Consider the following 72,089-nt stretch of genomic DNA (forward strand, 5'->3'; position numbering starts at 1 on the left):
TTAAGCCAATAACCAGGTAAACTAAACAATTATCCGTAATTCAAAAGAAAGAGAAAAACAAAATTGAATCAATGCACCCCACTGACAAACATCCCAAAAATCTACTCAAAAGAATACACTGAAGTGGGAGCAGTCATTCACCCGACAGAACACTTCAAAATGAGTTCAATAACAGCTGCGTGCTCCAGAAAACAGCAAGACATTAAATACACTTCATTTGACGATTAACAAATACTCATTAACATTACGCAACTCCTGTTTGAACTGCAGTGTCCCAAAGAAACTGGCGCTTATTCTAAAAGAACAATTTTTTATATCTTTAAATTACAGCATTATGGAATTCCAAATCTTTCCCCCTTCTAGGCGCAGGCTGAGCCAGAAACACAGAATGCCACAAAGACACAGTTTTGCTGTGAAATCTTACAGGACACCCGGAAGGAGTAACAGACAATGGGGTCGGCACCCACATATAACCCAGGCTAAGAGTCAGGCTGGGAGCACATCCTACGAGAACTTGTTCACACTATGCTCACCACAAACTGTAGACATTCCGGCCGAACATCCGCTTGCGGTGGCTGCCAGAAGGACGAAGCAACCAACAGGCCCACGCCGTGCTTCTCAAAAACAGGCACCTCAATTTGTACAAATATCTAGGCCAACACCACCTCCGGTCTCCACTCTCGCTGCGTGGCTTGGCACAGTTTATGTGAAATGCCTTCCAGGCAACCAGTAGCCGCCGCAGGTCATTCACGATTAGCAAACAGCGCCAGCGTAACCGACATAACACATGTGCTTGCGCCCGAGCCACAACTCCGCCAGTCTCACCGGCCGCCCCTAACCGACTGCCTCTCGCCGCCCCGCGCGCCCCAGCCGAAAACTCAAGGATGCTCATGCCCGGGGACGCGCCAAAGATAACAAGCCGATCGCTGACGATCGGCCAGTGATCTGGCTCAGCCTCCCCACCTTAACGTAAAACCCCCGGGATGAGGTTACACAAGCAGGCACTTAGGTAACTACCCATCACTGCTAAACGTGATTTGTGATATGTGCACTCTTTTTTTTCCTAGTCACATTTTTGATGCCGTACGCGGTAGGTCACCGGGGTGAGGACCTGAAGAACCTGATAGGGGCCCGTCAAAGCGAGGCTCAAATTTAGATGACGCTTTATGTCCTTTCCTCCGTCCTGGCACACGCCTAACAAAAACCAGGTCGCACCCTCTGATGTTTGCAGGACGATGCCCCTTGTTGTATCGTGCCGCCTCCCTCTTTTGGGCGAGATCTAGATTGGCCTTTGCTCTCTGCCAATTCTCGTTGATAATTTCTGCTGATATCTCCTCTGGCAACAGGTCCGAGATCGACCACAAGTTAGCAAGCGGAGAATTTACAGAATAGGCAAACAGTAAATCGGCCGGAGTGGTTTGATGCGACTCATGGCGGGCAGTATTGAAGGCCAAATTCAGTCATGGGAGGGATCTATCCCATTTGGTCTGGCTCTTCTCATGATAAATTATCAAGGCTGATTTAAGGTTTCGGTTAAAATGCTCAGCGAACGAAGGCTGCAGATAATAGGGTGTCGTCGTGACATGAGTCACGGCTTGATGAAAACAAAGCCAGGCGCATTATTGCTAACCAAAACCTTTGGCGGACCAAACAAGGAGAAAATCCTTTCGAGATGAGCAACAGTATTCTTGGTCGTGATTCCGGTGCTCGGAAACATCTAGACAAATCGAGTGAATGCATTAACCGCCACCAAAATATATTTGTACCTAGCCTGGGTATGGGGCAGTTGGCCCACATAATCAATAAAGAGGCGCTCCATAGGACGTTCAGCACGCGAAGACTGAAGCAACCCACGACGCGCGTCAGAACTAGGTTTAGCCATACTGCATTCCCTGTAGGCTCTCGCCATTTTCCTAACATCCCGATATAGGGTTGGCCACGTCAAGGATTCTCTAATCTTACTAATAGTTTTAAAGATCCCCAGATGTCCTCCAAGACCCGAACAGTGATAATACCTAAAGACGGCCGGGATCAAGGGTTTGGGCAATCAAATCTTAAACCTCTGATCAAGGCGAGTACAAAAACAAAATTCCTCTCCTGAGCTCGTAACCCGAGATAGTACCTCCGGCTTCCAGCCGCTCCCTGATCCTGGCCAACTGCGTGTCCCGATGCTGCTCCTCTTCCAGGTTCTTAAACAACTCCGGCACTTTCCCTAGTACAGCAGCTACCAGAGCCTTTTCTCGTGTGCCCGGTTGGAAATGTAGTTTATCCTCGCTAGCCTCTTCATCGGATTCCTCAAACATGCGGCTCAGGGTGTCGGCTAGCACATTTTCAGTCCCATTGATATGCCGAACTACGAACTTAAAGACCGACAAACGCACAGCCCAACGGGCAATCCGACCCGTTTTCCGCGGTCTTGCCAAAACCCAAGTGAGAGCCTGATTATCGGACTCTAAAAGAAACTCGCGGTGCTCAAGATAGAACTTGAATCGCTCGATGGCGAAGAGCACCGCTAACGCCTCCAACTCATAGGTGGAATACTTCATCTCAGTGGTAGTAAGGTCACGTGAGGCATAACCGATCGCTCGGCGCTCTCCGTCCTGTTCCTGAAGCAACACGGCCGCAATACCGGAGCCCGAAGCATCCGTTTGAAGAATGAAGGGCAAATCAAAATTCGGAACGGCCAGAATCGGGACATTAGTCAATGCCGTTTTAAGAGCATCGAAGGCGCCTTGCTGGCTTTCAGTCCAATTAAAGGGCACCCCTTTCTTTCTCAGAAAGTTCAACGGAGCCGTCAGTACCGCAATACGGGGAATGGATTTCCTAAAAAAACTTACCATACCCACGAACCTAGCCACCTCTTTTTACTCTTAGGTGGTCGAAAATTACGGATGGCTTGGGTCCTCGAGTGATCAACCTTGATGCCACTGCAGGACACCACATGGCCTAGAAAGGAGATTTCCTGACGGGCAAACTCGACCTTAGAAGGTTTAACAGTTGACCCTGCCTGTTCCAAACGAACTAGCACTTTATCAATATGTCCTAAATGCTCTTCGAAGGTCTTACTATAGATGACCAAGTCATCCAAGTATTTAAAAACATACTGAAACTTTATGTCCCCCGAAACAGAGTCGAGAAGCCTAGAGAGTACCGCGGCTCCGGTTAAATTCGTATGGAATCCAATCTGTCGTGAATGCAGTAAGGGGCTTAGACTCCTCGGCCAGCGGAATCTGGTGGTAGGCTTGATTGAGATCCAACACAGTGAAGTAATGCGATCCCGAAAACCATGTAAGGCAGTTGTGCAAATCAGGAAGTGGGACCGATTCCAAGAACACCTTTTTATTTAAGGCCCGATAGTCAACCACAGGCCTGTAGCCACCACCATTACTTTTAGGAACCAAGAATATTGGGGAAGCGTAAGGCGAAGTAGACGTCCGAATAACCCCCTTTTCAAGTGTGTCGTCAACTATCTGCCTCAACACCATCTTAGGAGACAACCTATACGGTTCTTGCCTCACTGGTTGATTATCGGTGACACGGATAAAGTACTGAATTTTGTTGGTAACCTCCAGCTCGTCGGTTAACACACGAGGAAACTTCTCCAAGACTTGCAACAACTGCGAGGCTTGGTGCTCGGTAAGATGACTCAAGTTACAACCCGAGGCATTACTACTAGCACTACACACCCGAAAATCCCTCGTATAATGGTTACAAAACTGATACTTGGTAACTGGAGAAAATCGAGAATAGAACACGCCTCCCACGTAATCCAATACCAGCCCAGTAATCCCTATAAAGTTACACCCCAAGAGGATATCTATTCCCAAATTCCTCACTACACATACCTTAACAGGCCAAGAAAAATCGCCAACTCTGCACCCCACCTTTATTTCGCCAACCACATCCAAACGCTGGCCATTCACACCCAGACAGATTACCGAAGCACTTCGCAGCACCGGGAACTTACAAATGGACTTATATCTTTGATACCACCGATAGTCGAGAAGAGATATGTTACTGCCAGAATCAATCACAGCACACACCGGCTCATTGTTCAAATTTACGCAAGCGAACGGTAATCTAGCGTTCGACACCGCCCAGACTCTATTGCAGGCCCTGTGCATGGGACCGCGGCGACCTCGCCTGCGTGCCAGCTGGCGTCAGATGTTCGACATTGCTCCCCCTTGACCTTGCACTCACGTGCGAAATGTCCCGGTTGGTTACAACGGTAGCACACGACCTTAGCGGGAACGCTACTTGCAGGCTGGTAATTCCTTCCCTTTTCCTTATACCCACTGCTACCGGAAGTTCCTTCGCACTCCCGCATGTCATCTGCGCGCGAAACCCCCTCAATTTCATGAACTAGCCGTTCCAAGTCCGCGTAAGACGTCGGCCTTTCACCGAACAATACACGACTCCGATCTTCCGGTGTCAACCCCAGCACTATACTTGAAACGACTTCATGCTCCTGGAGGCGAGTCTGAAAGGCCAGCACCACTGTTCGTACATCGGTTATGTAGTCACTCAGGGACTGCTGCTTCCTCTGTACTCTGGAAACATTTTTATTCACTAGGTGGCTTTTGTCCCAAGTGGTTAACCTTTGCTGCACGATCTTTATTCGCAACCCACTCAAGCTACTGTCACTCTCAAGAACGGATGCTACTGTTTGAGTCAAAGAACCACTGGACAAAGGATAGAGCAACTGACATACCATCGTTGCTGGCGCATTTATCACATCAACAATCCTCTCCAACTTAACTAAAAACCACAAAAACGGAACTAAATGCTCCATGGATTCAATCGACAAGGACTCAACTCCCTGAAATATGGACTCCAAGGGGTTTGGAAGTTTAGCAAAATAATTATCCCCACAAGTCTGGTCTTGGGATCCGGTCCCAGAGGACTCCATTGGCAAATGCAATGAAGCGTCACCTCCCTGTTCACCCTCCACCGCAGCGCTTCCCCATTCCAAAGCACTCAACTGATCTTGAAATTTCAAAACCCGCTCCCGTATCTCGTTTGCCTTATCCTGGAAACCCGAGTCGATAGCCACCTGAACGAGATCACTAAGTAGGTTAATGAAATGAGTGATTTGTACCTGCAGACGGTATACTTACGAGCAGGCGGGAGAAGTACCCAATAAGAAATCTGAGTTTGACTGAATCTGATCCAGGGAGGTGACACACGACAACAAGGCGTCATCCACCTGACCGACGCGCTCCGCAGATACCTGGACCGGGAGCGCCACCGCGTCTCGCAGCCGCGCAGACAGATCCCTCACGCCACCGTCGTCAGGCTGCCCTCGGATCCGTAACTCGTATTGCTATTGGTCATTCTTCAGGCACCCAATCCCCATGACTGCACGTGCCGACATGACAATTCTGTAAAATACGCACGCCAACAGCAATTTAAAGACATTAATTAAAACATGAACCATGTGCAATAGCAGTGACCACATAGCAACCACGCTCTGCTACCAGAACTGGTCCGAGCACGGGGCTCACAACCCGAACCACACGCCACTGTTAAGCACTAATGAAGGACTGGGTCCCTTACTTCGATTGCACATAATTCATTGTCAATCCAACACATTCCTTTCAAATAACATAAATGACGTTACATTTGAATCTGTCTGACATTAAACAGGAATTAAAAAAAAAAAAAAAAACAATTTCAGTATCAGCTGATTTAGTGCGTGAAGCGCGAGTTAAGCCAATAACCAGGTAAACTAAACAATTATCCGTAATTCAAAAGAAAGAGAAAAACAAAATTGAATCAATACACCCAACTGACAAATATCCAAAAAACCTTACAATACTACTCAAAAGAATACACTGAAGTGGGGAGCAGTCATTCACCCGACAGAACACTTCAAAATGAGTTCAATAACAGTTGCGTGCCCCAGAAAACAGCACGACATTAAATACACTTCATCTGACGATTAACAAATACTCATTAACATTACTCAACTCCTGTTTGAACTGCAGTGTCCCAAAGAAACTGGCGCTTATTCTGAAACAACAATTTTTTTATATCTTTAAATTACAGCATTAAGGAATTCCAAATCTTTCCCCTTTCTAGGCGCAGGCTGAGCCAGAAACACAAAATGCCACAAAAACACAGTTTTGCCGTGAAAACTTACAGGACACCCGGAAGCAGGAACAGACGAGGGGTCGGCACCCACAAATAACACAGGCTAAGAGTCAGGCTGGGAGCACATCCTACGAGAACTTGTTTACACTATGCTCACCACAAACTGTAGACATTCCGGCCGAACATCCGCTTGCGGTGGCTGCCAGAAGGACGAAGCAACCAACAGGCCCACGCCGTGCTTCTCAAAAGCAGGCACCTCAATTTGTACAAATATCTAGGCCAACAACACCTCCGGTCTCCACTCTCACTGCGTGGCTTGGCACAGTTTGTATGAAATGCCTTCCAGGCAACCAGCAACCGCCGCAGGAGTTTCACGATTAGCAAACAGCGCCAGCGTAACCGACAAAACACATGTGCTTACGCCCGAGCCACAACTCCGCCAGTCTCACCGGCCGCCCCTAACCGACTGCCTCTCGCCGTCCCGCGCGCCCCAGCCGAATACGCAAAGATACTCATGCCCGGGGACGCGCCAAAGATATCAAGCCGATCGCTGATGATCGACCAGCGATCTGGCTCACCTTTGACTGTTCAGAGATATCACTAAACCGTCCCAAAGATGTAAACAACCATGCACGAGCAGGGCCTATTAGACGGAGGGGGTCCGACAGACGATCAGTTCCTGTAATTCCACCAGGAAGGAGGTACACAGCTCGTGTTGTTTATAGTTCACCCATGCCTAGACGCGGTTCGATTTCGTCCGCATTGTTACTTTGTGCCAGGAAGGACTCTCAACAAGGGAAGTGTCCAGGAATCTCGGAGTGAGTCAAAGCGATGATGTTCAGACATGGAGAAGGTACAGAGAGACAGGAACTGTCGATGACATGCCTCGCTCAGACCGGCCAAGGGCGGCTACTACTGCAGTGTACGACTGCTACCTACGGATTATGGCTCGGAGGAACCCTGACAACAGAGCCACCATGTTGAATAATGCTTTTCGTGCAGCCACAGGAAGTCGTGATACGACTCAGACTTTGCGATAAGCTGCATGATTAGCAACTTCATTCCCGACGTCCATGCCGAGGTTCTTCTTTGCCACCACGACACCATGCAACGCGGTACAGATGGGCCCAACAACATGCCGAATTGACCGCTCATGATTGGCATCATATTCCCTTCACCGATGAGTGTCACATATACCTTTAACCAGACAATCATCGGAGACATGTTTGGAGGCAACCAGGTCAGGCTGAACGCCTGAAACACACTGTCCGGCGATTGCAGCAAGGTGGAGGTTCCCTGCTGTTTTCGGTTGGCGTAATGCGGTGCGACGTACGCCGCTGGTGGTCATGGAAGGCGTCGTAACGGCTGTACGATACGTGAGTGACATCCTCCGACCGATAGTGCAACAATATTGGCAGCGTATTGGCGAGGCATTCGCCTTCATGGACGACAATTCGCACCCCCTTCGTGCACATCTTGTGACTGACTTCCTTCAGGATAATGGCATGCTCGACTAGAGTGGCCAGCATGTTTTCCAGACATGAATCCTATCGGACATGCCTATGGTAGATTGGAAAGGGCTGTTTGCGGACGGCTCAAACAGCCGATTCGCCGTTGAGGAGTGGGCCAATCTGGACCAACAGTGCCTTGGACTAACTTGTGGATAGTACACGACGATGAATACAGGCATGCATCAGTGGAAGAGGACGTGCTACTTCGTGCTAGAAGTATCGGTGTGCACAGCAATCTGGACCACCACCATTGAAGGTCTCGCTGTATGGTGGTACAACATGCAATGTGCTGTTTTCATGAGCAATAAAAAGGACGGAAATGATGTTTATGTTGATCTCTATTCCAATTTTCTGTACAGGTTTCGGAACTCTCGGAACCGAGATGATGCAGAACTCTTTTTGATGCTTGTATTTATATTATTCATTATGATAAAAGTGCTTATCCTTAAGAGTCACGTAACAGCAAAGTCCTGCATTCCAGCATACATTTCCTCATTTGTATCGTCCTTTAACCGTACACAGTATTTTCGGTTACTATCAGTGAAATAGCTGTCGAATTGTTGAAATTTTCTTTCCATATACAAAGAAAATTCCACAGAATTTTCAGTTGGCTTCATTAAAGATCCTCTTGAAATTGTCTGAAGCCAGTTCTTTCCCGAAAGCAACATATCCTGCAATAGCCTCTGAAAGTTAAACATTTTTCTTCAAATCTGGTATATTTTTCATTTCGTTTTGCGTGGAATTCTCAAAAAATTTCTCTCCCTAATGAAATCATCTCTCATAGTTCCTTTTTGACGCATTCACTTTCCTGTAGGTAATAAGTTTCTGGTTTAAAAGCTGACGGATCCACAATGGCTCCTCGAGTTTCCGCCAATATATTGACAATTAAAGTGTCAATTCTTTCTCATTTTTACATGCACTATCTGACAGAATTCCACTCTCATTGCGGCTCAGAATCCCAAACTTAACTGTGGTAGGTAAAGTGTGGTCATAGAATCTCACCAGTCCTCTTACTTTAGAAAAGTAGCTCTAAAGATTATCTTGGTCGAATCGTGGGCACATGACATACTTGCCTGCTCTGGTTAGTAGAATTGGCGCTCGCGCAACAAATCAGTATCTTTGGCTTAAAAACTTACTGTAAAAAAAATCTATCAGCACACTAATACTTACGGCGTAGCCCGGTGCCCGACAGCCAGTCACTAATAAATATTCACACTTTCGTAAACTTCCGTGTTTCCGCTTGTTAACGCAATTGCCGTTCAATACGTTATGACAGTTGTAGGCTACTTAAGTGCGTTAATGGAAACATTGGACAGCATTGCGAATGGAGCATTCCACTTAGGTCAGTATCATGCAAGTAAGCTACCACGTACAAAAGCCACCAAAGACAACATATGACTCTTCTCGTATATGAAATTATTAGGAGAAATTCCCTTCATAATCTTAGTAACATTTACTTCAGTATCCGCAAAGTATTGACTGGAACTCCATCGGCCTCTTTGTCGATAATTACTCTCCAAAAAATGTACATGTACATCATGCTTCGCCAGCCACCTAATGGTGTGTGGCGGAGAGTACTTTTTGTCTCACCAACTGAGGCCTCCAACCCTGTTCCACTCGCGAATAGCACGTGGGGAGAATGATTGTCGGTAAGCCTCTGTATCGACTCTAAATTCTCGAATTTTCTTGTCATGGTCATTATGTGAGACGTATGTAGGGGGGAGTAGTACGTTGTCCAACTCTTCCCGTAAAGTACTCTTTCGAAATTTCAATAGCAAATCCCTCCATGATCCACAACGCCTCTTTTGTAACATCTGACAATGGAGTTTGTTGAGCATCTCCGTAACGCTGTCGCACTGGCTAAACGATCCAGTGACGAAACTTACCGCTCTTAGTTGGATATTCTCTACCCCTTCTATCAGTTCTATCTGGTATGGATCCCAGACAGACGAACATTACTCGAGAATGGGTCAAACAAGCGCCTTATAAGCCACTTCCTTCGTGGATGAGTTACGTTTCCATAAGATTCTTCTTTGGAATCTCAGTGTGGCATCTGCTTTTCCCACAATTTCCTTCATATGCTCGTTCCACTTAAGGTCGCTCCGGGGAGTCTTTCCTAGATATTTTACGGCAGATACAGTTTCCAGCGGTTTGTCATCAATAGCGTAGTTATACAGTAATGTATTTCTTTTCCAATGTATGTGCAGTACATTACAATTATTTACGTCCATGGTCAACTGCCGGAGCCTACACTATTCATCAGTTCTCTGGAGGTCATTCTGCATATCTTTACTATCTTCTGGGGTTGCTACATTTTTTTTAATAGACAACCTCATAATCTGCGAAAAGCCTTAGAGAGCATCCGACCTTTCTACTAGATCATTTATATGGGCTTAGTGTAAACAGTAACGGTCCTATCACACTTCCTTGGTGTACTCCGGAAATTACCTTTACATCCTTCGATATTTTTCCGTTCAGAGCAACGTGTTGAGTTCTGTCTGCAAGGAAGTCTTGAATCCAGTCGCAAATTGCTCCGACACTCGATAAGCTGGAATTTTTTTTTTCACGGAAAGGCAGTGTGTGATGGCGTCAAATGTCTTCCTAATATCAAGGAACACGGCATCAACCTGAGTGCCATTGTCTACGGCACTGTGGATCTCATGGATGAATTGTTCGAGCTAAGTTTCGCAGGATTTCTGTTTGCGGAATCCATTTTGATTTTTATGGAGGAGATTTTCCTTCTCTAAGAACGTCATAATTCTTGAGCACAAAACGTGTTCCATAATTATAAAACAGATTGACGTCAACGAAATAGGATCATAATTTTGTGCATCTGTCCTACGGCCCTTCTTAAAAACGGGAACTACCTTCGCTTTCTTGTAGTAAGAAGAGTAGAATGCCACACGCCTTAGAATAAACATATCACGTAAGAAAATTTATTAACCACTATGCTTCGTTCTGTTCTGTACATGGATTTATCATAACACACAAGACATGATATCTGGAAGCTATAATCATCATATTTTCACTTTAAACTAAACCAACACAATGCGAATGGAACAGACACGTTAAATCAACATACTTCAAAGAATTAGGAAAAGGATTACACAGAGCGGTAGCAACCCATACCTCAATATATGCTGGAATATATGTACATAAGGACATTAGTAACGGTTATATCTATGTAAACAAGTAACGGTTCCTTGCCTTTTGTTTTTGTAGGTGTGGACCTCAGCCTGCACTCCCCGTTCATCCAGTCCGTTCAATCAAAATAAAACAAAAGAAAGACAACAACAACATCCCAGGTCGCATGTTCAACAAGGCAGTATTAGACACCAGCGACGCACAACGCACAAACACAGGCACTTCTAAAAACAGTGACAGGGCACGAAGCTAGTTTGTTAATACTAGTCAGCATAGTTAGTATCAATATTCACATGCGACCTGCTCGTACAACAAGGCACACCGAACTTTGTTCCTGTTCGTTAATAAGCACGCTCAAAACCAGTCTGCCGTTTGTCTGTGCAGAACAAATTTTACACGTGGTTTTTAACTAGCTCCTCTCCGAGCTACAGACTTGACATTTCGAACATATCTGAGAACATGATGGCAGTTCTGTGCTAACTCAGTTTTTTTGTCCGTTGTGTGTCGGAGGGTCCGGAGAGTCCTCTGTGTACCACTGTCATTTCGCCCGTTTCTTGTTCCAGTTGCAAATGTTTCACGCGAATAACGGTTTGATGGTAACCCTCCAAGTGAGTGCAAATTTCTTTAATTTTGGCCTTTACTGTCTTTTTGCGAGATAAAAGTGAAACGAAGCAATGTATTTGTGGTCTCAGGTGAAGACAAACTGAAATGAACCTGTATCTTGTCTGTTGTAATATCATGGCAATGTTTGAAATTGATTGAAAAATTTCGCACGCTCAAGACTAAAAGGCATACTATGATTATTTAAATAAAAATAAATTTTCTATACGACGCGTTTTTCATAGCATTAAAAAGTACAAAATAATTTTTTCTGTCCCCATACAGATTCCTGACCCAATACAGATAATTCTGAAATTTTATAATCGTGAATTGTGTGTACATCCACATCGGCAAACGACTGTGAATTGCATGAGAGGGAGTATGTCCATTGTACCAGTTATTAGGGCTTTTCCTGCTCCAGAATGACTGTTTCCAAATCTCTGTGCATGCCATAATTAATTTAATCTGTTCCTCACGATCACTATAGGCGAATATGTTGGAATTTGGGGTACATTCATTGGGTCATCATTTAAAACTAGATCTTGAAACTTTGTAAGTAGATTTTTTCGTGACAGATTACCTCTATCTTCAATTGCCTGCCTATTCAGTTCTTTCTGCATCTCTGTGACACACTCTCACTGGCGAAACAAATCTGTGACTATTCGTGCTACCGTTCTTTCTAAATGTTCAGTATCTACTATTAGTCCTGTTTCGTAAGAAACTTGAGCAGTATTCTAGGATGGACCGCACAAGTGATTTGCAGGCTGATTGCATTCCCTTAGTACTTTACCAGTAAACCGAACTCTGCTACTTCCTTTATCCGCGACTTAGCCTACACGAACGTCCCATTTCATGCCCCTACAATGTGGTACACCTGTGTACTAACATTATGAATCACCTCGAAGGGAACGATCTATTGATACGTAAACAGCATGGTTTCAGAAAACATTGTTCTTGTGCAACGCAGCTAGCTCTTTATTCGCACGAAGTAATGGCCGCTATCGACAGGGGATCTCAAGTTGATTCCGTATTTCTAGACTTCCGGAAAGCTTTTGACACCGTTCCTCACAAGCGACTTCTAATCAAGCTGCGGGCCTATGGGGTATCGTCTCAGTTGTACGACTGGATTCGTGATTTCCTGTCAGGAAGGTCGCAGTTCGTAGTAATAGGCGGCAAATCATCGAGTAAAACTGAAGTGATGTCAGGTGTTCCCCAGGGAAGCGTCCTGGGATCTCTGCTGTTCCTGATCTATATAAATGACCTGGGTGACAATCTGAGCAGTTCTCTTAGGTTGTTCGCAGATGATGCTGTAATTTACCGTCTAGTAAGGTCATCCGAAGACCAGAATCAGTTGCAAAGCGATTTAGAAAAGATTGCTGTATGGTGTGGCAGGTGGCAGTTGACGCTAAATAACGAAAAGTGTGAGGTGATCCACATGAGTTCCAAAAGAAATCCGTTGGAATTCGATTACTCGATAAATAGTACAATTCTCAAGGCTGTCAATTCAACTAAGTACCTGGGTGTTAAAATTACGAACAACTTCAGTTGGAAAGACCACATAGATAATATTGTGGGGAAGGCGAGCCAAAGGTTGCGTTTCATTGGCAGGACACTTAGAATATGCAACAAGTCCACTAAAGAGACGGCTTACATAACACTCGTTCGTCATCTGTTAGAATATTTCTGCGCAGTGTGGGATCCTTACCAGGTGGGATTGACGGAGGACATCGAAAGGGTGCAAAAAAGGGCAGCTCGTTTTGTATTATCACGTAATAGGGAAGAGAGTGTGGCAGATATGATACGCGAGTTGGGATGGAAGTTATTAAAGCAAAGACGTTTTTCGCCGCGGCGAGATCTATTTACGAAATTTCAGTCACCAACTTTCTCTTCCGAATGCGAAAATATTTTGTTGAGCCCAACCTACATAGGTAGGAATGACCATCAAAATAAAATTAGAGAAATCAGAGCTCGAACAGAAAGGTTCAGGTGTTCGTTTTTCCCGCGTGCTGTTCGGGAGTGGAATGGTAGAGATATAGTATGATTGTGGTTCGATGAACCCTCTGCCAAGCCATTAAATGTGAACTGCAGAGTAATCATGTAGATGTAGATGTAGATCTAGATGTACATTTATGAGTTTACCGACTCTAATTGTGACTCACTGGTACTATAGGTTTAAGATAGTATGTTTTTTTCCTTTCGTGAACTTAACCAGATTCTAGCTAAGACATACACATACACTAAAAACTACTCAGCAAAAAACAAACAGCAGCTAAAAGACGAAATGAAAAACATCAACATACCCCATTCAGTCCAGCCTGTATCATTTGACATTACAAATCTATACACTAACATTACCATCTCCGAAACACTCAGAATCATCAAATAAAACCTCATAAAACATCAGAAACTATCACTGCCCGAAATCATTGAATTTATGGACCTCCTTGAACTAGTACTAAACTACAACTACTTTACATTTAATAATAAAATCTACATGCAACATAGAGGCATTGCAACGGGCTCAAGCATAGCTGGTACAATTGCCAACATGTATATTAACCACCTTGGGCACAAAACTCTTGCTAAAAAATCAAACTCTATCGATAAATCATTCACTATAAACGTTATGTTGATGATACATCACTCCTAGTAAATGGGGACACAAATAATATTAAAAACATACTCGACACCCTCCATAAACAAGATAGTAATATAAAATTCTTGATCTAAACATCAGTAAAGAAAACAACTCACACAGCTTCAGAGTTTACAGAAAGGCAACAGCAACAGATAGCAACATACACAGCTTATCCTGTCATCCCACAACACATAAATTTGCTGCATACAAAGCACTAGTTAACAGAGCCAATAATATACCAATGGATAAATATGCACATCTTGATGAGTTCAGAATAATGAAACAAATAGCTTCAGCAAATGGCTATGAAAAAGTATTAATTGATAACCTTACCCAAAAACGAAAAAACAATAATAAACCACCATCCTTACATGAAATGAGAAAGAAACCCACGGCCTGCATTCCTTTCACAGGCAAACTCTCCCACAAAATAACAAACATTCTCAGACCACACGACATTATCATTGCCTTTACAACACAAAAAATCTGCAACACTCAGTGAGACACAATATACATACACAGACTGATAAATACTCACAATCAGGCATCTATAAAATAGTATGTAGTACCTGCAGATCGCTTTATATAGGCCAAACTGGGAGAGACTTCCAAACAAGCTATAATCAACACATAACTGCTTACCACACTAACAATTACAATAGATCAGCAACAGCCATCCACATAAAAGACACAGGCCACTCATTCCATGATATTGTGAATGATCTTCATATATTACATAAAAAGGTTAAGGGACACCAAATGGACTTACATGAAGAACTGGAAATGGCACATGGAGAAGTGTTATTAAAAGATAAGCTTGAAAATAATATTGTTAACTTCTTTAAAATCTTCCGCAACAATAAATGTTTATTTCATTGACAGACTAGTTTTCATTAAGTATCCATGTAACATTCTCCATATTGCCAATACATCTCGATAAAAGTTTTCATCGTCACTACACGTACATATTACTGTCTTTGAAATTGTAAGTAGTTAAGCTTAGATTTTATAACTCTCTTGCAAGTTGTAAACAGTCTTTGAAATTGTAAGTAGTTTATCTTAGATTTTAAAACTCTCTGGAAAGTTGTAAACAGACGTTTGTGAAAATGCTCAGTTGTGATTCACCTGTTACTGTGCTTTGTGTGCCAGAAAATGAAGTCGCCAACAAAAATGTAAGTGAACGCATTAATATATATTACCTAATCATGCTATTCACATAATGCACACACTGTAACAGATTTATCCTCCCACACAGGTTTATTTTTGTATTCTTAACCCCACTGACACACAGCTAATGTGCATAACCTATCATCTGATGTATAATGGACAATGGACGGCCACGTGGCACTACCGAAGGGGAAGACCATCGTGTTCGGAGTATGGCTGCGGCGCATCGTACTGCACCCGTTACAAATCCGTTACGTTAAGGGCAGCTCCGAGCCAGACGCCCTGTGACTTACTTTCCACTGTCTCCAAACTACCGCCATTTGCGACTTTACTGGTGTCAAACGGGAGCTCCTTGGAGGACAGGTTGGAGGTCTTTTGTGTTTTCCGAGAAAGATGGTTCTGCTTCGTTGCTAATGATGGTCATGTGTTGGTTAGAAGGTCAGATGCGGGCCTGCAACCAACCTGTTGGGTTGATTTACACCTGGGGGTAAGTGTGGGGTGCGATTTCGTATGACAGCAGTGAGCCGCGCGTGGCTCTTGTTCCCACCATCATGTATTTTACACCATGTTTTTCACGTATTCCCACCTCACTACGTTGTCCGCAGCTTGTGGTCGTGTGGTAGCGTTCTCGCTTCCCGCGCCCGGGTTCCCGGGTTCGATTCCCGGCGGGGTCAGGGATTTTCTCTGCCTCGTGATGACTGGGTGTTGTGTGACGTACTTAGGTTAGTTAGGTTTAAGTAGTTCTAAGCTCTAGGGGACAGATGGCCGTAAATGTTAAGTCCCATAGTGCTCAGAGCCATTTGAGCCGTTTTTGAACCTCACTACGTTAATTTAAACTACTGCTGTTACTGAGTTGCTGCTTTACCTGACCATGACCAGCGCTAGCAGCGCGTATCGATATATCCCCTCTCGTACTACCTTTGCTTGACTGCTATTACTTCCCTGTCGTGGTCTGTCGTATGGCAGTTCGTCCCGAGTTCGGGTATCGAGTTCGGGTCTGCCAGGCAGTGGAAACGCGTCTGGAGCGCAGTCCGGACCTGCCAGTCGGGGAGTTGCAATGCGGCACTGGTGCATACGGGTTGGAGCAGCAGTGAGCTCTGCGTCGACATGGGTCGCCCGACCATTGCCGCCACGCATCCCTTGAGCCGGGCCACGGCCTTGGTGGATCGTCGATCGGTCGTCCAACCGGACGACGCGTTTTGGGTCGTCGATCGTTCATGAGTCGGCTGGGTGTGTGTGCATCGACTCCAGACTTGTCTTCGTGCGTGTTTAGTTCCTGCTGCGTATCGTTCAGGTCTTCGTGCAAGTGTTTGTCAGGTTGTGTGTGTAGTTGGTGTTATTTCCACTGCTGTCTATTTTAGATTCGGCATTCGGAGGATTCGGTCGGTTGCTGCGGACCAGCGGAATTTCCTGCCTTATGGCCGTTAGTGTCCCGGTTACCTGCCCTGACCACTAACATACACTCCTGGAAATTGAAATAAGAACACCGTGAATTCATTGTCCCAGGAAGGGGAAACTTTATTGACACATTCCTGGGGTCAGATACATCACATGATCACACTGACAGAACCACAGGCACATAGACACAGGCAACAGAGCATACACAATGTCGGCGCTAGTACAGTGTATATCCACCTTTCGCAGCAATGCAGGCTGCTATTCTCCCATGGAGACGATCGTAGAGATGCTGGATGTAGTCCTGTGGAACGGCTTGCCATGCCATTTCCACCTGGCGCCTCAGTTGGACCAGCGTTCGTGCTGGACGTGCAGACCGCGTGAGACGACGCTTCATCCAGTCCCAAACATGCTCAATGGGGGACAGATCCGGAGATCTTGCTGGCCAGGGTAGTTGACTTACACCTTCTAGAGCACGTTGGGTGGCACGGGATACATGCGGACGTGCATTGTCCTGTTGGAACAGCAAGTTCCCTTGCCGGTCTAGGAATGGTAGAACGATGGGTTCGATGACGGTTTGGATGTACCGTGCCCTATTCAGTGTCCCCTCGACGATCACCAGTGGTGTACGGCCAGTGTAGGAGATCACTCCCCACACCATGATGCCGGGTGTTGGCCCTGTGTGCCTTGGTCGTATGCAGTCCTGATTGTGGCGCTCACCTGCACGGCGCCAAACACGCATACGACCATCATTGGCACCAAGGCAGAAGCGACTCTTATCGCTGAAGACGATACGTCTCCATTCGTCCCTCCATTCACGCCTGTCGCGACACCACTGGAGGCGGGCTGCACGATGTTGGGGCGTGAGCGAAAGACGGCCTAACGGTGTGCGGGACCGTAGCCCAGCTTCATGGAGACGGTTGCGAATGGTCCTCGCCGATACCCCAGGAGCAACAGTGTCCCTAATTTGCTGGGAAGTGGCGGTGCGGTCCCCTACGGCACTGCGTAGGATCCTACGGTCTTGGCGTGCATCCGTGCGTCGCTGCGGTCCGGTCCCAGGTCGACGGGCACGTGCACCTTCCGCCGACCACTGGCGACAACATCGATGTACTGTGGAGACCTCACGCCCCACGTGTTGAGCAATTCGGCGGTACGTCCACCCGGCCTCCCGCATGCCCACTATACGCCCTCGCTCAAAGTCCGTCAACTGCACATACGGTTCACGTCCACGCTGTCGCGGCATGCTACCAGTGTTAAAGACTGCGATGGAGCTCCGTATGCCACGGCAAACTGGCTGACACTGACGGCGGCGGTGCACAAATGCTGCGCAGCTAGCGCCATTCGATGGCCAACACCGCGGTTCCTGGTGTGTCCGCTGTGCCGTGCGTGTGATCATTGCTTGTACAGCCCTCTCGCAGTGTCCGGAGCAAGTATGGTGGGTCTGACACACCGGTGTAAATGTGTTCTTTGTTCCATTTCCAGGAGTGTAATTTCCGGCAGCGTCCTATCCTTACCTGTTGTCGCTGTCCATCATGGTGTGTGATTTTGACAGCTAATACATACTCCATTGGGGATCATCACGTTTGTAACATTTCCGGTTTGAGTTCTGTTGTACTGACTGACGCGAAGCAAGTCGTTGTGTCGGTCGGTACATCGCTGTCGCCTGGTTGGGTTCCGACGGATCAAGTATAGTTGCGCTCACCACCTGTCTCACCTAAGTGAACGAGGGTAGACCGACCTCCTTGGAGGCTTTCTGAGTGCCACCGGTGTTTAATTATCTCTTGTCAGCTATTTTAAATTTTATGCTTATGGTTATTTGTTTGTTTTCTTAAAACTTTGCGTAATTAATTTTTAAATTTATCTTTCAAGCTTAAATACTGCGCCCTTCTGCCTTTAAAGATTATGGTAATAAATTTTGGAAAGTAATTGTGGCCCTCAGCCATTTTCATTGCACTTCGCGTATGTTGTTTTTTGGATTATTTTATTGCTATCTTAACTGGATTTTTATCTTGTTAAGATTTCTTGTTGGAGGCCTTCAGCCGTGAAAGAGTTGCTAATGTACAATAAATGACTATTAGAAGCAGAAACTGACCTCAACCCTTGACCGTTTCCACAATCTCATTACCTGTTCTGCCCAGCGGGTTTAGCGGGCTTATCAAGCAGGAGCACTGTCGTGGTTATCCAAGCAACCTTACTGCCAATTTGTACGTCAGTGGGTTGATTCGACCTGTTGTGCTGCCATTCACGAACCGCATTCCAGGAATAACGCTTGCCCATTTACCGCTGCTGTAACCGGACATGTTTACAGTGTGCCGACAAGTCGCCTTGGACCCCTCGATCACCAGATCTGTCTGCAGTCGAGAACACGTGGGACATCATCGGACGCGACAACTTCAGCGTCATCCACAAACAGCATGAAACGTCCCTATACCGAATACAACAGGCATAGAACTCCATGTCACAAACTAACATTAGGCACCTGTACAACATAACGCATGCATATTTCGTGCTTGCAATAACAGTTATGGCGGTTACTTCGGTTACTGACGTATCAGGATTTGCATTTCAATACCTTATTTAGCGCTTACATTAACCTGTAAACTTGCAATGTTAAATACTGAAATATGTTACGTAGACAAATTTATCATCCAAAATTTTATTAATTATTTTTGGTGTTGGGATTTTTTTCTGTTAGTGTACTTTCATAGCAATTAAAAATTGACTATCACAAATTTTCAGAACTATTTGTACTGGGTTAGGACCTCGTATGAGGCAAGGAGATATTATTTTGTATTTCTAGTCCTATCAAATAACGTGGTATGTTAAAAAATATTTTATTTAAATAAATAGTTGTTTCTTGAGTTGATATGAAACTTTGATGCGTGTCGTTGCACTCTTGAACAAAGAATTGTCATGACTAAGCGGGTCTCACTCACTCACTCACTCACGCGCGCAAGCGCTCGTACGGTAAACATTAGGAGACATCCAAAACTACTTAATCATTAAATTTTATTCCACTGTAGCACCATTTGCCGCAGTCCTGAAGACAGGAACGTGTAATTTTTGTGTGAGAAAATTACATTTTTATTAATTTTTCGAAATCAGCCCACCTCATGTGAACCACAGGTTTCACTGTTCCATATTCTGGTCATGTAGGGATGAAGGTCCTTGAGAACGTTTGGGATTTCGTGGTCAATCTGGCTCCAGAGAGATTCAGTGCCGACACCTCTCAAATTAACTGAAAGTAACCTTTCCGTTATGTTCGAAGAAGTATGGATTGGACGATCTCCGTTGACGTCATCTCTTATGTAAGCTGTGGGCTTCTCGAAGCCCTGATCATTCAGCGATGATATATTATGGGAACACGTAGCGTAGGAGTAGTTAGTTCTTAGGCAGTGTGTAGACTGATCATCCCTAATAGTCGATGACTTATCTTCGAATTTCCTTGTCCACCTTCCTTTCGTCAAATACGAGTATATGCTACTGAAAGAGCATTTGATGTGTCTGCTGTATGGACAAGGGGTACGCACTGCACATATTCTGTCTCGATAGTGCGCTGCCATTTCCAGCTAGTATGAAATCGGGCACAAACTACACATTTAATGTTCAGCTGGTTTACAGGATTTCCGATTTCCCTTTTCTCCGTTAGGGTACAAAAGTGACCTAGATCTGCGAAAGAACATTAATGTTTGATGTGAATTTCCCATTACATTCAAGTTCGATTCCACTCTACCGGAAATCGAAGTCCAGCGCCGTTAAGGACCCGTCGCCACCGGAGGTCACGCAGAAGTGGCACGACGGCCGGAAGAGGCGGGTAGCCTCGACAAATACGGCGACGTTCGTGACGACAGCTGCCAGCCCGTCGTTGGCGGTAACAACGCGTTGTACTTCGCAACACATTCTTCCCGAGGGCGTTTCCTAGCAAAAGCCCCACTCACTTATTACCGTTGTTTGATATCAAGCTACCACGGTGGCTGTTGCAAATCAAAAATGACCATTTGTTAAAATCATATCCTTCTATCACTTATTGATTCCCCTCCCTCCACATTACCATCTCTCTCTCTCTCTCACTCTCTCTCTCTCTCTCTATCTATCTATTTAATGCTTCCATTTTTACACACCGAATACGTCGTTCCATAAGCTGCACATAAACTAATATAAATAGTAAATAACATGAAGTGTATTCTTCAGTGTGACACAAAGGGTCGTCGAATTCACAGATACAAGTTTGTGTTTATATCACTGTGAATACATTCCGAAACCAGCTGAAGCTTTAAAAAGGAGTATGTGTTACGAAATGCAAATGTTACTGAGACAGTGGATGCACTTTATTTGTTAATATCTAGTAGTTTCAGTGGCACTGCGGGGGACGTCTTCTGACACGCCACCCCTTTTCTCTGTCGTCAGAGCCGGCCGGGGTGACCGAGCGGTTCTAGGTGCTACAGCCTGAAACCGCGCGACCGCTACGGTCGCAGGTTCGAATCCTGCCTCGGGCATGGCATAAGTTAGTTAGGTTTAAGTATTTCTAAGTTCTAGGGGACTGATGACCTCTGAAGTTAAGTCCCATAGTGCTCATAGCCATTCGAACCATTCTGTCGTCACACATCAGCAAACACATCCAGTGAGTGCGCAAGCATCTGTAGAATAAATCACTGGGGTTAGGAGAGGACCCTTATTCTATGACAGAGCACATCGGTGTTTAGCTGGACACAAATTGTTTTTAATTCAGGATTATAGTCAAATAAGTACACGAATTTACATATGGTGTAACATGACAATGTTAGGACAGTTGTCAATATGACGCATTACGTCCTTTTAATACGAAATAACACTGAACGCAACAATACCTAATTTTAACCAGAAGGTTCTCTACAAAATTACTACTACTACTACACAGTGACGTTGGGCAAAATTACGACAAATCATCCGATTTCGGTTATGTTCGGTACTATTTAGGATGACAAGTCTACAGAGGATGGTTAGTTTTTGTGACAACCTGAGCAAAAGGTTACTCAAGGTTGCTCGAGTTCACATTGGACGCAAGCTGGTGAACCAACAAGTTCACACCTCTGCTAGCGGTATTCACCTTAGCTGTGATAAGCAGTCGGGTGCATGGCTGCTGTCGTCCTCTGAAAATCCTACAAAAGATAATCAAAATCTTTACCGATTTTGTCAGTAGAAACTGTCCTATGTTTCTCGTTAGGCAAGAAAGCATGCACTTATCCCTAGTCTGGAAACACGGCGATATACACGTGCATAGATGGAGCAGCGTGCCTACTACATGCCCTCTCAGTTCCCACAAGAACAATTAACTACGTTGCTGTTTCTTTTCTCTGCTGTTGGAGCTCAATGACTCTTCGGTTAATTTCTAGCTGAATGTCAGCCGAAGTGAATGTAGTGTTCACACGAAATTCCTCTTTTGGCGTTGTACAGAGCGTGATGCGCCCCGTTCTGCGCTTGACGCTGGCTCAGAGCATTTCACGTGATCACCTGCGTCATTGGTCTGTTTGTATTCATCTGGAGATTCCACAGTGCAATTTTCTAAAGCATTTCGCTGTAGCATGTAGCACTGGCTACTTACCTGCTCTCTTCAATGTGTCGCCTGGCGCATTCGTTGTCCCTATCGCCACACGTGCCCAACTCCTTTTTTAAAAGCATTCCATTGCAATCAGGCTGTGATGGAGCAACTCGCATCTGCCCCCAAAGTAAAACGTTTCCTCCAGCACCATCTTTCACCTTCTGCTCATTGAAATGCAGGATTTGGGTTCGGTGTGTTAATACCATCGAACTGAGTGTCATCCCTTTGCTTTGCATTCTGTACATTTTAATAAGCAAATCTGCCCATTACCACCCTCGTATGTTAAGTGACATACTCATTTACTTATTGCGACATAAAATCTTTCATGTAAGCTGCGAAATTGACAATCATTTAATCTGCCACCTAACTTGTCCTCCTCCTCCTGTGTCAATTCTCCACTGAATCAATCAACAGTTGAGAAATTGACTGAAGTCAGTGCAAAATTGTTTTGCTGACTGAAGGAGTTGTTATATATTTATTGAGCAACTCTCTATTTTAACATGGCGTAGTCAGTTGTTCCTTCAGTCTCTTTTTCTTTATTTTATCACCGTAATTTTTTTACTATATACTATTGATTTCAGCCTTAAACTAATGTTACCCAAAATTTTTACATGTTTTACCTAGTTTTCTGCTTTAATACAATTATTTAAATATTATGAAGCTTTTTCTTTCTATTCTATGATTGTCTATGTTTTAATTTAAAATTTAAAGAATTTAGAGAATCCGCATAACGTTTGTTATGACTAGTAATTTTTAAAATTGAGACTGATTTTTGTACCTCAAGACTTATGAATGATGATGGAGATGTATTGAAGTTGAGGAAACCTTCATTTAACATTATCCTCCCCTTTTTCAATATGTACATTCTAGTTTCAAGCTAAGGTTAGCATTACGATTATAATTCAAGGAAGTTCCATCTCTTACACTAATTTCTTAATGTTACACTTAATAGCACCTTTCTCATAACTTTACAAGCACTATCTCATTCACAAGCATATTTATATCCCCCAAAAGTCTGAAACTAATGTGCTGTAACTTTACAGATGAATTAAATTATTCCTTGACTTTTTCCTAATTCTACTAATTACATTGTAAATATTACATTAACATCATCAAATTGCAAAAACCTTTTCTCTACATAACCTAAATTTTTACAAACTCATTACATACTAGAATCCTAGCCTCCAAAGAAAATATTAATATTTGCTTTTCTTAACTTAAACATGTTGAAAAATTATGAAATAGAAGAAAATTTTATTGATCTGTCAAGATTAAAAGAGTATTGTTAACAAATATCTGTTTCTTGTATAAAACTGTTGAAAAATTAAATATTTGTAAGCAACAATATACTTCGTGTGTTCGTAAAAATTACTTTTTTCAGTTTCATCTGATACTGTCTGTCACAGACAGTCTTGTGTCATATATCTTCAACGTGGTTCATTGAAGTCGTCATTCTCCTTTTCATGCACCTCAACATGTCTCCTCTGAACATGGAATGGCGGTCGGCAGAGAGAAAGGTTGCAGAAGGTATGAACGTGTCATGCATGCTTGGTTGCCTTTGTTCCAATCCACATCTACTCATGGCAAAATTATATTAGAGATCCGTCATTAGTACCACTAAAACTTGTCTCCTTCAATCGTCAAATCTTTATGCCCATTCATCGTTTGTCAATTTGTCTCCGACTATCCATATGAAGTCATCTTCCTTCTCTCGGTGTGACATTTGAAAGTGTTATAATTTGCCACAAACAATATCGGACATTTGTTCTTCTAAAACAGAAAAAATTGGATTCTTTGTTGGTAGGTAGATGCAGTAATGGTCTTGTATGGAAGGGATTTAGAAATGTTTCTTGATTTCTTCTGGTCCATACTCTTCTTGCTTCCCAATATTCTGTGTTGAATCTTCTGTTCTTGTTGCATCTTGCTGTCTTCTCACTTGTGCCTTCTTTCTGCTCTGGACCGGGAACTGTATAATCCAATCTTACGGTGTTTGCTTTCAAATCATTGTGTATCCTTTATTGTAACAGCTTATTCATCAGCATAGATTGGACAGCCTTTCTTCGCTCTCTTGCTTACTCCTATGAGTATTCAGCGAATGTTCCACAGTTTCTCAATTCAGTATGGTATGACGATAGTTTCGGCCATTCTGAAATTTGAGTTACAGAAATGCGCCTCTTCTTTTTCTGATGAATGTAAACATTCGTTCGTTCTTTATGTAGCATGTCCGCCTCCATTCCGGTTCGGTGGACATCCATTAAATCTCCTTATGCTGCTCTAAACAGTTTGTGACAGAGGTGCTGAGTACCTAACACTTTCCCAAAACCGTTGTTATAAAGATCTCATGTGGCTTTCACATGAATAATGATCACGTCATGGTACATGGTGACTGTTTCCAGGATTCATTCTAGATCCCCAAATTTTTCCACAGAGGTGTTATCCTCTTGTACTGTTGCTGCCAGCAAGTCACCTCCTTTTGTCATCTCGAAAGCTGACGTACCAGGCATCCACACTCAGTGTCCCTTCCTCTCACGCCTAACCGCTCTACTCAGTTCTGCTATCGATCTGGCCACACTGATGCTGCATCGTGCTTGATGACGTCATGTTTAATGCAGTATTGTGCACTCTTTTGTCTATCTTACTCTTCTTATATCCTCAAATGCTCTGATTTACATGATATCAATACCTATCTTACGCTCTTAAAAGACGTTACAAGCTTTACAAACACTAAACTATTAAGAGAATTTACAAAATTTCTTATTTAAACTTCCTTTCCTTTTTGCACATTTACAACTTTACATCTTTTTTACTAGACCAGCATCTATCCCTATTCTGTATGTATATTTTTCTTTACTATTAGTATAAAGGTTATGGTTTCCTCATCTTCATCACGATGGATAGTAAGAGGAAAATTGAAGGTGATGAAGGTTAGTGTGTTAGTAAGTCTGTTTTTTTTCTAACTACAAGTACATCATATTATCAGGAAAACTTCACACCTTGACTCCGACTCCAGCGTCTTTTTCTCTGCAATCTCTTCTTTTGGGCATTGGCTGTAACAGAACTTCAAAATACAATATATCTCCCCATTTTTCGTTTTCAAATATTTTCCCACTGTCCTATTCCATTGTTCTAGAGCTTACTTTTCTTAGTTGTGCTTATCCCTATCTCCTTCTGCTAAACAGTCTCCTTTTATATTACATGGTCCCCCTATCATACTCTTCCCTTTTGAAACTATCCTATGTTAACTCACATCCCTCTGTATACGTCCTTCCCCGAAATAACATGTTTCTCGCTTTCCTTAATAATTCAGTTCTCTCTCTTAATTCTTACGTCCCAGCCATCTTTTATATCTATTTTCCTTATCTCCCATTTTACTGTCTACCTGTGGTACCTCCCAGAAATCATAAATACTTCTCATTTTCCCTAAAATTATCTTCTCCACTAAATGGTCACCATCTTTGATGGAACAAACCACAATAGAATATCTTCTTCTTACCTAATTCTTCCTCCTTTCTTAATTCTTGGCTTCCTTTTATTCACAAAAACAAACTTCTTTTTACTTTACACTACATTTTAAGAAAGAATCCACTACTATATCATCAGACTATCTACATGCTGCTCTCTATGTTTCTCCTTGCTTTCTACTCTTTCCCCAGAACACTTATCGTTCTCAGGAAAATTGCTTTAGTTCTTACTTTACTGTTCTTCCATCACGACTATCCTCTTGATCTAATGAAAAAGTTGACTAATTTATTTTAATGAGATAAGCACAAATAAATTTTTTTTGTATGCATTTTCCTGGCTTCCACACTCTTTGACTTCTAGATTTTGCTCTTATTGAAATCTGGATATTTCATACAACAAATTTTTTCTTGTGGTGTTAATATTTGTTGTTTTACTCTTCATACAATTTCAAGTGACTCACATGGTACAAGTCTTATGATTTTCCTGCTTTGGATTAATCAGTTCGTCTGCATCATCTTGGACCACTTCACTTACTTCCATAGTGGCTTTTTATACGGAAAAACCTTGAGGCTTTGATGTTTTTTCTTGCTAGAAAGATGGTGGGTTTTTACAAGTATATTTTGTCCTAGTGAAAATACTCATGGGGTTGCCATTTTGTCTCCTCGGTTCTTTTTATTTAACGCCGCAGCTTTGCTCAGTGCCAGTTTTACAAGATGTTGATGATGTGCTCTGGGTACTGGTGGTAATTTAATTATTTTCCTGAATTTATCTGGTGCTGGCTTATTTTTGAGAACAGCGATCGTAGGTAATAATGTACTGCTATGTAGCATGTCGTTTACAACATTCTGGAAGTCAGTCAAATGTCTGTCCCACGTATCATGGTTCCTGCTACAATACAAACCACATAGGGTTCCCAAATCCTTCAGCATTTGCCTGCTGGGTTGTCGCTTGGCATATATTTGGAAATATAAATAGGTTTGATTTCATGCCGGCGCAGTGTGTTCTGCCATTGTGCTGAACGATATTGTGGTCCATTGTCTGACAGCATTTTACCGACACGACCAACATGTCGAAGAAAATCTTGCGCCAGCACTTTGCTTATACTGCACACCGTTCCTTTCTTCAGGGGAGTAAACGTCACGTATTTCGACGCTAATTCTAGAACCACGAAAATGAATACATTCCATTTCTGTGTATGGGGTAATGGACCCATGAGATCTGTTGCTGCTATGTGTTTCTATTTCTCTGGAATGATAGGGAACATCGGTGGTCTCATTTGAAAGTTACATGTTTAGCTCTCTGCTATCTCTTATGTTTAGCCAGAACCTGTCTGATTCCTCGCTTCATATTTGCGAAGTGACAAGACATCTTTAATTTAAAAAGCATTTCTTAGGACGAAAATGACTGTTACTCAAGTTGGAGTACCAAATACACTTATTTATCAGCTCCTGTGGTATACATGCGACCCATAAACTTGTATCTGTATTACGTCTGTAGAATAAGACATTGTCCTTTATGAGATAGAATTGTCTAATGTCCCTTGATTCACGGTTTTTCGACTTAGCTTTAACCGTAGCGAGATCTGGGTCTTTATCCTGTACCCTGCCTAACTGTTTTAAGGTACTGGTGATGTAATTCTCAAATGGCACATTTTTCAAGTAATACATGGCCACTTGCTCTTCTTCTGTATTACTCACTCTGCTTTCATTAACTCCTTCCAGCAATCAGAAGAAGATATCAGCTATGTTATTTGATGGTCCAGGCACGTAGGTGATCCGAAAATCATTTTCCTGTAGCGTTAACATCCACCAACCTAACCTTCCTAGCACTAGTTTTGCACTTTACATAAATTCTGATGCCTTATGGTCAGTAAAAACGTTGGTTTTTCGACCAGGCAAGAAGTACCTGAATGTACGAAACCCCCATACTACTGACAAAGCTTCTAACTCTGTGATCGAGTAATTTTTTCACATTTAGAAAGTACCCGACTAGCGAAAGCTGTCGTCTTTCTTATGCGCTGTCCGTCTTCTTCATATTGTTGAAAGAGTACCACACCCAAGCCGGTTTTAGCACTGTCAGTTGCCATACAGAAATCCTTCGTCAAATCGGGATGCGCTAAAATTGGCGCCCTCACCATTGACTTTTTAGTTGCTGGAACTCCTGTTCTGTTTGGGCATCCCACACCCAGGGTACCTTCTTACTAATTGACGCACATAAAGGTGGGGTACCAAGGGATTCTTTCCAAATGAATCTGTTGTTGAAGTTAATGAGTCCCAAGAAGCCACGTCTTTCTGTTGTATGGAGTGCCTGTATTCTGTATTGCTTGCAGTTTGCTAGGGATATGTTCAATTCTTTGCTCAGTGATAATATGGCCTAGAAACTTAACCTTTCTATTCCCGAAAGTGGACTTCAGTATGTTTACTGTTATTCCATGTTCATTCAATGTCCTTAGCAATTTATTGAGCACCTCATTACGAAGTTCCCATGATGTGTCAGCATTTCTCCATAGCACGCAGTGCTGGCCCGCTACATGCTCTCTTCGATGTGTCGCCTGGCACGTTCGTTGTCCCTCTCACCATGGGTGCCCAACTCCTTTTCTAAAAGCATTCTGTTGTACTCGGGCCGTGACAGGGCAACTCGTGTCTGCCCCCAAACGAAAATCATTTGCTCAGGATTTTGGTTCAGTGTGTTAACACTGTCAAACTGAGTGTCATTCCTTTGCTTTGCATGCTGTACATTTTAAAAGGCAAATCTGCTCATTATCGCCGAAGTATGTCAGGTGACATACTCATCTACTTCTTATGACTTATAAAATCTTTCATGTAAGGTGCGAAATTGGCATTCATTTAGTCTGCCACCTTACAGTCTGTTTTACATGGTGAAACAGAGTTAAAATTTTTATGAAGATTGATTGTGGTTTTTTTCCTGTTGTCTGTATAAATAATGTTCACACTACTGTTTCTCTGTCCCGACTGTGCAGTGCAATTAGTTTCATGTACATGGCTAACATTAATAAGACAGACAAACTGCAGGGACGGATTCCTGACTGGAAATGGAGGAACGAAGGTCCTATCAACAAACCGGAGGTCGCAGACATAGCCCTCATCAAATAAATCACAAGTGCTCTCAACGTTGCAGTTGCAAAAGATCTGGCCTTCGACCTCCTGCGAGTTATGCTGCACACAGGAGAAACACTGCAGAACTTAGAACCACGCCCGATATTAAACTAAAAGCGCACGAATTGGGCTGTGTTCAACTAAACGCTTGTAGTCGGCCGCGCGAAGTGGCTGCACAGTTTGAGGAGTCCTGTTGTATTATATTTTGCGTTTTAACTATGTTACACCTGGTACGTATTTGAGGCACCTGAAAATGACTACAAAGCCGTAACTGTATGACACTGGAGAATCCAGAATGAAGGGACATATTAACCCAGCTAACGACAGCGATTGCGACAGGTTGTAGTCGTTTATGAATGATCATGTATCAGCACTTCGAGGTAATAAAAAATTTACCGGAATTACTCTTCATTTGCATGCCTGTAGCATTTCCGCGCCACAACGGCGCGGAATACACACGTATTGAACTAAATTAGAGCTCCGTACGTTAACATTTTCACAGCTGATTCATTATACCACTACTTACGTCAGTAGTATCCTCTAACTGTCGAAACAACACCTGTAGGTTAATTGGCAGTTGTGACAATTCCAAAACAGATGTTTTGCTTCTCAAAATACAAAATTCTGTTTTTGCAGAAGCGATGTATGAGGAAGAAGTAACGTTCTCAAAAGAAATTGATATAATGCTTTTTACAGGAATCGTAATCACATTTAAAGAAATCAGAAACAAATGAAATCTAATTAAAATGGTAGAAATATCTTGCAAATAGCCGAATGAAAAGGTACTGGAAGTAGGTGTACGGGTAAGTTTCTCAGAATGAAAGTTAAAAAGTGTGTTAAAAAGAGATGTTGTAAATCACATTGTCATAGGGGAAGTCAACTTTGTCGAAAAATATAAATCTCTTGGAATGAAACATGTGTTTAAATAAACGAAGAAATGTATGGAAATGGAATGATTTGCTTGTGGGTCAAAAGGAAATTGTCAGATTGTTCCCATGTAGGAGGCAGTCTACTCAGGATACAGGGAGGAGCGATAATAAATTAGAATGGACTGAAAAAGAACGAAATAAAATGATTATTTATGATATGAGCTAGGAACATTAGCAGAAGAAAGAAAGTAGAAAATTGAGCATAAACTGAAGTATCGTGGACTAGTTGACTTTACACCTGTGGGAAAACGATTAAGACTAGAACAGAAGCGCCAATACTGTCAAAGTTAGGTTTACAGATAATTTGAAACAACGAGAGCAATGTTTGTACCACTGACCACAGGAGGAGCTGTAGTGTCTGGATTTTGAGCCTAAAACGTCACTGGTAGGTCATGAGTATTCTTTCCATGTCAGTGAAGAGGCTTTAGTGAATAATATCTCTATCTCTATGTCTATATCTTTGAATAAAATTTATAAAGACTTTTTACTTTTGTTTTTTGACAGCTTACGAATTCCTTCTTAACCACCCATAATGCAACTTTTAAGTTCTCTGAAGTAAAACTATTAATCGTCTTGTACATTTTTCAAGATGCTGTAGGACTATAGCCAGCACTCTGTCCAGAGCTAAGATTTTTGGCAGCTGGAAGGCAATGATTTTGAAAATATGGTGGCACAGGTTTTTGTTGCATAATGCTATAAACACATTGGGTTCCAGTTCACTTGACCGTAATTCAAATGAACATGGTTGACTTATGACATAGTGCAAAAATTGTGAAGGGAAAGTATTCAGGTGTTATGGTTGTTCATCTGTTGCAATGTTAGAATCGGTGGCATACGCGTGTAGGCTTGGGTTTCGGAGGAGCGATGTGATGGTGATACGACAAAGATTTCCGGCAGACAGCTGAAGTCCACTTCACGTCTAGGCAAATCGGGAGGCTGCTCAGCGTGTTGTTCTGCAGTATAAGGAACAGTGAAATGGAGGAGGCGGCTAAAGAGACCTGGCGGTAGTTGAAGCAGTGGACCTCGAATTGTCCTGCTACTGGAACAATTAAACATTACTCAAGATTACACAGAAATGCGGGCGCTATAAAACAGGAATAAAAGTTGCTGCCGGCCGGAGTGGCCGTGCGGTTCTAGGCGCTACAGTTTGAAACCGCGAGACCGCTACGGTCGCAGGTTCGAATCCTGCCTCGGGCATGGATGTGTGTGATGTCCTTAGGTTAGTTAGGTTTAAGTAGTTCTAAGTGCTAGGGGACTGATGACCTCAGATGTTAAGTCCCATAGTGCTCGGAGCCATTTGAACCATTTTTAAAAGTTGCTAAAAGTAATTGGCAAAATGAAGAATCCGAGCTCTCCAGTCCAGTTTGTAGGCCCATCAATATGCAGACCTCTAGGGAAGAGTGATCACTGTATGGCTGCTCTGCTACACGACAGGATTTGAGGCTTTTCAACCACTGCTCGAAGGCCCCCAATACCTCGGGTCTGAGTGTAATAATTATCAGCTTTCGTCACAGCTGGTAGTCGCCTAACCCAGATTCATCGATTCATCCAGTCGCCGTCCACAGTTCAATTACTGCCTTGATCTCTGCTACCCTGTAGGCCAGTCATGTTACGTGAGCAGAGACATATACCTTACAAAGTCACTTAACCACCACACACTGCCGAATGCAGTGCGCTAGGCCACACCAGAAAAGAACGCCTACCAGTGCTCTATTTGTCTCAAAATAACGAAGAACAGGGAACTTGATCTTTAACTTTCATTACAATAAAGAACAATTGTTGTTTTACTTTTAATCTTGTTACACCAATGGAAGTTTTAATCTTATTATAAATACCTTTCGTAAAGAGTAACAGCAATCAAGACACGTTTGGTCAAAAATAACGATTTATGAAAATAAAAAGAATACTAAAGTAACGTTGTTTCTTGTCTTTAGTACACCTAATCCTTTTATTTGTTAGTACGTGCGGATTATGGATTCTATACAAATCCTACAGTTAATACTTTCATTTAACGAAATATATTTTGTAAAGCGGGGTAAGATAACAAATCTATCACATCGTTTCAAATATGAGGCTAAAGGAAAAACATTTTTCTCCCATTTTCTGGTTTTTATCTAATTATAAAATTTGAAACTTTCCGAATAAAATTATATATATATATATATATATATATATATATATATATATATATATATATATATGTAACTCACATTGGATGTATTTTATTATATTTTTAAATATAATCGACTCCGGTTGAAAATATTAAAAACTTTATGTGCATTACTTCAAGGTCTAATAATATCGGTAATAGAAGGCTGTGGATTGCTATGTTTTAAAGTCATGTCCAGAAGAGGATTGGCACCAGGCTGAGGAAGTTGAAACGAAGATTGTGAGACAAGAAACTTTCTGATGGTAAAACCATAAGAGGCAGGCTAACAGATAAAATGACTGATGAACTACAGCAGCATTATGGGATGGCCATTAGAAATAAGAGACCTGGCAAATCCAGAATTACTGAAGAAGTATCTACATGGTCAGACTCAAAATCCCAATGAGTCGTTCAATAATGTTATATGGACTCGCTTACCAAAAAACGTTTTTGTTGGAACGAAGACACTGAAGTGGGGGGGGGGGGGGGGGTTCAGTGATGCTGTTACTGCTTTTAATGACGGCAAATTGATAGAGTGAAGGTGCTACGGCTTATGGGAATTAATCCTGGAGCAAACTGCGCCAGAGAACTTGAACGGATGGACAAGGTTCGCATTGATAAAGTAGAGTATGCAGCACAGTTGGCGACGAAGAAGTCCAGAAAAATGAAAAGAAGAAAAAACTTGGGATAAGATCAAGAGGATGATATACAATATGGTGCAGGGTGCTTCTGAGTCACCAAAAATAAAAAATTAAACATCTATTGAGGTACAGTCTTTTGAAACTTTAGAAGCCGTTGCTGAAAATTTACATTTCCACTGTGAACAATTTAACGATATAACTTTATTATATCTCTATACGAGGCAGGTACCCGTCTTATTCTAAGCTCTGGGCGCTGCAACTGGCGTCGGATGCTAGGACGGCACCCGACGATGCTGCATCAGGACCCCGGCCCGGAAGGGGAGGGAAGGCGACGGTCAATGCCACAGCAGTGCTTCCCGGCAAGGTGACACATCAGAAGGCGGCCCCGCTGCACTTCGCTCTGTGGAGGCGGAAGTGGCTGTGCGTGGGTCTCGACTCCTGCTCCTCGGACAGTCGGCGGACAGCGGCTGGCATTGTGATGCCAAGTCCCTCCCTGGCCCTCAGCGTCGGTGGCAGCAGACAGATGCAGCTGTGGCACCAAGTCCCGTGAAGGAACCAGTGCGGCGACAGACGCAGACTGGTCTCGAACAGGAGGCTTCGGCTGGCGCTGCCCAGACGTTTCGCGGTATGGCGGTGCTCAGGCGTCGAGGTCTGACTGCTCAGTGATGACCAAGTCACTAATGAATGACGACCTGTCCTCAAATTCAGCCTCATTATACTCCGTTACCGCACATTTGTTTCTCTAAAAGTGACTAGTCACATCGCCCGTAACAAAGAGACTCGCTCGAGTGTGGTGGCAATGGCCCACTTACGTACTGCATTGTTCTTTGCAGCGCGGGGCAGTTTGTGCTGCTCTCAGCTGTCTTCACTTCACATTTCACTTGTGCATCTGTTACTGTGCCCTACATATTGACATAGCGTGACTGACGGCGAGCGCAGTTACTGCAGTACTCCAAGACGGGCTCGATGTTACTTTCAGACACTTACATTAATGATTTAATACTTTTACCTAAAAAACTGGATAGTACCACTACAATACAAAGTGATCAGTTCTCATTGGGTCGGAATCAGGCGCATCCCTTTTTTCAAATTGAATAAGCATAGGGGCCTAAAATACACTTGCACAAAATCAGTGAAACCAATGGAATGTTTTATGTATTGTACACATTAACGCATTTTATTACCTGGAGCTATTCACAGACACACCAAAGCAATCAGATGACGAACATTGTCCTAATATATAGTTAACTTATCCGCGGTAAATGTTGTTGTTGTGGTCTTCTTTCCTGAGACTGGTTTGATGCAGCTCTCCATGCTACTCTATCCTGTGCAAGCTTCTTCATCTCCCAGTATCTACAGCAGCCTACATCCTTCTGAATCTGCTTAGTGCATTCATCTCTTGGTCTCCCTCTACGATTTTTACCCTCTACACTGCCCTCCAATACTAAATTGGTGATCCCTTGATGCCTTAGAACATGTCCTACCAACAGGTCCCTTCTTCTAGTCAAGTTGTGCCATAAACTCCTCCCCAATTCTATTCAATACCTCCTCATTAGTAATGCTATCTACCCACCTAATCTCCAGCATTCTTCTGTAGCACCACATTTCGAAAGCTTATATTCTCTTCTTGTCCGAACTATTTATCGCCCATGTTTCACTTTCATACATGCCTACACTACATACAAATACTCTCAGTTACGACTTCCTGACACTTAAATCTATACTCGATGTTAACAAATTTCTCTTCGTCAGAAACGCTTTCCTTGCCATTGGAAGTCTACATTTTATATCCTCTCTACTTCGACCACCATCAGTTATTTTGCTCCCCAAATAGCGAAACTCATTTACTACTTTAAGCGTCTCATTTCCTCATCTAATTTCCGCTGCATCACCCGATTTAATTCGACTACATTCCGTTATCCTCGTTTTACTTTTGTTAATGTTCATCTTATATCCTTCTCTCAAGACACTGTCCAATCCGTTCAGTTGCTCTTTCAGGGCCTTTGCTGTCTCTGACAGAATTACAATGTCATCGGCAAACCTCAAAGTTTTTATTTTTTCTCCAGGGTTTTAATACCTCCTCCGAATTTTTCTTTTGTTTCCTTTACTGCTTGCTCAATATACAGATTGAATAACATCGGGGATAGGCTTCAACAAGGTCTCACTCCCTTCCCAACCGCTGCTTCCCTTTCATATCCCTCGACTGTTATAACTGCCATCTGGTTTCCATACAAATTGTAAATGGCCTTTCGCTCCCTGTTTTTTACCCCTGCCACCTTCATAATCTGAAAGAGTATTCCAGTCAACATTGTCAAAAGCTTTCTCTAAGTCTACAAAAGCTAGAAACGTAGGTTTGCCTTTCCTTAATCTAGCTTCTAAGATAAGTCGTAGGGTCAGTATTGCCTCACGTGTTCCGATATTTCTACGGAATCCAGACTGATCTTCACCGAGGTTGGCTTCTACTAGTTTTTCCATTCTTCTGTAAAGAATTCGTGTTAGTATTTTGCAGCCGTGACTTATTAAACTGATAGTTCGGTAATTTTCATATCTGCTTTCTTTGGGATTGGAATTATTATATTCATTCTTGAAGTCTGAGAGTACTTCGCCTGTCTCATACATTTTGCTCACCAGATGGTAGAGTTTTGTCAGGACTGGCTCTCCAAAGGCTGCCAGTAGTTATAATGGAATGTTGTCTACTCCCGGGGCCTTATTTCGACTTAGGTCTTTCAGTGCTCTGTCAAACTCTTCACGCAGTATCATATCTCCCATTTCATCTTCATCTACATCCTCTTCCATTTCCATAATATTGTCCTCAAGTACATCGCCCTTGTATAGACCGTCTATATACTCCTTCCATCTTTCTGAGCCGGCCGAAGTGGCCGTGCGGTTAAAGGCGCTGCAGTCTGGAACCGCGTGACCGCTACGGTCGCAGGTTCGAATCCTGCCTCGGGCATGGATGTGTGTGATGTCCTTAGGTTAGTTAGGTTTAATTAGTTCTAAGTTCTAGGCGACTGATGACCTCAGCAGTTGAGTCGCATAGTGCTCAGAGCCATTTGAACCATTTTTTTCCTTACACTTGTCCTCTAACCATGCCTGCTTAGCCATTTTGCACTTCCTGCTGATCTCATTTTTGAGACGTTTGTATTCCTTTTTGCCTGCTTCATTTACTGCATTTTTATATTTTCTCCTTTCATCAATTAAATTGAATATTTCTTATGTCACCCAAGGATTTCTACTAGCCCTCGTCTATTTGCTCCTCTGGTGCCTTCACTACTGCATCCCTCAAAGCTACCCATTCTTCTTCTACTGCATTTCTTTCCCCCACTCTTGTCAAATGTTCCCTTATGCTCTCCCTTAAACTCTGTACAACCTCTGGCTTAGTCAGTTTATCCAGGTCCCATCTCCTTAAATTCCCAACTTTTTGCAGTTTCTTCAGTTTTAACCTACAGTTCTTAACCAATAGATTGTGGTCAGAGTTTGCATCTGCCCCTGGAAATGTCTTACAATTAAAAACCTGGTTCCTAAATCTCTGTCTTACCATTATATAGTGAATCGGAAACCTGTCAGTATCTCCAGGCTTCTTCTATGTATACAACCTTCTTTTACGATTCTTGAACCAAGTGTTAGCTATCATTAAGTTATGCTGTGTGCAAAATCTACCAGGCGTCTTCCTCTTTCATTCCTTACCCCCTTTCGATATTAACCTACTACGTTTCCTTCTCTTCCTTTTCCTACTATCGTATTCCGGTCATCCATGGCTATTAAACTTTCACCTCCCTTCACTATCTGAGTAATTTCTTTTATCTCATCATACATTTCCTCAATTTCTTCGTCATCTGCAGAGCTAGTTGGAATATAAACTTGTACCACTGTAGTAGGCGTGGGCTTCGTGTCTGTCTTGGCCACAATAATGCGTTCCATATGCTGTTTGTAGTAGCTTACCCGCACTCCTATTTTTTATTCATTATTAAACCTACTCCTGCATTACCCCTATTTGATTTTGTATTTATAACCCTGTATTCACCTGACCAAATGTCTTGTTCCTCCTGCCACTGAAGTTCGCTAATTCCCACTATATCTAACTTTAACGTACCCATTTCCTTTTTTAAATTTTCTAACCTACCTGCCCGATTAAGAGATCTGACATTACATGCTCCGATCCGTAGAACGCCAGTTTTCTTTCTCCTGATAACGTCGTCCTCTTGAGTAGTCCTCGATCGGAGATCCGAATGGGGGATTATTTTTCCTCCGGAATATTTTACCCAAGAGGACGCCATCGTCATTTAACCACAGTAAAGCTGCATGCCCTTGGGAAAGATTATGGTTGTAGTTTGCCCTTGCTTTCAACCGTTCGCAGTACCAGCACAGCAAGGCCGTTTTGGTTAGTGTTAGAAGGCCAGATCAGTCAATCATCCAGACTGTTGCCCCTGAATCTACTAAAAAGGCTTCTGCCCCTCTTCAGGAACCACACGTTTGTCTGGCCCTCCCCTGTGGTTGCATCTACGATACGGCTATCTGTATCGCTGAGGCACGCAAGCCTCCTCACCAACGGCTAGGTCTGTGGTTCGTGTGGGGGGGGGGGGGGGCGGTAAATTTTCCTTGTATAAATGTAAGGACGATGACCATATCAGTAGCGACAGAGGCAGTGGTGACATTTTGGAATGATTCGTACCGCAATTCCATATAATTTTTTATAGAAATCATGGAAGTCTATATTTCTAAGCTAAATTGAGTACATTTATTGAGTCTCTGAATGGGATGCAGGCTCAGCGCAGATGAGACCGGTAATAGCGCTGCGATCTCTGAGCATTATCCCTTAGCACTCTTACCTCACCTAGGTGAATGGGGTACTACATTCCCGCTGTACTCCTCGTTATGGATATACCGTCAACACTCGGTTGGCGAAATGAGGCTTCTAAGAAGAGTTGAAGGATGTACAAGATTAGATCCTAAAGAAAATGAGGATGTAAGAATATATAGATTTAGTAATATACAGCCTAAACGAAAAATAAAATAATATAGGATAAGGCCGCCCGTTGTGGCCGATCGGTTGTAGGCGCTTCAGTGCGGAACTGCGAGACCGCTACGGTCGCAAGTTCGAATCCTACCTGCGGCATGGATATTTGTGTTGTCCTTAGGTTGGTTAGGTTTAAGTAGTTCTAAGTTCTAGGGGACTGATGACCTCAGATGTTAAGTCCCAAATTGCTCAGAGCCATTTGAACTATATAGGAGAGAACTGAATATGTATACCATGCGGGCTGAGGAAGGCTTCAGGTAGAGACTCCCAGTTATAAATGCTGTGTAAGACGAAATGTAGGAAGAACGCACAAGAGATGGGGTACTGTACGATGCAGTGTCCCTAACATATCAAGTAAAGAAAAAGAAGACGGAGGGCAATGGAAACGTAGATCTGGATTTCCGTACAGCTACTTTAACTCTATTTCTTCCGAGTGCGAGCCCAGAGTCTTAAACAGATTGCCACTTCCCCCGGTGGAACCAAATAGTAACCGCAGTGGATTCATGTGCTGTTACTTTCCACTCGCCATTTACTCACATTTAAAGCTCCCAAGTAGTAAACGAAATCCCATGAAGAAACCAATATGTGACTTAAGTTCTCATATCCGCCATTCTTTAACAGATGTGTGACTCCTGTTTGCAGTTGTACTGTGTATGATTCTCGGCTAACCCGTGTCACGTAGAAAGTTGGTTCACAAGTCGAACAAATTGGTTGATAGTATTTCTATGAGTCAGAGGCTCTTCTGTAACTAATAGTAACAGAGCAGCCATTAATGTAATTAAAATGAATAGCGTTACCGTTAGTTTGAAAGTCGTTGTTGAGTAGCGACATACCTTCAGTCTTGTCGATTTCTGCAGTTCAAAATTCTGGTACTCGCTAGACTGTGCTGATTGTTCTGCTATTTACACTGGGCACAGTCAAGTAAATCTCTCCTCGATTTTATCTCAAATCAATTAGAACTTCATATTTCTCACTTCTCGTAAGCGATGTAACTGTTCTCTTAATTTGTCTTTCTTCTACAAAACTAACATTAACTGTTTACATATAAGTTTGCCACTACAATTTTGACTTAGTGAAATTATTATATGTAACGAAATCAAATGATGGTATATCATTGTTGGACGAGAAACTCTGTCTGTGGTAGTTTGGCCTCCTAGTACAAGTCTTTCTATTGGACACCACTGTGGCGTGGCGACTTGCACATTGATGAAGATGACATTTAATGATGAGAACAACACAAACACCCGGCCCCAAAGCGAAGCAAACGTCAGACCCGGCTGGAAATCGAATCGAACATGGGACCCCGAATCTAGAGCCAGAAAATTACACAGCAGGTGTTATTTATATGGAATGTGCTTGTGATTATGAGTGACGCAGAAAGCCTGTATACCGTACTGGGACGTTTCGACTGGAGACACCGTAAGCATCACTCTTGTGAATGCTCGTACCATGGTTTATATACGCTGAAGAACTAAAGGGACCGGTACATCTGTGTAGCTATGTGTATGCCCTCTCCCCACCCCCCCAGAAGTGCCGCAGCACGACGTGGCATGGACTAGACTAATATCTGATGTAGTACTGGAGGGAACTGCCGCCTTAAATCCTGCAAGGTTGTCAATAAATCCGTATGGGTACGAGGGGAGTGGAGATCTCTTCTGAACAGCACGTTGCAAGGCATCCCAGATATGCTTAATAATGTGCCTGTCTGGGGAGTTTGGTGACCAATGGAAGTGTTTACACTCAGAAGAGTGTTCCTAGAGCCACTCTGTAGTAATTATGGACGTGTGGGGTGTCGCATTGTCCTGCTGTAATTGCGCCAGTCCGTCCCAATACACAATGGACATGCATGGATGCAGCTGATCAGACAGGATGCTTACGTACATGTCACTTGTCAGAGTCGTATATAGACGTATCAGGGGTCCCATATCACTCAACCTGCACCCGTCCCACATCATAAAAGTGCCTCCACCAGCTTGAACAGTTCCCTGATGTCACGCAGGGTCTATGGGTTCATGAGGTTGTCTCCATACCCGTACACGTCCATCCGCTAGATAGAATTTGAAACGAGACTCGCCCGACCAGGCAACAACTTTCCAGTCATCAACAGTTCAATGTCGGTGTTGACGGGCCCAGGTGGGGCGTAAAGCTTTGTGTCTTGCAGTCATCAAGGGTACACGAGTGCGCCTTTCTCTCCGAAAGCCCATATCGATGACGTTTCGTTGAATGGTTCGCACGCTGACACTTGTTGATGGCCCAGCATTGATATCTGCAGCAGTTTCCGTTGCACGTCTGTCACGTTGAACCAGTCTCTTCAGTCATCGGCCTCATCGATGTCGAAGATTTGCTGTTTTACCGGATTCCTGATACTCACGGTACACTCGTGAAATGGTCATACGGGAAAATACCCGCTTCGTCGCTACCTCGGAGATGTTGTATCCCATCGTCCGTGCGTCGACTATAACACCACCTTCAAACTCACTTAAATCTTGATAACCTGCCGTTGTATCAGCCGTAGTTGCCAACCGCAGCGCCGTATTCTGCCTGTTTACATGTATCTGTATTTTAATACGCTTGCTTATACCAGTTTCTTTGACGCTTCAATGTATCACTACTCAGTCCGCAGCTCGTGGTCGTGCGGTAGCGTTCTCGCTTCCCACGCCCGGGTTCCCAGGTTCGATTGAAGGCGGGGTCAGGGATTTTCTCTGCCTCGTGATGAATGGGTGTTGTGTGCTGTCCTTAGGTTAGTTAGGTTTAAGTAGTTCTAAGTTCTAGGGGACTGATGACCTCAGAAGTTAAGTCCCACAGCGCTCAGAGCCATTTGAACCATTTTTGTATCACTACTCAGTCACAAACGTGATTGTTAAAATATGCTCTACAGTTCAGCAGTTCTGGGCGTCATTATGAGAGTCCGCTTTTGCAGGAAAAACCAAGACTGTGGGTTTTAGGTTTCTATTGGGACTCACCCTTCCTTCTGAAATCATGTGTGTGTTCACAGCACAGAGGAAGGCAGGAACTCTTTCCAGTGCTTAGTTTCATTAAATCGATTGGCTTGATATTTGACAGCGTGAACTGCTACTCCGATCATGCTTTATGACCTTATGTGCTCAATCACAGTGTAATCACACGTAAACTAAAATGTAATACTAAGCTTAAATCTTGTCGTTTCAGGAAGAAACAGGGCTTAGAACAAGAATAAAAGGACAGCCAAGGTCATAGGGTCTCGGAGATGCTGTTAACATACATAAAATGTCGCCCTCATAGGGCTTTAAAAACTTCTGAAAATACTCATCATTTCAGAAAATTACTTTTCGTAACGCATCTTTTTAGCATGAAGAACATTGTCATTTGTTTAAACGTTGTCATTGTTATTCTGCAGTAATTTGAATCACTTTAAAATAGAGACGGTTGGGTGTGTTTGTTCCATGGTTAGCTTCGACGTTTCATTGCCTGGTTAACACTGATTATAAATGCTACCTTTTACATAACTCATAGATAAGTAACGGGATTGTTATACGTAGGGTCTTAGCTAATAGAGTTAGGATATCATAGCGCGTCAACATCCGTTAGACTTATTGTTTTGAGTGAAGTTATATATTACGCTACAGGATACTTATGTTCATTACGGAGACAATAACCCTCAGAAAAAGCTGGGAACTAATGCAGGATACCTTGCATGGAATGAGGACAGAATATGGACTGAAAGTGAACCACAGAAAGGAATGAGAAACAGTAATAGAATTACAAACAAAATTGTGAACCAGCAAGAAGAAGAAGTAAAGGAACCTTGGGAGTAAAGGGCGAAACATGGGGGTACAAGTAGCAAACTAGCACGAGAAAAGAATATATATCCCCCTGCAAGATGCTTGATAGTAACAAACGAAGGACTTGGGGGAGAAATTTCTGGCAACGTACGTTTGAAACACAGCGCTATATGAATCATGGGCGGCGAAGAAACTGTAAAAGAAGAAAAACGAAACGTTTAACATGTGATAGTGAAGGTGAATATCGTAATTGTGCTAGATTGATAAAACAGGAAATGAGGAGATTCTCCGCAGAGAGAAATACGTGGAAAACACTGGCAAGAAGAAAGAATGATATTACGTGGTAGTGGAGAGTCCAGTAGAAAAAATGTAAAGAATGTAAAGATTGAAGTATATCGTACAGATAACGACACTGAATGTAAGGACTACTCTGAGATGAGAGGTGTGAGACCAACTCATGTCAAGCCGCAAGGAACCAGTCGGAAAACTGAGCCCTCATGCTCAACTGAACCCCCACCCTCTCCTCCCAAAAAAGGGCAGTTTTTTTTGGTGTATTTAATCAGTCATGTGCTTGCTCCCCCGTTCTTGTCATATTTATGAGTAAGCTTAGTCTTCTGCAGTCTGGGGCGGAGGGGACGTGTATCTTCCTGGTAAAGTAAAAGTTGTGTGATTAGCGGTTCATGATTAATAGCCAGGAGCGGTATTCCAGTGAGTTGTAACAAGAAGTGACGTTGCGGTGTGGGTCCGTACCACGCAGCAGCGATGCGACACGCAACTCTCGCATTTTCCGCCGATAATTATCGTGTAGTTTCTTCCCCGTCTTCCACCCATGCTTAATGCGACTTAGTAACTTGTTCCGTGAGTAGTGAGTCATGCTTTTTGTCATAGTTCTGAAGAATAATTACAGAAGTTTATGGAGCATACCTGCCTGGTTACCTGAATCGATTGCTGCTTCTCCTTACTAGCAGCCGGGAAATTGACTCCTGTGGAAACTCTACGAAGAGCGACAGTATCGAACTATTGCTTGGGAATGGCATAAGCACCCAAATTTCGGTCTCATATAATTAAATCTGATAAAAAATCCAAGCGGAACATATCGTTTCTAAAATACTGTAGACTCAAATAACCGAAAAGTACTAAAGAGACTATTATTTTAAGTGGTTGCACCTGTTTACTAGTAGACAACTAGTTCGCCGTTCCATCTGAATGTATTAAATCTTTGAAGCTTGTAAAATAAAATTGAGATAACTGCGTTGAGCAACATCTTATTCTGAATAATAATATTAATATATTCTTCTCGGAACACCAGAAAAAAGTCTTGCTTGCTATGTAGGATTAGATGCATCAGTTTTTCCGTCGTACCCCGCAATGCCGATATTTAGGTTAGTAAATATTGGAAGACCATCAATTGTAAAAATATAGAAAAGAGATGAATACAGATATTCTAAAGTCACCTTTTCACACAGCTTACTGAACAATACCTGCACTCGTGGAAATTCGTTGAGTGTTGCAGGAAATGTAAATGGCACGAAAGATTATTAAAATGCAGCTTGTATTCATGACAAGCAGATCACAAATATGTTCCCCAAGCTACTCAATATAACATAAGTAACCGACGAATAAGGTAATTCAAGTACATTTATAACATTTCTGGGAGCAGACAAGACTTAGCAGTTAAAAAATGAAATAAATTAATAGGGTAGTCACAAAACGCTTAACACTTAGTGTAGTATTTATCTACTTCCATACGTAACTCCAAAACATCAACACACGACAACTCCAATTCACGTAAATTACCTTTCCATGGTTTCAGATTTTCTGAGAAACAGTTGATTTTTACCCTCTGCAATCCTAAACTGCCACCTGTAATTTCTCTTCATTAATGTACTGTAGAAACATAATCTCTTACTTCAAGATAATCAAGGGGAATGCCTTAAAACCCACAACCACTCCATTTTCGTCAGGTCTCGGCTGAGATTAAGGCTGTGGTAACGTTCTCTTGAAATCAGTCTAATTTACAACGGGGAATGCAACCGAACAGTAGAGCTCTACAGAAGCCGTGAAAACTTGTATAATCGATCTGACCGTTTCGATACTCACTACATAAGAGATGTCAACGCCTTATCTCACTTATAATCGTACTACTAAAAGACTATCCGTTCTAGACATGTGGTGCACGTCATCTGAAATCAATGTATTTGTGAAACCAAAACAAATCAGATAAAGGAAATCCTTTTTATTTCAATTGAAGAGGAAAACAGAAGCTGTACGAAATAAAGCACAGAGATGCTATATGCTATGAAACAAAGTCAATTGCTTGTTATTTATTAGAGTTTCTGTCATAGTTACGTTTCTTGGTGGTGACTGGTTTCGAACATTAACGTCTATTTTCTAACGATTGGCTATAGAAGTAACAATATTATTAAAAACAAAAAGCAAAATATTACAACTGTTAACCGTATGCATTGTGCGCAGGTCGTGATACCACAAAATTATTATTTAATATCGAATTCTGGTGTTTGTTGGAGCATAATTCCTCTAATACACTTGCATGACAAATAGTGGGCCACAATCAATCGTAATTAGAGTCAGCACATGTGAATGTGTAGTAAATTTGTAAGTGTAGAACACGAATGGCCACAAGCAGACACAGAGAGCACGAACACATGGTAAACGATTCATGGCGTAAGTCGAGTCTATGCAAACACATTTCTAGTACTGACCTTGAGTGTAAGCTAGTCACTTCTGTACCATTTCTATATTTTTACTATAGTACATTTGTTGTGTGGTTATGTTTCATTTAGATGTCATGAGTAAATTGGTAGAATTATGCTCCAACACACACTTCAAATGCAGGTTTGTCTTATTTGATATCTGCTGTACAACGAGATGCGCACACTGCATATTGATAATTGCTGTAATATTTTGCGGTCTTTAATAGCATTTTAAAGTCTGCAGCAACGGTTTGAGAATGAACGTTAGCGTTCAAAACCAGTCACCACCAGAAAATCATATAGAACCGTAGCAGGGACCTGAATAAATAACACTCAAAATTTAAGTTGTTGGTCCTTTTCCAACACAATGATGGAATTGCATAGATCCAATTGTGGTAACGGGCATGTTAAAAAAAGAAACATTTGTTAGGAAGTAATATGACTTTTCGTTCGTTTTACTTCTGAACTATTAACAACGACTCATACTTTAGTGGCAGTCCCTGGAAAGAATAATATTCTCTCTATAAACCCGGAAACAGTTTCACTGCTAGAAAGGCACGTGCGCTTACAAAATTCACCAAGTTCTTTGGCGTTTTAAGTATTCTCAGGAAAATCTAAAGAGAAAAAAATAAATCAATTTCATTATCTTACATTAGCAATTGCTTGGCAATGCAAAATCTAATAGGGAATCTGCGAGTGTAAGGGTCATGACCATTGATAATTTTACCGCAGATATAGTGTATGTCCTCAATTAGAGTGTGTGTATCCTTCGAGCTATTCGGATTGTCTTCTAAAATGCCAGAGGAAGAGAAGAGTCTGTGAGAAATAAAATATCTGTCCAGCAGTAAGGTTAAAAACAGGAACAGAAAACAATCATAGTGATATTTTAAAATCAATGTGGTGCTCAGTACAAACGATAGTCGAACCGGGCTTAGCCTTGTCGAAAGGATCATACTGACATCAGAACTGAATTATTGACGAAAAACTGCAGGTAAAACAGGGCGGTATGAGAAACCATCTTCTCCCACAAACCTAGATCTCTTCTGGTAGAGGGTTACCATTGTCACTGTACCCACCAGTTATCTTGTACATCCGTCTTTCGAACCTGATCTTCCTCATTTCGCAGAATTCTCCTTAAATTTTCTTTTACCAGAAGCCGCTACACCAGAAAACTTCTATTTTGTAGACCTATAAAGTCTACCAGTTTTGTTACCAATATCAAAATCATTGGCATTATTATTATTGTTAGTTTACTATTACTGCTATTATCGGTAATAGAGGCTGCAGCAGCAGTAGTAGAAGTAATTCCAATGTTAACTTCGTTATTTCATACTCAGACTATGTCACACCGCCACTACAAACAGTCAACAAATTTTAATGCTAGTTGTCATGGTAAAATTGTTATATTCTTACGCGACAGTGATGTAATATGTACTTTATGTGTGGAACCCTTGTGCGAAATAAGAAAGTGCCTGATGGTCACATGAGGTTAAATAAACAGATAATATTCATCGGTAGTAAGAATGCATATTGTTCAGATGACGCGTCTAAGAATGTTATAAACAGTCGAGTGGTACAGTAATCAAAGAAAAATTTAATCTGTACGTAAGTGCAGTGGCGTTTCATAAAGTACTCCTGCCGTAAGCAAGGTGGTTGCGTGTGGCTCTAGCTTCTAGAAAGGACATATCTAGTTACAATGCTTGAAAGGCTACTTCGGTTTACAATTGGTGGGGATTTGATGAGCGAATTGCTGGAGCGAACACCTCTCGGAGGCGTGGCTTTGCGAGGAATTAATGACAGCGTGTACAGCCACAGCAGCTGCTGAGGGCCCACAACAATAGCAAGGTCGATTCCGGTCGTAAGTCAAGCTAATGATGCAGTCACCAGCCGTCTGCAAGTGCTTGCTCCTCTCAACAGACCATTCTGGATGGTCGCTGGAGCAGACTGAATGCCGAGGCAAAGGCCATGACTCGCCTGCTCGAGTCTGAATATGAAGAGATTCACAAATTCAGAGGGCACACTGGCGCCAGGCCATGCTGAAAGTTCGTATACACTGTTGCGCCTCTGGGATATGACAATGAAGCAATCACAAAACCTTCGCTGTTGGTTATATTTTGGATCAACAGCCTTCGTATGATTTTGATGAAGCCCACCAAGATTTCCTGTCATTCTCTTCATATCAGAGTAATGACTGTACAAAATGTGCGTTACTACATTCTGTATACATTCTTCGTTTTTACTGTAAAATTTTTCCTCTCTATTGGTGCCTCTAGTAACATGAAGTCCGCAGCTCGTGGTCTCGCGATAACGTTCTCGCTTCCCGGGTTCGATTCCAGGCGGGATCATGGATTTTCACTTGCCTCGAGATGACTGGGTGTTGTCGTGTCGTCTTCATGATCATCATTCATCCCCATCACGATCGGAGGAAGGCAATGGCAAACCGCCTCCGCTAGTGCCTTGCCTAGTACAGCGGTGCGGATCTGCCGCATCGCCCCCTACGCTCTATTAAGGAGTATGGGACTTCATCATCATCTAGTAACACGAACACATTTCCTTGATATATTCACACGTGTCCTAACTTCCAGTCCCTATTTCTGTTCAGTGTTTCATAACGCACGTATCTTTACTCGCCGATTTCGGAGAGAACCTCCTCATTTCTTGTTATTGCACTTATGTCAATTTTTTAAATTTTTTTGTTTATTTACAGACACGATCACATGTTTATGACATAGTCATAACCGGTTTCGGCCATACAATGACTATCTTCAGATGCTAAAGGCGGCATACACTGAACACAGGTTCATGCGTTGTCACAACAAAAGAATCAATCACACGCTTCATAGACAAAATGTCGTTATTTCAATAAATTTTCCGCATCTACCTGTGAATCAAAGACTCATATGCATCAATTTTTTTCTGTTGCGATTCTCCCACAGTCCTTGTTTCACTTCTACACAACGCTGTGATTCAAACGTACATTCTGTGAAATATATGTCCCATTGGAAGTCAGATCTGGAACCTGAAGCGATCTGGAGGGATTGAATAAGACTCTCTTACCTTTCCTTCTATCAACCTGTCGTCTTCTAAAGTCCCCAGCGCAAAAGACAGCTCGTCGGTCGTGGGATCTTCTTCAGCGGAGGCTGCTACGCTGTCAATTCGAACCTGTGTTTGTGCTTTTCGCGGGTTGCCACTTGCCCAGGTTAGTCTCTGTTCTACAGAGGGGAAGATCTGTGGTACTGACTATGATGGTAGGCGGCACTTCTCATTAATGTGCTGTATTCGGCTATTATTCAAATATTCACACATTTACACTGTCTTTTAAAACACTCAACACAGCTTTCTTAATTTATGTTAACTTCTCCATTCATCTTTCGAAATATGATACACGTGTCCGGTTCTCCGGTACGCACTGGATGGAGTTAGTATTACATTTCACAACTAAGTTATGACCGATATAGAATACATGTCCGGCTCTGAAGAACACCAGAAACAGAGTGAATGTTACATATTCAAATTTAAGTAACACACGATAGTGAGATACTTATCCGAGCCACCAGAACACCAGAGACAGAGATACGCGTCCGGCCCTCCAGAACGCCCCAAACAGAGTGACTAGTGTAGTTCAAGTACTTCATCTCCCAGGCGCGCCAATGTGAGATGAAGGTGTCAGAAGCACTTCGGTTGCAATACCGTTACTCTTATTTTTCTCAAAAGTAGTGAAATTTAATAAACAAAAACGATAGACTCGCAGCGTAACCATGAGAGATTGGAACACTAAAAACTGGGTTAAATGCAATGAAAGGTATATAAATAACTAATAAGAGAAGTAAGGCGTTTTGGCGCCTAGCACCCGAACGTGCCGACCAGTTAAAAGCAAGTTCAGTACTCTCCCACGGGACTGGTACATACCGTACCATCTGTCGATTGTACCTCACTCCACTTTTGTACCATACGCTACTTCACATGCATCAAGCTGCATAAAGGCGAGCTTCTAACAAAATAAAGTACTGGTGGACACAGCCAGGAATTTCACAATTCTCAGATATTTCTATTTCCAGATAAGGTCTATGTGTGACAATACTTGATTTCCTCTAGCGAAGATATCCCTTTTTCCGTTCTAGAGTGTTTCTTACATTATTCTTGATTCATTCTTGATGCAAAATTTTGCTTCCAAAGTAGAACATTCGCGTCACCTCGTCTACTAAGTTTTCCAAGTTTCGATGTTTCATTACCCCTTAATCCCTTCATCTTTGCAAGTAAGGTTTCAGTATCATTGCTCAAAATATATATTGATTATTATGAAAGCTGTAGCGAAAGATTTTTTTCTAAGCGAAGAATTTCATGAATTATTGAGGTATAAGTAAAATTGCAGTCATAATTTTCATTAACACGAATTACACAAACAAATGAATGTAATTCATTTTTATATTTCTAAATTATGTAAGTAAGAGGGTGACCTGCGTCTGCGTTGTCTGACGTATAAAACATGTATTGTGATTGCATCTAAAACTCCTATAGAGCTATAGCACAATGTAACTCTAAAACTTTGTACATGCATGTACTTGAAAACTGAAATCTTACGAGACAACTGTCGTAATAATCAGTAAATGTTTTACGCAATGATACTGGAACCTCATTTCAAAACATATATTTCACTGCAGGCCCAATCGTCAAGAAACCCTTCATGTTTCCTTGGTTTGCTTTCTGCTCATTTTCTGTGCTCAGTAGGCTGGTTATTGCAGCTAATACGTCTCTCAGTTGATCAGCTGAAATGGAAATGAAATGGAAATGAGCGTTTGGCGTCATTGGCCGGGAGGCCCCTCGCGGGGCAGGTCCGGCCGCCATATCGCAGGTCTTATTACATTCGGCGCCACATTGGGCGACCTGCACGCCGGATGGGGATGAAATGATGATGAACACAACACAACACCCAGACCCTGGGCGGAGAAAATCTCCGACCCAGCCGGGAATCGAACCCGGGCCCAGAGGACGGCAATCCGTCACGCTGACCACTCAGCTACTGGGGCGGACAGTTGATCAGCTGATTATATGGCAATAAAATTAGACAATACTCTAATTGATACTCTTTCACCATGATTTTGAATCATACTTCAGAATATTTCTTTTACTTTCTTCATTACTTCTTCGACCTACAGCTTGAACAGTAGAGGATAAAGTCAGCATTCTTCATTATGCAATTTTTAATCCGAGTACTTATTTATTTATTTCCCGCTGTTATTACTATTATTCCCTCTTCGTTCTTAAAAATATTGTATGTTACCCACCCCTGTGTATAGCGTCCTATGCCTACTTTTCAGACGATTTCAAACTACTTGCACCAGTTTACATTATCGAAAGCTGTTTATTGGACAAGAAGTCATAAGCATCTGCCTACATTTTATTATGTCATGCTTCCGTTATCAAAAGAGCGTTTAACTGTTCAAAACCAAAGTCTTCTTCAATAAACTCGTATTTTCCTTACCCATTATCTTATTTTATCCAGCAAAGTTGATGTGGGATCTGTTAGTTGGTTTTATATTATATGTATCTATTTACACGATAAATCGAAATTATGTGAAACGAGCCATTTTACATTCACATTGTAAATTAATTTGTAAATATGGCTACATGCTGAACATCTGTAAGGCTTTTTTTGCTTTTTTTGCCATAATTATCTTCTTCATGCACTCTTCCTGTAATTGGGATTATTTCGATGACATTCCTCCGAAAGTCCAGTCTCTACTTTGGTAAAATTTAAAATTTCAACAAACGGTTGCTTGGCAGTTATCACAACGAATTAAGATACTCTATAATCAACAAAGTGAAGGAATTCAGTTTGCTATTTTGTGATCTAAATACTAAACTCAGATGTGAACCTGCAACTCATATGGGTGCTAGTACAGATATATCAATGACAAGTGAGAGAGAGTTGCCAGTTGATATGCACCTTAATATAGCAATGAGAAGTATGTGGAGGGTGGAGAGGTGCTTTCGATGGAAATTGAAAGTAGGAGAGTTTACCACTTCATAGGAACAGTTCAAAATACTGGCACTAGCAAAAGTTGAACCATACTGAAGTGTAAGTGTAAGAGCTATATGATATGTTGAGAAAATGTAGAAGTAGGCAACCATATTTTCCGTCAAGCTTTAGAAACGCCTACTCACTGAATCTCAACTGCTAATTTGCTAGGGAAAAGAATATTTCCACGCAGCTCGAATTCTGATTACATTGAGCAGTTGCTCCTGAATCACTTATAAAATAGTTGACAAGGTTTGCTACAGAGTCTTTGGAGCACTTGTACCGAGTGATTTTTTGCACAGAGTGAGTGACACTTGCACGGAACTCGGGGTTCTTGCAGGGCTAACCAGCTTTTCACAGGTACAGGCACACTAAGAAGGTTAGCAGTTCAGCACAGCTACTCGTACGATGTGGCTCGCTCTCAGACGAGGACAGTGAGAAACCATGTATCGCTTCAGGGTGGCTCATTAAAGCATTTAGTGACAAATTCGTTTATCAGATTGTTGTATTAATGAGAACTTGCAATGAAATTCAACACAGTGAGAAATGGCAGTGAAATTCGTCTCTTTTAATATTTGATGATGTAAAGAACGGGGAGAGGCTAAGTGAGAAACAAGGTATTTATTACGACTATTGCTTTCTTATGATGAATGCCATTTTAGAACGAAATTTTAATTGACGAACTTATATACCATTATCATTTTATTTAATCGTTAAACATAAAAAGGAAAAATGTGAGTGAATATTACTTATTTTATTAACGTCTGGTAGCATTTTTTGAGTAATGCCAATTCAAAGCCAAGCTCTTAAGTCTGCCTGCGAGTTTCTGTGGGCGGTTTTCGTTCTCTTCATTACATAAAAAGGCAGCATGCACATGTAAGTCCAAACATCGACAATACCGTAGCTGTGCGCTTCTAAAGCCCTGAAATTTACTTGTTTCTATGCTCCCATATGATGAATACTTTCTTCAGTCATATGACTTAAAAGCGTTTTTTGTTCCTTCTCTCTCTTTTTTTTCACATCAGCATCTCGCTGTTCATCTTCAAAGATTCCATAATCTTTAGCGTCGGAGCTATGGTAATGCTGTGTAAACGGAATATTTTAGTTGTGTTCAAAGACATGAAACACATTAATAGAGCGCTGAGCGTATCAAGCTACCATCACATACAATAAACATATAAACTAAGCATCCTGCACTGATACATTGATGTTGATGTGTCTGATGGCTTAGAAGTTTATAACCCGACCATTATGCTACTTTTCATCCGTTTAAAAACAGCTACAATCTATTTTAAGTGGAGATTCCACCATCAAAGTTCAATTTTTTCAAAAGAAATTTAATGACTATTTCACTTCTTTGAAGTGTCTACTCTTAGATCCCAAAAGATGTGGCTGTATTCGAATTACAAGTACGTCCAAGAAATGTTTGTAATACGAACTCTATAACGGGGTCTGACACACCGAAAGATGCCAAAGATAAATTTTAATTTCTATTACCGTCAAACAGAACCAGCTTTACACCGAACTTGTCATAAACTCGAACTGGGGAAAACTGGTGGCAAGATTTCCAGGAAAACCGAAGAGAAACCATTGGCAGACAGTCGTTGAAAATCAGTTGAAGTCCTGTTCAGTACAGTCAACAAGCTCCTAGGAAATAGGCATAGGCTTACGATCAGATAGCCGGCCGGTGTGGCTGAGCGGTTCTAGGCGCGTCAGTCTGGAACTGCGCGACCGCTACGGTCGCGGGTTTGAATCCTGTCTCGGGCATGGATGTGTGTGATGTCCTTAGGTTAGTTAGGTTTAAGTAGTTCTAAGTCTAGGGAACTGATGACCTCATATTTTGAGTTCCACAGTGCTTAGAGCTTTTTACGATCAGATATTCCTTTCTCTGTACCTCCTCAAGAAGACTGTGCGTTGGTTTTTATTTAGATCTTGAAATTACAAGAAGCAGCCTCGTATGAACGACAGGGGAAAACGTTATGGTGTCGGTGAATTTTAATGGGTATGTGTCTTTTAGTGGCGTTCATTTCTTTGATAAAATGTTAAAATCCGTTTTACGATGAGTTTGTTATTCTAAACTCAGTGCCAACTTTTTTATCATAAATATTAACCAATTTGGATGAAATTTTCGCAGGAAGTAATCTTGATGTGTTTGCGTACTTCTATTCATTAAAATTATTTAAATTTAATTTGTTTATTTTATCATAACGTTTGTGTACCAATAACTGTGACATGTAGGTAAATATCGGGTCAAGCGCCAAAAAATGAAAATTTGAGTTTTAGGTGAAATTCCACTGTCGCCTCCAACGCCAATAACCCATATTCTGAGAATAGTGCCAAAACTGCTGCAAACAGTATTTACAGCTGTCACAAGATGACACTCGCGTCTAACACCAACATCGATGTTCAAATAAGGAGTCATGCACCCTCTGTTCCCTGTTATTGTCTTGGTGCGTTTTGTGTGAATTTGTGACAATTGAAGTAGATCTGTGGTTTGTTTGCAACAATAGGACATGAATGAAGTAATTATTACCATAGCAAATGGAAAGGAAAACTGCACCGAAATGGAGGAAGAGAGCTGAAGATAGTGCTCAAAGTAAAAAGAAAAAATTACGTAGCGAAGGAAAGAAATATACTCGAAAAGACAGCACTGTGGTTTCAACTAAAGAGGTTCCCAAGCAACAGGTAGGCCATGATTGCTGTTTTAATTTTTATTTCAAGGGCTGGAATCTGCATAAGTTATGTTATAGTATTTTAAAGCGTTTAATTTGTTATTCAAACGAATTTCGTAAGGCAAAAATCATCATTCTGATTATGAGGTTGTAGTTAACTACTTGAATGACGTCATTTACTTACCGGCAAATACCTAGGCATTTTGATTTAAACATATTACATATAGTACGTCATTCTTTCAGGTCTCCTGTCAATGTCAGTTTAAATGCAGGCATCTTTCATATGACCAGAAAGTTAAGTTGTTTAAGGAACTCTACTCACTAAACGACAAAGTGAAGCAAAATAACTATTAACGTACATTTTTGCAAAGTGAAGAGGCGAAGGTCAAACGTATATAATGATAGTAACGAAACTGCTCAGCTGTCTACTGAGAAAGGTGCAGGACTACTGGTCATATCCAACATAGTCGAAGTAGAGTGGTGAGATAGTATATGAAGAAGAGCGAGGAAATAAGATAAAACACCGGAAATATACAGAAGAAGATGAAAATCTGGATGTTGCTCATATTAACGCCATACGAAGATAAGAAAGCCACTACTCAAGGGAAAAGTCGGGTGACAATACTTAAGTGAAGACTTTTTATCGTTTATTTAAAAAAATATGTTCAAATGGCTCTAAGCACTGTGGAACTTAACATCTGAGGTCATCAGTCCCCTAGACTTAGAACTACCTAAACCTAACTAATATAAGAAAATCACACACATCCATGCCCGAGGCAGGATTCGAATCTGCGGCCGTAGCAGCACGGTTCCGGACTGAAACGCCTATAACCGCTCAGCCACAGCGGCCGGCTATCGTTTATTTAAGGAATTTCAAGGGAAACATGAAGACACTAACTTCACATACCACTTCTATGCAAAAGTCTTTAAAGACAAATTGCCGAAGCAAAAATTTCATCGTTTGCCAAGTGACACTCGATCTAGATGTGACCTTCTTCAGGCCAAATTTAGGTGTAATTCCAATAATAAAGACAATAAACTTCAGCTGGAACCCCATCACTAAAAAGCAAAGAAAGGTATGTATTCCATGGAAGCTGACACAATGAGAAGGGCCTAATTCGGATTTATGTTCAGCTGCATTGGATTTGCAAACAGTGATTTCTCTTCCTTCATTAAGGCACAGTGAAATGTACTACTTACGAGAGCTCTCAAATTACAACTTTCGCAGTCAAGTTAGCGAAAATCAACGAATCCCAATGGTTATCAAGGCGGATGAACCTTCTCACAACAGAGTGGCGTCTGCACTCCAGTGGAGCGGCCACAAAAGGCGTCTGATCCCGGTGGGGCGGCCTGATTACATCCTCTGGGGCTAACAACCTCAGCTGTAACCATGCCACTACAAATGCGGTAGCCAAAGTCGAAACTTCGGCTAGTGAAGCAGTCATGAAGTATTTGATAATCACAAACACACCTCAGAGGGCTAAATCCTCGTTGACCGAGGTCAGCGCATACAGGCTATCGAATTCTGGGGAACCCGCATCGTGTGCGAAACAAAACTGCGAACCTATCAGTACCTCAAAATCCAGTCTAAATCACCGATACAAAATCAGATCAAAACTGACCACGAACGTACAGTCAATGAAGGTGGGCAAGATAAAGTAAGTTCTTGACGGTATGAGTGAACTTGGGATTGGCATACTGGCACAACAGGAAACAAGATTCAATGACGACAGCACGATGGAATCAAAGGGATATGTAATTCTGAAAGGGAAACCCGGTGTTGCGGGGCCAAAGCAACCTTTTATGTTTGGCACAGCCTTTGTAGATACCTTGACAGTATCAGTATCCTGCATGGCACTATGACATAAACGAGATGCTGTCATATCTGACAATGAAACTGGTAAATAGGCACGGAAAGGAAGTTTAGAGGTCCTATGGGATATTATCCTGCTCACAAGAGAACAAACAAGAATGGTGAGAGATTAGTGGATCTGTGTAGGAGACACATGATGAGAATAATGACAACCCATTACAAAGCAAAGGCAAGCAAGGAAACAACGTGAATCAGCCCTGGAAACAGGACTGGGGAAAAGCAGATAGACCATGTAGCAATCCAGGACAAGAATCACAGAGAGATTATGAACACGGAAGTGAGGAAAAATAGCAGCATGGAATCAGATCACTACCTTGTCGAAATAAAATGCAGATGGATACCCAACAGAGAAACATAGGACCATAAACACTCACAGAATCGACCTAGATCTTCTGAGAAAACACGGAGCAGAGTATGCAAAGAGGATGGTAGTTCAGAGTGACTGGAAGAGAGTGAGAGATATGACAGAAGAAGGGGCAGTGCGACGGACTACTAACAACAAGAAAAGGAAGCACGAGTGGTGGACGCATGAATGTGAAAATGCAGTCGAGACTAGGAGGAAAGCGTGGATGAAATCCTGTACAACGCAAGAAGACTGGTCGAACTTCCACAATGCGAGAAAAATTGCTAGCAGAACGATCAGGAATTCCAAGAGAAGTAGATGGAATGAGAAACCTGAAGAAGCAAAAACAGCCTTCAAGAAACACAAATCGCGAGTCTTTTTCAGAGAAATGAAGATCAGAATTAAATGCTTTGAGGTAAAAGGACCCTTCGTAATAGGACGAGATGGCACAATAAAAATTGACGAGAAAGAGGTGTGCGAGGAGGTGGCTAGGTATTTTAGGAATTTGCTGAATGCAAAAGCACCGACAGTAAAGTCAACACACTTACGCTCTATGGACAAAATTCAGGATAGTCTAGACACTGTAACCACCAGGGTAGAAGTAGCAGAGGCAATTAAAAACCTCAAAAACAACAACGCGTCAGGAAATGATGGTATCTGTGCTGAACACATCAAGTGGTGTGGCCCTGAAATAGAAAGAAGCATGTACAATATAATAATGGATATTTGGAGAAATAAGAAAATACCCATAGACTGGAAGGAAGCCATTACAATACCACTACACAAGAAAGGGGACAAGAAAGTACTGGATAACAACAGGGGCATAGCTCTCTTAAACATTGGGTAGAAGATTTTGTCGAGAATCTTGCTGAACAGAGTTGAAGAACAACTGGGGCCGACAATGGGAGAGTACCAGCGTGGCTTTAAAAAGGTGTACGTTTCGATGGTATACCTGGTCTTGATTAGTAATTACGGCTTCATCACTAAACGGGAGTAAACACGATTCTCACAGTCGTTTCTATGCAACTCTTGAAGGAGTGAGATGTGACAGGGACGAAATCTATGTCAATGGGCAAAGTGTAGGACACTTTCTTGACTAATGCCACTTTCTCGTGCGATTTAGCGGGAGTTAACGTGGGGATCAACTGCAATAATATTAATTTCCCCTCTCTTGTCGTCTTTTGTTTCCTTCTGTTACGTTGTCCAGCTGTTACAACAACATTTTCACGTTTCTGATAGAAGAGGTTGATAAATAATTGCCAGGGTCGGTGGCCGAGCGGTTCTAGGCGCTTCAATCCGGAACCGCGCTGCTGCTACGGTCGCAGGTTTGAATCCTGCCTCGGACATGTGTGTGATGTCCTTAGGTTAGTTGGGTTTAAGTAGTTCTAAGTCTAGGGGACTGATGACCTCAGATATTAAGTCCCGTAGTGCTTAGAGCCATAAATTTTGATAAATAATTGTCAAGATGGTTGACGTCTATTGGGATATCTTGCGGAATACACCGTACAAGAACGAACTGCATTCTTCCTACACTCTACATACACCGTAACCTTGTCAGCTTCTTCTGCACTGGTACATCCCATCGCCGAGTCACGACCTACTGCTTGGGCTGCTACACATTAGCTGACTAGCAAGCGGCAGTGCACACAAGCACATTGTAAGCATATATAGCAACATGCGTTCTGGCAACTATGCAGGTTGAATGGCACAAACAAGTGTCGGGGAGGAAAGTTTTCAAAATATGATATGTCGTAAACGACTCTCTCTAGAATCCTGCAGCAAACATCACTCACATTCTATTCAACCCTAATTTTAGTTTATTTATGTCAATAGACGTTGTTCCACTTGATAAAGTGTAAGTAAGTACAAAAAGTACACCTTCTATGTTTTATTACAATCTGTGGATTGGCTAACAATCCGAGCTCTGACTGCCAATCCATTCTGTGAAAATCGCACTCCATTTCCACCACATCTGCGGTGCAAGTTTTAGTTGATTCACCCTCTATGTACCCAGGATAGTAACATGACCAATATCGATAACAGATGATGAACTCCTTCTGCTGTTTGATGGTACCGTGGCGAAAAGTATTTTTGTCCACACTCTCGTGTAGTGGAATAGGCAGTAGATGGAGTTTTCGTCCAGACATGGTGGGGCTTGCGAATGTGTGTGTGTGTGTGTAAGTGTTCTGCAATTTTGATACTAGGTAGTTGAAAGCTTAGCAACCAGCATTTACCACCTATGCTTGGTTAGATGACTGTGGAAGGATCAGATATTCGAACAGCGGCCATATGAAATTGTGTTCAACTTCACACTTGATCGAAGCAGATGTACATGTAGATTCCTGCCGAACCGGCGCATCAAAACCCGACAATTCGCTCTACAGTTGTCGGTGGTCATTGAAAGTGCGCCTGCAACGATAGAACCTTGTGATGTAACAAAATAAAAGTGATGTTGTTATTCAATGGAGAAGTTGGAATTTGAGATTTCGCTTACTATTTTATCAACACAATTGGCGTAACAACCATGGATTGACCATTGTCATAAAATATTACTAAATGTGAATAGTCTTCACTTGCAGTTTCGCGTGGCTTGAAGCAGTCACAGCTAGCGTGCTATTGATTAAGAAATTGCAATATCGTCTTTCTAGTTACTTAATGATCGGAGATACGATCATGTGCGATCGTGAAGTTATTGTTGTGACAAAACAATTTCCTAAAGGACCAGAAAGTTCTTAAGGGCGCAAAAACAACTGTAACATCACACAAAAGGGAAATTCAATATTAAAGCTGATGCACGAAGACGATAAAACAGTTTTCTTTTTGTCAATGTAACACGCACATTCGACTGATGATCTTGGTGTCTGTAATCTTAGCAAAATGCATAATTAAAATGAAAATAATACTGAGGAGATGATAGGAATGAGCAATGCTAAATGATTCAATATTTCCAGAACAAATATTCATTATGACTAACACATATATCGTACTTTATGCTTAGTACTACAATGACGGTAGATTTTTATGTCCGTTTCATGTCCATTGAGCGCTCTTTTATATAGCCATTTTCCTCTTGAGTCGCTCGTGCGTTGTCACGATAAGTTAAAACAGTTCTTCTTTTTACACTTCACTCAAACTTAGGCGGAATACGTTTTTATTTATTTAGTAAAAAATTACATCAGACCGCCACAAATCTGCGTCCGTCTTACTTAAGAAAAACAGTACAGGTGTTTAGCGGTCCAGGCTTCATTTGTTCTCCAGCGAGCAAAATAGTGAAGGATCGCATATCCATCCCTATTTTTCTGTTTATGTTGCCGCCCAAAAACGGCGAATTACATTATTTAGGAAATTCCACCATTACTATGCGACGCCTTATTATACATTAATCATTGTTTATAAACAAGTATTTGCCTTCTGGCTGAAAGTATTACCTGTTTGCTGTTTTAATGAAGCCAAAAATAGCGAATATGACAACCTCTCGGATATCCAAAGAGGTTCTCACGATGGTTTCCACGAAAGTTCACAGCGGAACACAAGATTCGAAGAAAGTCCATTTCATCTGAATTGTTGGAGCTTTTTGAGAGCAACAGAGAGGTCTTTCTGTCACGGATGGTTACGCGGGACGAAAGCTGGGGGCATCACTTTGCGCCGGAAACAAAAAGGCAGTCCATGGAGTGGCATCGTCCCCATTTCCCACAAAAGAAGGAATTCAAGAAAACCCCCTCTGCCGGACGAGTCATGGAGACGATCTTCTGGGGTGGTGGTGGCGTCATTCTCGTGGGTGTGATGGCAAGAGGGTTAATCATCAATTCAGAGGCGCACATGAAGACTGAATAAATTCAAAAACGTTTCCGACGTTTTCAATAGGACTAGAGGCCAGCAGAAATCTTGCTCCAACAGATAATGCACGCCCACACACAAGTCTGAGAACCCGGGAATTCATCGCCAAATTGGGTTGGACGTGTTTTCCTCATCCACCCTACAGTTCAGACCAGGCACCCTTCGACTTCTATCTCTTTGGGCCGCTTTAAGATTCTCTTCGGGGAACACACTGTGAAGATGACGAAAGTATCAGTCACGCAGTGAACACATGGCTACGCCTGCAGGATAAGAACTTTTATCAGCAGGGAATACATGCTCTTCCCCAACGTTGGCGTACGGCCATAGAACACGATGGAGACTACGTAGAGAAATAGAACATGGACAAGACGTGTTGCTGAATATTGTCACCAGATTATTACTCTTAGCAATAAATATGTACTTAGAAAAAAAGTGGTGAATTACTTATTAAACGACCCTCGTAGTATTAACGCATACGCTGCATAATGTGGGGAAGTTAAATGATTCGAACTCAATACGTATATCCACAGTTCCAGTCCCCACTGCTTCACATTGCTTTGAAAAATCTGTCACTATTATGGGTCATAATTCCTTAAACTGCTGTGGGCTGAGTGTAAATCGAAAACCATCCCCAGTCTCGTAGTACGGTGCGTAAAACTTTGCTTACATTTCATACAACACTCCATATGCATTTCTGTCCCAGTCAAGCTGTAAGTTGTGATATGGAAAAACTGGGAATTTAAGTAAACTTTAGCACTGACTAGTTTACAGTTATCAAATACGCTTAAATGCAAGTCGTTTCCAGCTGAATTGGAGTCTTAATCATCCATGGTTGACGAGATGACGGTGACATCACTGTAAAATGCGTTCAGATGTGATTTTAGTGCCGTGATGTATGTATTGAGAGTGGATGTGATTCCAACGTTCTTGTATGGTCGATTTCAACGCCAATGAGTTCATATCTTACTTCCTGAAACAGAAAGGCGACTACATTTAGTGTAAGTTTCGCTGTCACTGCTATTGCTGCAGGAGTCTTTATAGGTGTGAATACACCTCCCAGTTCCTGCCTAGAATTGTGAAACCTTCTTGATTTTGAATAATTATTTTTATATCCTCATTATCTTTAAATATTGATGAGGCAAACGACTGGTGGGAAAAACATCCTGTTTAATTCTACGTTCGTTATATTGAATTAGAGTTATTATATCTATTGATGTCATTGCGTTGTTTCGTATTTCTTGGGTGTCATCATGTACTGCATCCACAGAAAAGTGGTCTCCTGACGGCTGTGGATGATGTCTTTAAAATATCCATAATGCTGGTACTGATGAGGAAATAAAGTATTCTGCTCAACCCGAAAATCGACTAGATTTACGGTCTGATCTGTGATATTCAGTCTGAGGTGGTCTAATGTCTGAATGGTCAGTGGGAGGTATTTTGATTTTTGAGAATTTCTGCAACTTTTACACGCTGCGGTATAAAATGCGTGTATGGTATGGACAGGCCGGTTTTTGAGGCGTGAATTCGACGCTATACTCAACACGAATCGTACTGACTGGTAGTGTATCCTCTTGCTCATTCGACTCATAAAGTTACTAGTACTCTAATCAAGTACTTGCCCCCTTGAGAAACCTAGTGGTGATCTTTCTGAAACTTCGTGGCTGAAATACACTGTCTCTTCCACCGTTTTTATCTCTGTTTTAAATGTTTTAACGTTTGCACGTAATTGAAATTCTATAGCAAGGCGTTTTATAAACACATTTAAATCATGAGTATCATAGAAACCGTGAGGTAATGCCATAATTTGACAACTTCATAAATGCAGCTTATTATTTGCCTCGGTGACCTTAGCTACGCTACCGCATGTTACAGGGCGCTCTATCCGATGCTCCACTCCGTCTTGCTTAGATCTACTGGAGGAAATAGCTCATTTTAATGTAGATGAATATTCTTCTCAGTGTACAATATCGAAACTAGTCGTCGACTGATTCAGCAAAATGCATGCTGCTTGTTTTCATGCAACTGTCAGGAGAAACCTTTGTTCTTTGGGGTCCACAGTGCAAAATATGTCCTCTAATGACATGATTATTATGAATATCTGCTAGCTACTCTGCTCTTTAAATGTATTTATCTTATAAATTACTCACGATGTGTCCTTTTCAGCATATTACCATCATCGGGTGCCCTTTGAATAAACAATTTATGGTCTTAATATTAAAGTCTGTAACTGTGATCTGAAAAGTTATACTACGTTCGTTTGGTGTTTTTATCTTACACGTATGCCATGTTGTGCCTTTACTTAGTATTACTAGTTTCTCCTTAGATGTACGTTGGAGATGTACATCTCACTTTAGCAGTTTTTATGTATGCTATTTTTCTCATGACAGTGGATTAGCGATATTACGTATTTATGTAGTTAAGATTATATGGAAATTCGGTTGTTATTTTATTGTTTTTATAAGTTTGGTTCTCATAACGTTTTTGCCTGAAATTTGTTTCAGTTTTATCTGAGATTTTTATGCTATATTTTTATTTTTACTTAATAGTTTACTTATTGTCCATGATCTGTGAAGCTTTCTTGGTGTAATGTCTCTGTTGTATACTTTTCATATTGTTATCGCTGCTGGTATGGATACGTATTGTTTAGTATCTCTGATGTAGTCCTTTACCAGTTTTCTTCCTTAATAATGTGACAAGTGACTAAAAATTTTTATGTGCTTTTTGTGCCATTGTTCATTCAGTATTTTTTTTTTTTTTTTTGGGGGGGGGGGGGAGGTGGTGTTGCTGTATGCATGTGAATATATATCAATTTTCTCAAGGGTGTTTATTATTGGTCCCTTTTGAGTATCATGGAGGATTTCTAGTGCTTCCTTTGTGGGTTTTACTACGTGTTTTTCTGTTTACAGAGGTTAAAAAAATGTGGATGTGCGGTTTTCACTTTCTAACCTAAAGTACACATAAAGTGCGTAGAAAACTTCATTCACATAATAAATCAGAGATTCTAAATAATACATATCCACAGTAACAGTAATGACAACATGAAGAGTACACAACGAAGACGTAACATGAAGAAAGCGTCACAAATCACAGACAGCAACAAAATTATGACGATAAAGTAAACACATAACATGAAAGTCTGAACAAAAACTAATTGGAAGTCCAGGCGAAAAGGTAATTAGAACCAAACCTAAAATAATAATAAAAAATAACAGTTGTTTCACACGTCACTTACTTGCCATTGTAACTACTGTATGTAAACGTGTAATATCGTGGTCCACTGTCAAGAGAAACATAGGATACACAAATATACGTCTCCAATGTACATCTAAGGAGAAACTAATAATTCTACAAAGAGATAGGATATGGCAGCAACGATATTACATATTAGATAAAAACACCAAATGAATGTAATATAACTTTTCTAATCATAGTTACAGATCATTATATTAAGATCATTGTTTACTTATGTATTTAGAGAGCACTTGATGATGGCAATCGCCTTTGGCAATGTCTCTCACATGAACACACTTTGTGATTTTTGACGATTTAAAGCTGGTCTGTGTTTGTAAACACTCTGTCCTATAGTATCGCTTTGGCTTATCTTTATGTCAGCCTGGTTTTAAATATGGTCCTTTACTGACGGTGATAGCCCTCATTGTCATGTTATGTCATTTAGTCTCCTATAGGTTCTTGTCTGTTTTATACATTCTTTACTGTCTTAGTCATGGGAGTGCCTCTTTCTGCTGGCAGCACAACAAATGCAAGAATTAAAAACGGTATTACGCGACCACATGTCTCAGGTACTGGTAGGACCCTAAGCGTTTTAACACATCCTTTTCTTTCTCTTTTCCTGCCTCAAGGCATCTTCCACCAGTGCTGATTGAACGCCAGTTTTGAAACATACCGTAGGTATTTCCTTCTTCTTTAGTGTGCGGCGAACTGCGGTAATAATTTGCCCGAAAGTTATTCCAGGACACAATTTAAGTTTGAGACACATTGCCTTATCGACCTCAAATGCGCAATACATTGTACAATACCAATGACCTTTCGTCGAGATGTCTCTTTACCCTCATAGGCTAATATGCAATGATTTTTATTTTTAGCGTAAGCAATATCATGCTCCTTGCATGCGTTGTCTAGCATATTAACTCCCTTATCGCCAAATGATGGAAACACTGTTTCAACTTCGTTACAGGTCCACAAAAATGGTATCCACAGATATGAGGTTAAACTGGCACGTCCTCGAGAGTAAAACTCCCATCTCTGTTGACACGTTTCCTAGCACTTATGCTAAACCAGGGTTTGAGGTTTGCGTGTCCTATAAGAAAACACACTGCCAGCGTTCACCCAACTGTTGTGCTTTGATGGGAAACCAAGCCACTTTACGAAGAATACATATGGTACATTGCTTTATTGCTTTTATGCAAGTCCTGTATTTAAAAAACCCCTGCAATTTCTTCACTATCACTGTCCTTTAAAATGTAAGTTCTTAGGTTTGTGTGCTGCTCTTTGATATATGTAAATACCTCCATTGATAAGATAGATAGGTATGAACTATTAAACGTGGATTTATATTTACAAATACGTACCACGCTGTATATTTTGAACTTCTTCTTGCATGGATTCATCGTCTCCATAGGCTTGCATACTGTACTTGGAAGCCCAGTATCATTAACATCAATTGGTCTATTCTTAATTGTGTGCTGGGTTGTGCGATTTTACTCATCAGTGATATGTGGTAGAATGTTTAGCCATGTGTATGGCACTTGTAAATTAAATTGCTTCCACATCTGGTTTTTATTGCCCTATTCAAGTTATCAAGAATATCAGGTTTCAGATGTGGGATTGCCAAGTAGTGGTTTATTGCATATTGTTCCATTAACGCTTTGGAACACCTACTGGAAAATTCAACTGCATGGTTAGTTTGAAGATTGTCAGGACATCAATTCGTTGAGTCTGTAGTAATTGTTCAAAAACCACCGCCACTTCCTTCCCCATCTTTAGCCTCACAGGCAGAGCCCAAGCGAATTTAGAATGTGTACAGATGATCTTTAGAATGTACATGAAACCTTTATTCAATCACGAGCGTTCTCATATGTCTACAAGATCAGCCTGCCATAAATTATCCATCCTTGTATTATCACTTGTCTGCGTCGGGACGTTCTGCATGCTGGCTTGTGAAGCTCATGAACATTCACCTCAAAGACTACTCAGTATTCTGATTTAACTTCGCTCATGTGGCCTGTATAGCTTGCAGCAGCTGTTACTGTAAGTAGTCTTAATCAGTCTATGATTTCATTCAGGTCATCGTAATATATATTCTTGAGGAGTAGATTGTTCAGTCTTCTAGGCTGAACTTCAACCCCTTTACCTGCACTAGGTGCAGATGCTAACACAGGTTTAGTAGTATTCTCGTATTTGTCACTCTTTAAGGCTTACATTCGTTGTTTTGGGTGTTGGTATTTCTACCCACAGTACCCATCTGTAATATTTCAACAGACGGTTTTATTTCCTCCAGGAAATAATTTTTGACAATTGAAGTTACGTATATCAGCTCTAATAGAGTAGCATTTCTTTGCGACTCCTTATGCCTAACTGGTATTGCTGTCCGAGTAGTGGGTGCTTTCCTAACATATATGGTTTCGTCCTGTTGACCCCATATTTTCTGTCTAAACCCAGGATTACTGAGGCTAATAAAGGCGGTACTGCCGTCCTATGGTGGGACTGAGCTCTAGGAGCTGCCCAACTTGCCTTCCATGCACAAATTACTCCTGCCCCCTTTGGTAGGTTCCATACGCTGTCATCGCATCTATTCGAGCAGAAAACTGTGCCATCCACATAAGACAGGAAGTCAACGATTTTAACTCCTCAAGACGACGGCAGAGACACTCATCGAAAACACGAATGTTTTATTTGGAGTGACACGGTTTGATAACCTAGAAGATTTTATTGAAGCATGCCACTATGAAAGACTCTTAGGACTCATAAAATGAAATTTTGGTTCCTACATGTGCTTCGGAAATTTGCATTATTGCAATTCAATAAATCGGCTTGGTTGTGGTGACCAAAGCAGGAATACTTCCGCGTCATATTCCGCTTCACACTTAGACATCATAAAATATGGACATGCTGTTTGGATTCGCTTTTTCAGGCAGTGGAATATCGTTGCTTTTGCTAAATTTCTAGTACGTTACTCCCACAATAACATGTAAAATATACCACACTAGTCTATATTCTGGTTGAAGCAAGGTATTTCGAAATAACAGTTAAGCTGAAGAAAGACCAGTACTCAGCTAAAATCGCATTTGTAAAATCTTTATTTACAATGGCCGGTTTCGCTAAACATAGTTACCTTCATTTGATCTTAGTACTGGTCAATACATGTGGCCACTTTTGACTGAAAATCTACTCTATTGGCCACATAGCCTATACTGAGATGGTTCAAATGGTTCCAATGGCTCTGAGCACTATGGGACTTAACATCTGTGGTCATCAGTCCCCTAGAACTTAGAACTACTTAAACCTAACTAACCTAAGGACATCACACACATCCATGCCCGAGGCAGGATTCGAACCTGCGAGCGTAGCAGTCGCGCGGTTCCGGACTGAGCGCCTAGAACCGCTAGACCACCGCGGTCGGCCTATACTGAGATGAGATGTTGCTAACCGTCCTTAGCGAAACCGGTCATCGTAAATAAAAGTTCGACAAATTTGATCTTGGGCGGGAAGTCGTCTTTCCTCATGTTGAATACTTACGTGTCGCTACTTTTTAAGCAGCATAAGCAAGTTCACTAATTGAAATAATACATATATGCTCGAAGCGGACTCCCTGAGGATGTGTTAACAGTGTTAGAACAGTATTAGTCTTCCTACAACCTGGAGGCCCGATAGTTACAGCACATATGTTATTGGGAAGTAATAATCCATTCGTCTTCTTCTTCTACTTCCAGCTTCCAGCATCTTCACTGCAGGATCAATCGTTTACTGCAAGATCATTCTGATAAGGTTGTTACATCCATTTAGTCATGCTGCTAACTACCCATCTGCACTGCTATGCTGTGGGTTTAATAGGGAAAAGAATAACACAAGCATGTCTCTTAAAGTTTATTGACACTTACATGCACCTGAGTATATAAACAAACGTAAATACGATCGTACTGCTGTTGTCACTTCTGGAAAAGTTGAATCAGGCATTCCCAACTCCCATCGATACACAGCAGTTATCGCTGAGTTGAACTATGGTCTGTTCCACCGAGTGGAGATCTCGATGAGCTATCTCCAGCAGATAACCCCACAATGTCTCACAGAATCTGTGGCCATATGAATGTCACCTTAGTCGACGTTCAAGCTCACGCTGTGTTGCATAGCTGGCACATATTAAACTCTTAAAAGTCTGTTCCTGTTCTTGAATTAACTGTTCCAGAGGTATCCTATAGAGACTGTGTGGTGTCACCGCCAGACACCACACTTGCTAGGTGGTAGCCTTTAAATCGGCCGCGGTCCATTAGTATACGTCGGACCCGCGTGTCGCCACTGTCAGTGATTGCAGACCAAGCGCCGCCACACGGCGGGTCTAGTGAGACGTCCTAGCACTCGCCCCAGTTGTACAGCCGACTTTGCTAGCGATGCTACACTGACAAATACGCTCTCATTTGCCGAGACGATAGTTAGCATAGCCTTCAGCTACGTCATTTACTACGACCTAGCAAGGCGCCATTACCAGTTTATATTGAGATTGTTATTAATGTACCGTCAAGAGCGATGTACACCAATTATGGATTAAAGTTAAGTATTACAACAACTACGTACTTTATTTGCTACTATTAATTCCCTTAACTGTTCCAGACCTCACGCCAGTCTGCGTGAGCTAAACGCGTGCCTTTCGGCTACCTCCGAGTGGCTTGGCTGTCTTGCCAAGTCACTACAGACTGTATAATCGTCCAGAATCACTGATGAGAGTGAACGTTTCTGTGGAACCGGACTGATACGTACACTGACACACCACATAGTCGATGCCTTTCATCCATGGATAATATTACTCTGATGTCACTAAATTGAGAGTTTTAAAATACGACCAATGGGTATATCATACCGACAATGACACGTTTACGGCCAGAGGTGTTCAAACTCAAACTGTAGATCTGATTAAACTGAATTATTTTCACGTCAGGTGGCTGTTGCTGGAGTGACTTCACTTCAGCTGGAAGGAAAAGTATTAATTACTTAAACATATTTGCCTTCTTTCCTAATCGACATCCTCGGAATTATTATTACTTAAAGCGCTTCGGTGCAGGGAGTGTTGTTGATATATGTCTTGACATCCTTAATCTTTGACAGTCGTATCTCAGATGGGTGAACTACTGGTCTAGTCGCGACGTCTATTGCCAGTTCATCAAGGCTAGAATTATCTTTGATACCAAATATACAGTTATCCATGTCTATGTATGACTGTTTAAAGTATTTAGGCGATTCATGTGTGTGTTGTAACAGCAACAGCGTCTGTTGTGATGACGTACGCCTTGTACTGATTAGCACACTGCTTGACTGATGAGCATATTCACACACCGCGCAGCCTCACAGTCGTATGCTTTAATGTCGTTGTTACAGCATCACAGTGAACGCATCCTCCTTAAAAACTGCAAGTGTTTGTGTTGATTTTTTTTCACCTTTCTTTCTTTCTTTCTCTCTTTTGTAGGATACCTCCTCATTGCAGATGGTTGCTGCTGATGTGAACACCTCCTTTAGCACTGTAGTAGCAAGGACTAAGTATGTGTATAACGTTATATAAAAATAATAGTACTAATAGTTATGGAAGGATGAATACCTATTGCGATTACTGACGCACCTTGCGTGGTGGGAGACTGGACAGATCTTTTAAAAATTGTTTACAATTCCAACATATGCAGCATGGTGTGGTGGTTGACACAATCAGGTAACGCATCTTCTTGCATTCCGTTGCATTACCATTATTTGTAGATTGTCTACAGTCATATGGTCTTGTACTACCATGTTTTTCCGCTCTTGATGCAGGAAGTTGTGAGTACTATTTTCTGACAGAGGTTTACAATAAACAGAGTTGTCAAATCGTTCTGTGGCCAATCAAGTGCCTCGTCAATTAAACAGTGAGACCTAAACGTACATTGAGACAGCGACGAAATGACAGTGATACGTTTCACATGAGCAATCATGGACGCTGACGCGATGCTTTTGTGTAGCACATGAGTGTCACCGTCAGATCGCTGGAAAAACTTTTCTTTTTCATGCATATTAGTTATAATATCGTGCAATTGGTCTCTTGGCAATGCAGCCAGCCAACAAGGTGATACATGGAACAGGCTTGATGTCACCAGATCCCAGTTTCACTACAATACAACGGCGGCAAAACTGCACTGCATGCAGTTGGCTGCTGAATGGAGTGCTGTCATCAGCCACTTTGGGTGCCACGTACGTGTCAACTACACTCGACTGTCGCTCCTGTGAAAGGCACGCACACAGTAGTGACCTGGGACGCCATCGGCTATGCATTACGCAGAAGCTTTGGGTCTGGGGCGAATTCCAGGGGTGGGGCTTCATTCTTTACAGCATTTGACAATATGTATGCAAATTAAAGATTGCTCAGCTGAACTTGTACGCCATAGTTGAGTGAAAATGCAAACCAGCGTGTCAAACAATCAGATTTGGCTGCCAAAAATGGTAGGAGTCGAAGCCCATCCATTATACATTTTCGTCGCACTTTCTCATCCAGATCAGCCAGCCCTCCGAAACGATTCCTCTCTGTCTCCCGAGAAATGCAGTACACTCTGGTCATCTGGTCATCCAAGAGGCTGCTTTTCTTCCATGAAGTTATCTAATACTTTTTTCCTTAATCATTGCAGTTTTCATTATTTATTTGAAATAATTACGATAACTTCAGAGTTCAACATATGAGAACTGCACTGCATCATCCCCCATCGTCGTTTCTACTTATTAATGATTACTTATATGACATTCTTGGTCGTGGGATCGAACAAAAGTGTAGGCCGTGGAGGTCAATGGCACCCGTAGCGTTCCGCGCTACGTGACCTACTTCGGGGCTGTGGAACTCATCGCCGCTATGATAGCGTTGCAAACATCAAAGTGTCCACAGTTCTCGCTCCAGTTCCTGGAATAAACGGGCGTTGCTTGCACTATGAAGGTCACTGACTCAGTTCTACACTGACAGAATGAAGCCTCCGGTGCTGCGAACATACCTTCTCACATTCAGTTATTATGAGACACGTTACATCTTCAAATTTTTCATTCCACGCCCAGTCATAATGTTACTATGTTAAATTTACGCCGATCATGCAGACGTTACAGTAACAGTTTTTCCATATCTTGCTTGTGGCATTTGGTAGCGTTTACCCTTCGAAAAACGCCTTTTTCCTTCACCCAAAAGAAACAGTGAAGGCTATATGGAAAAGAAGCAATGAAGAGTACATGAAAGCCAAAGGACATGGGTTGTGCCAAAAATGGGTTGTGCCCATGCCCAGTTAGTATGGAACATTTTAGTTTTCGATCGACAACCAAATCGGTTGGGACAATAGTTTCGTTTATGACTTATATTCGAGGATCAGCTGAAACTTGGTGTGTTAAATCGCAAGTTACTGTGTTTGCTTTACACGAAATATTGAATTCCGTCAGTCTCCAGTTTCAGTCTCAATACTGATGGCAGCGAACCCGGATACCAAAAAAGTCCCAGAGCGTCTCATTTCAGTCGCTTTTCACTGATTGTGTAACAATACAGTGAACGACAAAAAGAATTCCACTGCTTTAGTTTGCAGCATACGACAACAGTGGTTTGCTTAATTTATGGGACTTTTCGTCATGTATTCGCGGCTCCTTCATTTTTGGGAAGGGAAACAGAGGTTTTCGAAGCATAAACACTGAATAAACGGCTAATCACGTTCTCATACTAGACGTTACAGTAGGAGCGTAAACAACTGCACGACAGGTAACCAGCTACAACAAATGCGGTGAGATTATTTTAGACCGCGATGGCTGTTTTTCCGGGTGAAATAGTTGCTATACATAGAACGCAAAATAAACAAATGCACATTATAAGCTATTACTCATGGTCACCATCATGGAGAGAATTAGAATGAAACGCAAGGACAGCCTACTGAAGCGTAAGTAGACAGGAAATGGAGAAATGGTTTTATTCCGTCGCCTTCTAGCTGTAAAATTTGCAGAGACAGGTGAGTGGAAAGTTGTGTAGAAAGGCCAGTGAGCCCCGTGGCGGCTTTACTTGGAAATGGAGCTTCTGCTGGCTGCTGGGGCCCCTCTAATGGCCGCTTGGAGTGCGTGATGGCCGCACCCTTCCTGTAAAGAAACTTTTGGCGCAACTCCTGCGGTCGCAAAATAAAGAAGGCGAGTCCGATTAAATGCAGTATTTATTCGTATTCATTTGGTATACAGACACATTGAATTAAGTGTGCTTATTTCACGAATGTTGACTCATTAACAGTTAGCTACTGTCCTTAACCATTCCTGATATCTACTATCTGATATTAACTCTCATGTATCACAGCTCCCAGCAATTTCAATGTCCCTTTTCGTTGGTAACATTTCGTGGCTCTTGTCAATTGACGTATGGCGCTTCAGTATACTAGCAGTTGCACGAAGGTACATTCACGATAAAGAGTAACATACGATGTTAGAACATACACTGATGCCTGTTAGTATGTTAAACACGACGGAAACAGGTTGTTTTAAAAGGGAGAGCCTCGTTCCGGAAATTCATGGTTTGGGTTTTGCTCCAATCTTTGACAGAGATTGGGAATGACGATTGTTGGTGAACATCGACATGCTTTCTATTCTTGCAACTATTTCACGGCACGATAACAAGACCACAGAGGGGACAATAAAAATGTAAGACTGAGAACGAAGTGCTCGTATTAAAAATGATGTAACAAAAAAAGTAAAAAAAAGAAACAGCTGTTGCACCTCTACTGTACAATCTATACGTCGAAGAAGCAGTGACAGAAATCAAAGAAAGACTGAAGATTGGGATAAAAATTCAGTGTAGAATGATATCAGTGATAAACTTCAGTGTTTACAGTGCTATCCTCAATGAAAGTGAAGAAAACGTATTGAATCTCTTGAATGGAATGAATAGCCTGATGACTTGAACTTGTGGCTTAAGAGTAAATTGAGGAACGACCAAACCAGTAAGGAGTACCAGAAACGACGAATAGACAAAGTGCAGGAATTCTGCTATCTTGGAAGGAAAATAACACATGACGGGCGAAGCAAGAAGTATATAAAAAGCAGATGAGCTCCAGCGAAGAGGGTTTCCTGCCCAACGAAAATCTGCTAGCATGAAATATAGGCCTTAGTTTGAGGAAGAAATTTATGCCTTTCGCAAAGCCTTGTTTGGTGGAAAGTGACGGACTGAGAGATCATCAGAAAAGATGAGACTTGTAAGGTTAAGGATGTAGTGTGGGAAGAAAGCGTTTCCTGGAGATTTACTGCGACCTTGAATTTGTAATCAGGAAATTTTTAAAGAAAAACTGCATGAAGCAAATTAATATTGTATAAACCCCAAGTACCCGTTTTACTTCTGGAAACTTAAAAAACAAGCCTCTATATGAGGAATTTCTCAATGCTGTTAAAATTCCGAGAGTAACATCCTTTGATAGTGGAAAACACAAAAACACTCTGAAGCTAATCTGATAAATAAGGAGACAGTATACCGTAATTTTGTTTACCAGTAACAGTTAAACCCAGATAAATTGCATCTAAACATGAATCAATGGAAATATGATGTTAAGCGGCATGTAAACAATGATCGCGTACTTTGATATCTCTAATACATTAACTTGAATCAACGGCGAGTAAGCTACTTCTTTGTAATTGGTCGGTGTAAATAACTTCAATGGCGGATGACTCAACACACACGTTTGGACACATTTCACAGTACAACACATAAATTTTCCTTCCTAAATTACTGTAATACACGTTGAAGTACACTATTCCAAAAGACACATGCAACGCGTGCAACGTCTAGTACAAATACATTGAAAAGCAAAAACAATATAAAATGATGGCAATAACTACTGTTTGTGGCGGGGTTAACAATCACTGAAGGTGAACAGTCTTCATAATACACTACTTTTATTTGCGGCGAGAAACATTCAGAGATAGAAAGAAATTAAATTGGTTACAATTGTGAGTTTTTCGAAGAGTTGTTTGGAAGCTTATCTGTTCTGTGTCGGCGTGATGTGGCGACGGCGGTAGAAGCAGTTGAGAGTTGCTGGTATGAATCCTGTAAGTTCATCCAGTCGTGTCCCTGGCATTAATATGTTCTCTTTCACTACATCCTGTTTCGGCTGGTGGTGGTAATAAATTGCGTAGCATCCCTTTGTCGTAGGCCGGAACAAAGAAACTGTTTATGCAGCATTTGAAGATCG

The sequence above is a fragment of the Schistocerca piceifrons genome, chromosome 5, assembly GCF_021461385.2.
Source record: "Schistocerca piceifrons isolate TAMUIC-IGC-003096 chromosome 5, iqSchPice1.1, whole genome shotgun sequence".
Lineage (NCBI taxonomy): Eukaryota > Metazoa > Arthropoda > Insecta > Orthoptera > Acrididae > Schistocerca > Schistocerca piceifrons.